Here is a 60,948-nt window from a genome sequence, read left to right as displayed (position 1 = left end):
CAATCGATATCAGGAAATGAAGCGACATCAGACAACACAATCGATATCAGGAAATGAGGAGACATCAGAGCACCAATCGATATCAGGAAATGAAGAGACATCAGAACAACACAATCGATATCAGGAAATGAAGAGACATCAGAACAAACACAATCGATATCAGGAAATGAAGAGACATCAAGCAACTACATCGATATCAGGAAATGAGGAGACATCAGAGCAACACAATCGATATCAGGAAATGAAGGAGACATCAAGCAACACAATCGATATCAGGAAATGAATGAGACATCAGAGCAACACAATCGATATCAGGAAATGAAGAGACATCAGAACAACACAATCGATATCAGGAAATGAAGAGACATCAGAGCACACAATCGATATCAGGAATGAGGAGACATCAGAGCACCCAATCGATATCAGGAAATGAGAGACACAGACAATCGATATCAGGAAATGAAGGAGACATCAGAGCAACACAATCGATATCAGGAAATGAAGAGACATCAGAACAACCAATCGATATCAGGAAATGAAGGAGACATCAGAGCAACTACATCGATATCAGGAAATGAAGAGACATCAGAACAACACAATCGATATCAGGAAATGAAGAGACATCAGAGCAACACAATCGATATCAGGAAATGAAGAGACATCAGAACAACACAATCGATATCAGGAAATGAAGAGACATCAGAACTTAATCGATATCAGGAAATGAAGAGACATCAGAGCAACACAATCGATATCAGGAAATGAAGAGACATCAGAACAACACAATCGATATCAGGAAATGAAGAGACATCAGACAACCTAATCGATATCAGGAAATGAAGAGACATCAGAGCAACACAATCGATATCAGGAAATGAAGAGACATCAGAACAACACAATCGATATCAGGAATGAAGAGACATCAGAACACTAATCGATATCAGGAAATGAAGAGGACATCAGAGCAACACAATCGATATCAGGAAATGAAGAGACATCAGACAACCAATCGATATCAGGAAATGAAGAGACATCAGAACACAATCGATATCAGGAAATGAAGAGACATCAGAGCAACACTAATCGATATCAGGAAATGAAGAGACATCAGAACAACACAATCGATATCAGGAAATGAAGAGACATCAGAGCAACACATCGATATCAGGAAATGAAGAGACATCAGAACAACACAATCGATATCAGGAAATGAAGAGACATCAGAACGAATCGATATCAGGAAATGAAGAGACATCAGAGCAACACAATCGATATCAGGAAATGAAGAGACATCAGAACAACACAATCGATATCAGGAAATGAAGAGACATCAGAACTTAATCGATATCAGGAAATGAAGAGACATCAGAGCAACACAATCGATATCAGGAAATGAAGAGACATCAGAACAACACAATCGATATCAGGAAATGAAGAGACATCAGAGCAACACAATCGATATCAGGAAATGAAGAGACATCAGAGCAACACAATCGATATCAGGAAATGAAGAGACATCAGAGCAACACAATCGATATCAGGAAATGAAGAGACATCAGAACAACACAATCGATATCAGGAAATGAAGAGACATCAGAGCAACACAATCGATATCAGGAAATGAAGAGACATCAGAACAACACAATCGATATCAGGAAATGAGGAGACATCAGAGCAACACAATCGATATCAGGAAATGAGGAGACATCAGAGCAACACAATCGATATCAGGAAATGAGGAGACATCAGAGCAACACAATCGATATCAGGAAATGAAGAGACATCAGAGCAACACAATCGATATCAGGAAATGAGGAGACATCAGAGCAACACAATCGATATCAGGAAATGAAGAGACATCAGAACAACACAATCGATATCAGGAAATGAAGAGACATCAGAACAACACAATCGATATCAGGAAATGAAGAGACATCAGAACAACACAATCGATATCAGGAAATGAAGAGACATCAGAACTAATCGATATCAGGAAATGAAGGAGACATCAGAGCAACACAATCGATATCAGGAAATGAAGAGACATCAGAACAACACAATCGATATCAGGAAATGAAGAGACATCAGAACTTAATCGATATCAGGAAATGAAGAGACATCAGAGCAACACAATCGATATCAGGAAATGAAGAGACATCAGAACAACACAATCGATATCAGGAAATGAAGAGACATCAGAACAACACAATCGATATCAGGAAATGAAGAGACATCAGAACAACACAATCGATATCAGGAAATGAAGAGACATCAGAACTTAATCGATATCAGGAAATGAAGAGACATCAGAGCAACACAATCGATATCAGGAAATGAGGAGACATCAGAGCAACACAATCGATATCAGGAAATGAAGAGACATCAGAACAACACAATCGATATCAGGAAATGAAGAGACATCAGAACTTAATCGATATCAGGAAATGAAGAGACATCAGAGCAACACAATCGATATCAGGAAATGAAGAGACATCAGAACTTAATCGATATCAGGAAATGAAGAGACATCAGAGCAACACAATCGATATCAGGAAATGAAGAGACATCAGAACTTAATCGATATCAGGAAATGAAGAGACATCAGAGCAACACAATCGATATCAGGAAATGAAGAGACATCAGAGCAACACAATCGATATCAGGAAATGAGGAGACATCAGAGCAACACAATCGATATCAGGAAATGAGGAGACATCAGAGCAACACAATCGATATCAGGAAATGAAGAGACATCAGAACAACACAATCGATATCAGGAAATGAAGAGACATCAGAGCAACACAATCGATATCAGGAAATGAGGAGACATCAGAGCAACACAATCGATATCAGGAAATGAGGAGACATCAGAGCAACACAATCGATATCAGGAAATGAGGAGACATCAGAGCAACACAATCGATATCAGGAAATGAGGAGACATCAGAGCAACACAATCGATATCAGGAAATGAAGAGACATCAGAGCAACACAATCGATATCAGGAAATGAAGAGACATCAGAACAACACAATCGATATCAGGAAATGAAGAGACATCAGAACAACACAATCGATATCAGGAAATGAGGAGACATCAGAACTTAATCGATATCAGGAAATGAGGAGACATCAGAGCAACACAATCGATATCAGGAAATGAAGAGACATCAGAACAACACAATCGATATCAGGAAATGAAGAGACATCAGAACTTAATCGATATAAGGAAATGAAGAGACATCAGAGCAACACAATCGATATCAGGAAATGAAGAGACATCAGAACAACACAATCGATATCAGGAAATGAAGAGACATCAGAACAACACAATCGATATCAGGAAATGAAGAGACATCAGAACTTAATCGATATCAGGAAATGAAGAGACATCAGAGCAACACAATCGATATCAGGAAATGAAGAGACATCAGAACAACACAATCGATATCAGGAAATGAGGAGACATCAGAGCAACACAATCGATATCAGGAAATGAAGAGACATCAGAACAACACAATCGATATCAGGAAATGAAGAGACATCAGAACTTAATCGATATCAGGAAATGAAGAGACATCAGAGCAACACAATCGATATCAGGAAATGAAGAGACATCAGAACAACACAATCGATATCAGGAAATGAAGAGACATCAGAACTTAATCGATATCAGGAAATGAAGAGACATCAGAACAACATAATCGATATCAGGAAATGAAGAGACATCAGAACAACACAATCGATATCAGGAAATGAAGAGACATCAGAACATAATCGATATCAGGAAATGAAGAGACATCAGAGCAACACAATCGATATCAGGAAATGAAGAGACATCAGAGCAACACAATCGATATCAGGAAATGAAGAGACATCAGAACAACACAATCGATATCAGGAAATGAAGAGACATCAGAACTTAATCGATATCAGGAAATGAAGAGACATCAGAGCAACACAATCGATATCAGGAAATGAAGAGACATCAGAGCAACACAATCGATATCAGGAAATGAAGAGACATCAGAACAACACAATCGATATCAGGAAATGAAGAGACATCAGAGCAACACTAATCGATATCAGGAAATGAAGAGACATCAGAACAACACAATCGATATCAGGAAATGAAGAGACATCAGAGCAACACAATCGATATCAGGAAATGAAGAGACATCAGAGCAACACAATCGATATCAGGAAATGAAGAGACATCAGAGCAACACAATCGATATCAGGAAATGAAGAGACATCAGAGCAACACAATCGATATCAGGAAATGAAGAGACATCAGAACAACACAATCGATATCAGGAAATGAAGAGACATCAGAACAACACAATCGATATCAGGAAATGAAGAGACATCAGAACAACACAATCGATATCAGGAAATGAGGAGACATCAGAACTTAATCGATATCAGGAAATGAGGAGACATCAGAGCAACACAATCGATATCAGGAAATGAAGAGACATCAGAACAACACAATCGATATCAGGAAATGAAGAGACATCAGAACTTAATCGATATAAGGAAATGAAGAGACATCAGAGCAACACAATCGATATCAGGAAATGAAGAGACATCAGAACAACACAATCGATATCAGGAAATGAAGAGACATCAGAACAACATAATCGATATAAGGAAATGAAGAGACATCAGAACAACACAATCGATATCAGGAAATGAAGAGACATCAGAACTTAATCGATATCAGGAAATGAAGAGACATCAGAGCAACACAATCGATATCAGGAAATGAAGAGACATCAGAACTTAATCGATATCAGGAAATGAAGAGACATCAGAACAACACAATCGATATCAGGAAATGAAGAGACATCAGAACTTAATCGATATCAGGAAATGAAGAGACATCAGAGCAACACAATCGATATCAGGAAATGAAGAGACATCAGAGCAACACAATCGATATCAGGAAATGAGGAGACATCAGAGCAACACAATCGATATCAGGAAATGAGGAGACATCAGAGCAACACAATCGATATCAGGAAATGAAGAGACATCAGAACTTAATCGATATCAGGAAATGAAGAGACATCAGAGCAACACAATCGATATCAGGAAATGAAGAGACATCAGAGCAACACAATCGATATCAGGAAATGAGGAGACATCAGAACTTAATCGATATCAGGAAATGAAGAGACATCAGAGCAACACAATCGATATCAGGAAATGAAGAGACATCAGAACTTAATCGATATCAGGAAATGAGGAGACATCAGAGCAACACAATCGATATCAGGAAATGAAGAGACATCAGAGCAACACAATCGATATCAGGAAATGAAGAGACATCAGAACAACACAATCGATATCAGGAAATGAAGAGACATCAGAACAACACAATCGATATCAGGAAATGAAGAGACATCAGAACAAAAAATCGATATCAGGAAATGAAGAGACATCAGAGCAACACAATCGATATCAGGAAATGAAGAGACATCAGAGCAACACAATCGATATCAGGAAATGAAGGAGACATCAGACAACTACATCGATATCAGGAAATGAAGAGACATCAGAACAACACAATCGATATCAGGAAATGAAGAGACATCAGAACAACACAATCGATATCAGGAAATGAAGAGACATCAGAGCAACACAATCGATATCAGGAAATGAAGAGACATCAGAACAACACAATCGATATCAGGAAATGAAGAGACATCAGAACTTAATCGATATCAGGAAATGAAGAGACATCAGAGCAACACAATCGATATCAGGAAATGAAGAGACATCAGAACAACACAATCGATATCAGGAATGAAGAGACATCAGAACTTAATCGATATCAGGAAATGAAGAGACATCAGAGCAACACAATCGATATCAGGAAATGAAGAGACATCAGAGCAACACAATCGATATCAGGAAATGAAGAGACATCAGACTATCGATATCAGGAAATGAAGAGACATCAGAACTTAATCGATATCAGGAAATGAAGAGACATCAGAGCACACAATCGATATCAGGAAATGAAGAGACATCAGAGCAACACAATCGATATCAGGAAATGAAGAGACATCAGAGCAACACAATCGATATCAGGAAATGAAGAGACATCAGAGCAACACAATCGATATCAGGAAATGAAGAGACATCAGAGCAACACAATCGATATCAGGAAATGAAGAGACATCAGAACAACACAATCGATATCAGGAAATGAAGAGACATCAGAACTTAATCGATATCAGGAAATGAGGAGACATCAGAGCAACACAATCGATATCAGGAAATGAAGAGACATCAGAGCAACACAATCGATATCAGGAAATGAAGAGACATCAGAGCAACACAATCGATATCAGGAAATGAAGAGACATCAGAACTTAATCGATATCAGGAAATGAAGAGACATCAGAGCAACACAATCGATATCAGGAAATGAAGAGACATCAGAGCAACACAATCGATAATAGGAAATGAAGAGACATCAGAACAACACAATCGATATCAGGAAATGAAGAGACATCAGAACTTAATCGATATCAGGAAATGAAGAGACATCAGAGCAACACAATCGATATCAGGAAATGAAGAGACATCAGAACACACAATCGATATCAGGAAATGAAGAGACATCAGAACAACACAATCGATATCAGGAAATGAAGAGACATCAGAACTTAATCGATATCAGGAAATGAAGAGACATCAGAGCAACACAATCGATATCAGGAAATGAAGAGACATCAGAGCAACACAATCGATATCAGGAAATGAAGAGACATCAGAACAACACAATCGATATCAGGAAATGAAGAGACATCAGAACTTAATCGATATCAGGAAATGAAGAGACATCAGAGCAACACAATCGATATCAGGAAATGAAGAGACATCAGAAGCAACACAATCGATATCAGGAAATGAAGAGACATCAGAACTTAAATCGATATCAGGAAATGAAGAGACATCAGAGCAACACAATCGATATCAGGAAATGAAGAGACATCAGAGCAACACAATCGATATCAGGAAATGAAGAGACATCAGAACAACATAATCGATATCAGGAAATGAAGAGACATCAGAGCAACACAATCGATATCAGGAAATGAGGAGACATCAGAGCAACACAATCGATATCAGGAAATGAAGAGACATCAGAGCAACACAATCGATATCAGGAAATGAAGAGACATCAGAGCAACACAATCGATATCAGGAAATGAGGAGACATCAGAGCAACACAATCGATATCAGGAAATGAAGAGACATCAGAACAACACAATCGATATCAGGAAATGAAGAGACATCAGAACAACACAATCGATATCAGGAAATGAAGAGACATCAGAACAACACAATCGATATCAGGAAATGAGGAGACATCAGAACTTAATCGATATCAGGAAATGAGGAGACATCAGAGCAACACAATCGATATCAGGAAATGAAGAGACATCAGAACAACACAATCGATATCAGGAAATGAAGAGACATCAGAACTTAATCGATATAAGGAAATGAAGAGACATCAGAGCAACACAATCGATATCAGGAAATGAAGAGACATCAGAACAACACAATCGATATCAGGAAATGAAGAGACATCAGAACAACATAATCGATATAAGGAAATGAAGAGACATCAGAACAACACAATCGATATCAGGAAATGAAGAGACATCAGAACTTAATCGATATCAGGAAATGAAGAGACATCAGAGCAACACAATCGATATCAGGAAATGAAGAGACATCAGAGCAACACAATCGATATCAGGAAATGAAGAGACATCAGAACAACACAATCGATATCAGGAAATGAAGAGACATCAGAACAACACAATCGATATCAGGAAATGAAGAGACATCAGAGCAACACAATCGATATCAGGAAATGAAGAGACTTCAGAACAACACAATCGATATCAGGAAATGAGGAGACATCAGAACAACACAATCGATATCAGGAAATGAAGAGACATCAGAACAACACAATCGATAGCAGGAAATGAAGAGACATCAGAACTTAATCGATATCAGGAAATGAAGAGACATCAGAGCAACACAATCGATATCAGGAAATGAAGAGACATCAGAACAACACAATCGATATCAGGAAATGAAGAGACATCAGAACTTAATCGATATCAGGAAATGAAGAGACATCAGAACAACATAATCGATATAAGGAAATGAAGAGACATCAGAACAACACAATCGATATCAGGAAATGAAGAGACATCAGAACTTAATCGATATCAGGAAATGAAGAGACATCAGAGCAACACAATCGATATCAGGAAATGAAGAGACATCAGAACTTAATCGATATCAGGAAATGAAGAGACATCAGAACAACACAATCGATATCAGGAAATGAAGAGACATCAGAACTTAATCGATATAAGGAAATGAAGAGACATCAGAGCAACACAATCGATATCAGGAAATGAAGAGACATCAGAGCAACACAATCGATATCAGGAAATGAGGAGACATCAGAGCAACACAATCGATTTCAGGAAATGAGGAGACATCAGAGCAACACAATCGATATCAGGAAATGAAGAGACATCAGAACAACACAATCGATATCAGGAAATGAAGAGACATCAGAGCAACACAATCGATATCAGGAAATGAGGAGACATCAGAGCAACACAATCGATATCAGGAAATGAGGAGACATCAGAGCAACACAATCGATATCAGGAAATGAGGAGACATCAGAGCAACACAATCGATATCAGGAAATGAGGAGACATCAGAGCAACACAATCGATATCAGGAAATGAAGAGACATCAGAACAACACAATCGATATCAGGAAATGAAGAGACATCAGAACAACACAATCGATATCAGGAAATGAAGAGACATCAGAACAACACAATCGATATCAGGAAATGAGGAGACATCAGAACTTAATCGATATCAGGAAATGAGGAGACATCAGAGCAACACAATCGATATCAGGAAATGAAGAGACATCAGAACAACACAATCGATATCAGGAAATGAAGAGACATAAGAACTTAATCGATATAAGGAAATGAAGAGACATCAGAGCAACACAATCGATATCAGGAAATGAAGAGACATCAGAACAACACAATCGATATCAGGAAATGAAGAGACATCAGAACAACATAATCGATATAAGGAAATGAAGAGACATCAGAACAACACAATCGATATCAGGAAATGAAGAGACATCAGAACTTAATCGATATCAGGAAATGAAGAGACATCAGAGCAACACAATCGATATATGGAAATGAAGAGACATCAGAACTTAATCGATATCAGGAAATGAAGAGACATCAGAACAACACAATCGATATCAGGAAATGAAGATACATCAGAACTTAATCGATATAAGGAAATGAAGAGACATCAGAGCAACACAATCGATATCAGGAAATGAAGAGACATCAGAGCAACACAATCGATATCAGGAAATGAGGAGACATCAGAGCAACACAATCGATATCAGGAAATGAGGAGACATCAGAGCAACACAATCGATATCAGGAAATGAAGAGACATCAGAACTTAATCGATATAAGGAAATGAAGAGACATCAGAGCAACACAATCGATATCAGGAAATGAAGAGACATCAGAGCAACACAATCGATATCAGGAAATGAGGAGACATCAGAACTTAATCGATATCAGGAAATGAAGAGACATCAGAGCAACACAATCGATATCAGGAAATGAAGAGACATCAGAGCAACACAATCGATATCAGGAAATGAAGAGACATCAGAACTTAATCGATATCAGGAAATGAGGAGACATCAGAGCAACACAATCGATATCAGGAAATGAAGAGACATCAGAGCAACACAATCGATATCAGGAAATGAAGAGACATCAGAACAACACAATCGATATCAGGAAATGAGGAGACATCAGAACAACACAATCGATATCAGGAAATGAAGAGACATCAGAACAAAAAAATCGATATCAGGAAATGAAGAGACATCAGAGCAACACAATCGATATCAGGAAATGAGGAGACTTCAGAACAACACAATCGATATCAGGAAATGAGGAGACATCAGAGCAACACAATCGATATCAGGAAATGAAGAGACATCAGAACAACACAATCGATATCAGGAAATGAAGAGACATCAGAACAACACAATCGATATCAGGAAATGAAGAGACATCAGAACAACACAATCGATATCAGGAAATGAGGAGACATGAGAACAACACAATCGATAATAGGAAATGAAGAGACATCAGAGCAACACAATCGATATCAGGAAATGAAGAGACATCAGAACAACACAATCGATATCAGGAAATGAAGAGACATCAGAGCAACACAATCGATATCAGGAAATGAAGAGACATCAGAACAACACAATCGATATCAGGAAATGAGGAGACATCAGAGCAACACAATCGATATCAGGAAATGAGGAGACATCAGAGCAACACAATCGATATCAGGAAATGAGGAGACATCAGAGCAACACAATCGATATCAGGAAATGAGGAGACATCAGAGCAACACAATCGATATCAGGAAATGAGGAGACATCAGAACTTAATCGATAAAGTTAAAATCTAGACATCAAAACGTAATAAATAAATAAGTTGGGCAGAACAAAATTAACGATAACAATGACATTGGAGGTATCACATCATCATAAACGACCAAAAGGAAAGACGACGCACCGGAACGCCGCATGATATAGCTAGAGTTATTGATAATTAGTTGTATAAAGAAATGAAAAAAAACCAGAAGTAACGTGCTTGATCAGTTTATTATTCATTAACACCGTGTCCTGTTCTAATGAAATAGGTGATGGAACTGCTCTATATCGGACTATACCTCACGTACAGCCAGCCCTTGTGCGATTACATTCATATTATTGTTAATGTATAAATTATCAGTACATCCTTCAAATCTAGCTCACTCTTCAAAAACTGTCGTTCTGTAACATTTGTAATAGCATCGCTCAGTGACAATTTTGCTTTAGTGAAAGTGATTTGGAAACTTTGTTTTAAACAATGCATACTATTTCGCCAAGAAAATCCGTAATATCATCATTTATTGTTAAGGTTTAAAAGCAATTTGAAATTATTTTTTGTGGTGTGTTTACAGAATGTTGACAGTAAATCGACAGTAAGATTACAGTGAATCGAAAATATGCAGACAATATTATATTGATCTACATCTAGATTGATTAAAAGAACATACTCAATTTATAATGATAAGAAGCTACGTGTGTCACTAGTAAAGTGACATGATCGTCTGACGACATGGCCTAAACAGCTTGCTTTTGGTCGTTTTCCTTTTGTTCCTGGCACCCAGCAGGATAGCAGATTTTAGTACTTTCCCCCTTCTTGGTATATGTACTGCAGGTACATTTGTCCTTTGTATACGATTCTTCTTTAAACTTCATTTTTCTAGCTTCCAAATATTCTGTCATAGCCACTTGATTTCTATCTCTGTTAAAAAATAATAAACGAAAAAAAATAAACAATGGTAATTGTGTCATTCATTTATGACATTTTGTACTAAATAACATCGTTTTCTGTTATAATTGAAAAGAATTAAGACCACGGGAAGGAATGATATTCAGACAAGATATAGACCTATTAGTGATTTACGCGATATGAAGATTAAAAGATGTTGATAAATCCGATGTGGTCCCAATGTCACTGCCTCGGTTCTTATGTTAGAAACTTGCCCTAGATTGATATGACAGGAGTTGTGGTTTTCCCATAGATTTGTATGACGGGGGTTGTGGATTTACCCTAGTTTGATATGACGGAGTTGTTGATCTGCCCTACATTTATATAACGGAGTTGTTGATCTGACCTAGATTTATATAACGGAGTTGTTTATCTGCCCTAGATTTATATAAGGGAGTTGTTGATCTACCCTAGATTTATATAAAGGAGTTGTTGATCTGACCTAGATTTATATAACGGAGTTGTTGATCTGCCTACATTTGTATAACGGAGTTGTTAATCTGCCCTAGATTTATATAACGGAGTTGTTTATCTGACCTAGATTTATATAACGGAGTTGTTGATCTGCCCTAGATTTATATAACGGAGTTGTTGATCTGCCCTATATTTATATAACGGAGTTGTTGATCTGCCCTACATTTATATAACGGAGTTGTTGATCTGCCCTACATTTATATAACGGAGCTGTTGATCTGCCCTACATTTATATAACGGAGTTGTTGATCTGCCCTATATTTATATAACGGAGTTGTTGATCTGCCCTACATTTATATGACAGGGGTTGTGGATTTACCCTAGTTTGATATGACGGAGTTGTTGATCTGCCCTACATTTATATAACGGAGTTGTTGATCTGACCTAGATTTATATAACGGAGTTGTTGATCTACCCTAGATGTATATAACGGAGTTGTTGATCTACCCTAGATTTATATAAAGGAGTTGTTGATCTGACCTAGATTTATATAACGGAGTTGTTGATCTGCCCTAAATTTATATAACGGAGTTGTTAATCTGCCCTAGATTTATATAACGGAGTTGTTGATCTGCCCTAGATTTATATAACGGAGTTGTTGATCTGCCCTAGATTTATATAACGGAGTTGTTGATCTGCCCTATATTTATATAACGGAGTTGTTGATCTGCCCTAGATTTATATAACGGAGTTGTTTATCTGCCCTATATTTATATAACGGAGTTGTTGATCTGCCCTACATTTATATAAAGGAGTTGTTGATCTGACCTAGATTTATATAACGGAGTTGTTGATCTGCCCTAGATTTATATAACGGAGTTGTTGATCTACCCTAGATTTATATATACGCTTACTTTATTAGTACACAAGTCTTACTATCCGTTGACTTTTTTCCGGAGTAAATTGTCATATATTTTCATATTTTGTTTCATTTTCGCATCGGCAGTTTCGTTAAGAGATAATATAGTTGGATCACTTGATACCGTTTCACTTCGAAATGATTATTTTTGATGTGCTAACTGTTGCAGGATAAATAGAATACATGGTCAGTGTCTTAAAATATAGGCTGTATATTTGGCTGGGGACAGAAAGACAAAATTGGCTCGCCAAGACCCGCCACTTTTGTCTTTCTTTACCCTCGCCAAAATACAGCTTATATTTTAAGACACTGACCATGTATTCTCTATCTATACATATGTATTACCTTTGATATCGTTCCCGCGAAATCTTAATAAAGAATGCATCCTTAGATATCTGAAGTTACAATGAATCTAACGTTTTTCACTTTTATAACGTCACGCTGACCTAATAACCAAACAAATCCCCATCCTCTAAACAACACACACGAGTTATATTCGAGGAGGTCCAAAAGACGTGGTCATGTGATAAATATGGCGTATTGTATCGGTGAATACTCGTGATGACGGCATTGTGATAATTTGATAACAATAAAAACATTATCATAATTCATTAATTTTTTTTTGACTGTCTATATTTTTCAGAATCACGTTTTCATGTTCAAATATGACATTTGTTTGTTTTGTGTAACGTCCTATTTAACAGCCAGGGCCATATAAGGACGTGCTTGGGTTTGGAGGAGGAGGAAAGCGGGAATATCCGGAGAAAAACCACCGACTTACGGTCAGTACCAGGTAACTGCCCCGCTTGGGTTTCGAACTCGCCACCCTGAGGTGAAGGGCTGGTGATAAAATATCGGGACACCTTACCCACTCGGCCACCGTGGCCCCGACAAACAAATATGACATACAACGCAATATAAATCAATAGCGTGTAACACAATAGATAACAGAATCCTACCTCTCCTCTTTCGACTGTTGCTGGTTTTGTTGATACTCTGACCACTCCTGGAACAGAAGATCGGTGCCCGATACATATCTCTTATCTCGATCTTCCGTTTGATTTTCCTCTTCAATGTCCTCGCTTTTCGTTTCGACTGAGAAAAAAATAAATAGAAATAATAAATAATAAAGGAACAATTACTGCAGGAACCAGACATAACTTGACTTTAGTCCCGGCTATTACATCAATTTAGTCCTGGCTATTACATCAAGGAATATCGACAGTAAGTTGTTCATTAAGGAAGACACACATTAATGTGAAGATAAAACTGTGTGCACATACGATCTCCTACATGACATTTAACATTTATATACATAACAAACAAATACAGATAAAACATCAAAACAACATTAGATACAAGGCCCAACGTAAACACAGCATGCAACACAACCTACACAATAATTAACACTTAAACTAAGAGACCAAGTCATCGCCTGATAACTATACTGTAATACATTTCCTAATAGGTTGTGTCTGCTTTCCGGTTTTACATTTCCAAACGGGACTGTTATCATATACTACTCTCTATATTGTTGTGTGTAGTAGTTTAAACCCATCAAACAGCCAGGGCCCTATTACATAGGTGTCAGGAGTCACCAACAGCCAGAGTCATATAATAACAGGTGTCAGGAGTCACCAACAGCCAGAGTCATATAATAACAGGTGTCAGGAGTCACCAACAGCCAGAGTTATATAATGACAGGTGTCAGGAGTCACCAACAGCCAGAGTATAATAATGACAGGTGTCAGGAGTCACCAACAGCCAGAGTCATATAATAACAGGTGTCAGGAGTCACCAACAGCCAGAGTTATATAATGACAGGTGTCAGGAGTCACCAACAGCCAGAGTATAATAATGACAGGTGTCAGGAGTCACCAACAGCCAGAGTCATATAATGACAGGTGTCAGGAGTCACCAACAGCCAGAGTAATATAATAACAGGTGTCAGGAGTCATCAACAGCCAGAGTAATATAATAACAGGTGTCAGGAGTCACCAACAGCCAGAGTTATATAATGACAGGTGTCAGGATTCACCAACAGCCAGAGTCATATAATAACAGGTGTCAGGAGTCACCAACAGGCAGAGTATAATAATGACAGGTGTCAGGAGTCACCAACAGCCAGAGTCAAACCAACAAGCTATAATTATACGAGGACAGGTGTTAGGAGGAGCCAACAGCCAGAGTTGTGTGAGGACAGATGTTACAAGGCACCAACAGCCAGAGTTGTATGCGGACAGATGTTACAAGGCACCAACAGCCAGAATTGTATGCGGACAGATGTTAGAAGACACCAACAGCCAGAGTTGTATGCGGACAGATGTTACAAGGCACCAACAGCCAGAGTTGTATGCGGACAGATGTTAGAAGACACCAACAGCCAGAGTTGTATGCGGACAGATGTTAGAAGACACCAACAGCCAGAGTTGTATGCGGACAGATGTTAGAAGACACCAACAGCCAGAGTTGTATGAGGATAGGTGTTAGAAGGAGCCAACAGCCAGAGGCAAACATGACCATTATACAGTACTATGTTTCTAGATTCTCTTCGTTTTACTTGTGACGTCCACAAAGACAGAAAATATACATCTCTAGCAAACTGAGAGAAAACATCGACATTTATGATCTCCGTATGAAGTGGAAATCCCTGTCAGATTATCTGAATATGAATGAATCAGTAGGCCTGATCATGCTTCATTGCTTTAACAAAAGAAATATGAAATTGAAAGGATAGTTGTAAAATTGTATTACATATTTCTGGTGACTATGCCAATCACTGACCTGTATATCTAGCGTAGTCGTATGTTATTTTGTCTCCAGATACATTTTACCTGATAATTATTTTAGTTAATTCAATCTTAAGATGATAACTGCAAAAATAACCATTCAAAATTTCAAGAACATTTTTTTATGTAATGCTGATATTTTGTTTGTACAAAAATACGCTAAAATTACTATCAATACATTTGGTTAATATAAACCTGCGTGCTTTGCCCAGAGAAGTTGCAAAAGACAATCATGGTATTTACCATTCCTGGCGATGACCACGCAAACCACCAATCCGAGGAGCAAAACAATCAACTGCCCAGACATTTTCTTCGTCATCCTGATCTTCATACAACCTGCTGGAGATATGAAAGCATCCTGGGTTCGCCCATCCTAAGAAAGGCAGTACAAAATGATTTTATAGCAAATACCAGCCAAGCCAAAACCCGGCCACATCAAATGAACAAAGAACACGTGTAACACTCTGCCAATCGTATAACTTTTAAACAAAACACTAATTATGGTTCTGTACATGTCAAATATCTTTGATGTTAGGCTATGGGTTTTTTTTCAGATATTTGCACTAGAAGACAATTTATGGAAATAGAACTTAACACTTTGGCTTATTTACACAACTAAATTGCTCGGGGCGTTAATGTTAATATTGCAGATCTCATTTAGCCTAGAACACAAACACAAACTTATTTACATAATTCAATATATTGTGTACTTTTTTTGCAATCTTCAGACGTATTTTATCTCTTTCCATGTGATAGGAATTTTACAAAAACAAAATCGACAGGTAAATACTGTGGGCCAAAATGAATGAAACTGCATCATGCAATTTTCTGCTTCTAGAAAGACCTTAACAGATCCTAAAAGACGACCAAAAAAACTCGAAATATGACAAAGGTAACGAATCAGGATAGGGAGGTGTGACATACCAATCAATTGACTTTAATACATTTCATCATTTTCATTTTAAGATTAAAACCCCCAGTAAATACATAATTTCAAAGCATTGAACAAAAGATACATATTATATAAGTTCTTTCTATATAGGTAGATACAGTCAAGCTAAGATTAATTAATCTGCATTGTGTGACAGACAGATATGTAGTTGCTATAACTAGATAGAGAAACAAAGTCACACATATGTTCAAAGACTGTTAAATGTCGACGTGATGATGATACTGAAATCATAACAACATTTATCAGACAAAGGTGCGATACGAAGACCATCATGGTGACATCTGTGTAATGTGTATACGGACGTGGTAACTAAGACAACCTTGATAGTCCATGAGTTACCTACACTTCCGCTCTCTACACCAATGGAAGATGTCATGGCAAAACACGGCTAGCTATATTGGGTTGGTCTCCGGAAAAGACAGGACAAATAGCTAAACTCAAGGGTTTCTCGTGAAAATTACTGAGGAGAACCAAGTAAAACGGTTGTCAATTACACGGTATGACGACCTTAATACTGTGTATTATGTGTATCAAAGGACAAGGCTAGTCGTTTGTTTTATCAACAAGAAGGCCACGAGTCTTCCATTTTGTCATGTCATATGTCAGGGGTTCAAAGAATGAAGGTGAACGGGACCCCATGAATATGTGACAACGGAACTAGCAGCCATGGACGACCTAACACGACACTGTCCATGTATTCTCGTGTGAAATGTCCGGATAAATCTACCGAACACGACACTGTCCATGTATTCTCGTGTAAAATATCCGGATAAATCTACCGAACACGACACTGTCCATGCATTCTCATGTGAAATGTCCGGATAAATCTACCGAACACGACACTGTCCATGTATTATCGTGTAAAATATCCGGATAAATCTACAGAACACGACACTGCCCATGTATTCTCGTGTAAAATATCCGGATAAATCTACCGAACAGGACACTGTCCGTGTATTCTCATGTAAAATATCACGATCTGATACTAACCATTGTTTACTATTAGTGGTACTATAGACTGGTACCTTTACACTAATTCCATTGATAAACCTGTTACATTTGAGCATTGAACTGTTACCAAATGGTAGTATACAGTCTACAATGCTTATATTTACATTCATATTTTTTTTTATTTACTATAGCTTAAGACGCGTTTAAATTTGCCGCTTCCCCTATCACTGACGTCATCAGGTGCAAATACCGGAACAGCCAAAACTTCCAGAAGGATTAATATAGTCCCTCATGCCGTTATTAATAGCAAACACATACAATGGTTTTGCACAAATTTGGCTTTATTTTCTATTTCATATACGTTTGTAGATATCGTCAAATTATTCACAATTGCATAATTTCTGATTGTTTCAAATCCAAGCAGTTTTTCGGCGCAATGCAATACGGTTAACATTTAGAAGTGATGCGGCTATGAACGGGTATTGCACAGGACAGACTCGATTCCTCGGAAATACGTAATTTTCTATCGACTGGATTTACGTTATTTTCAGAAGAATATCAGTTCTTAAATTTCAAATGAAAATCGTCTTGACAGTAGGTGAAAACGATTCCAAAGATATTTCGTTCGAAACAGATTCAAGTCTAACCAGTCGCATCACATCAGTGAATAACCACAAAAATAAAATCCATTATACATAAACAACCGGAAACCATGTCGATGCTCCCGATAGTTCGGTAGTTATTTAATGGGGGGAGGATGTTAACAGAGTCAGAACAACCCTCCATAGGACATCGGTAGTTATTTAATGGAGGACGTTAACAGAGTAGGTGCTGCCTCATAGCGGTAACTTTAGATGAGACTGGTATGGTTAAATACACGTGTACCAAATGACTAAGATAAAAAATATTCAGTGGGAAAGTTTGGGAGTTATTGATAAGGTTTCAAATTCGATAGATTTATAAGAATTAACAGTTTTAGTCGGCCTATTTGCCTTTCATTCGATATGAACATGTTTATGCATCAATAGTCACATGAAAAATATATCTTTCAAGGACACGCCCCCCCCCCCCCCCCCCCCCCCCCCCATAAGTTGAACAATGTTAATGGTTACCTTCACTCAGATGTTCACAATACAGTGATACAGCATCCAACCAATCATGTACTACTATCATATCATGTCTAAATGCAAAACAAGTAAACCTGACAGCAATGATTTACAGTTTATTTCCGAATCAGCAGAAACCGAACTCTCTCCTAACCACAACCTCCGCTTACTAACAGTGTTTACATACATGTTATCATATGACTCGGCCTCACCGCGTTTATAGGATATCATGATAACACTCGCTATGGTTTGAATTATTTATCATAACTATGTTAAAAAAATAAGTCGGGTTTAAAGTTTAATATTTCAGAAGTAAACGACCATGTGTCAGTTTTCGCCGTGAACAAGTTACGACAACAGTGTAAACCTTTATATCACCCTACAGTCAGAACCGTGAATTGTCTATTATACCGAAAAATCATAATAATGTATGATAGGTAACAAATGGGTCGAGAAATAAGATATCATGTTGATTACAAACCCCTGTGTCTGTGATCAGAGTGAAGACCATATTATAATAGGTAACAATACGGTCGTCAATTAGTTATCGCTACTGGTCCTTTGCACGCGCCCCTGTGATAGATGAAATTTAATTATCTTAATTATATCTCCCCAACCCCAGTGGAATTTAACAACTAGACGGTACAGTATTTATCCTCAGATAGATTTAATAATACTTTACTACATAATAGGACATTCATATATCACTGCCTTTATTGTATTTTGTGAGCCTTGTTTAGCTATTGGTATGTGACTAACTCCGATACCTGCATCAGACAAACGATCACTGTCCTGTTTCAAAGTTTTAAAATAATTCCCCAAAATTATCTCTTACCATTCACGAAAACAAAGGTTTCTCAAGTCCACAGATGTCTAAATACTAATTATGCATGATTTAAAATAATTCCCTATCCTTATCTCTTACCATTCTTGAAAACAAATGTCCTTAAGTCCACAGTCGTCTAAATACTAATTATGCATGATTGGAAATATTTGTTAGAATAAAAATGTCATTAAAACCGATGTCCTGTTAGCAGCTTCCAGTGATAATTTGTGAATATTTGGCAGGAATTTCACACATATGTTTTTAATGAAGAAATGGAATTCTCAGGCTACTCGAGGGTTTGATTTCCTATTTTGACAAGGAACATTTCTCGGACCAACTGTTTATGACGCTGACCTGTTAAAACAGTAACTCTAGACCAGTACGTCTATCCGATATCAGCCTAAGGAAGACCTCGACACTCGCCATATTGTTTTAAGAACCACTGTAGCCTACAGCAGGTTTACCAGAGACACAGCTTTGATTCTGACAATATGCTTCTCCATGAATTAGTACTGGTAACGACTTGTATGATATTTAGTAATGCTTACCCTAGCTTGTCTGTGTCACAAGACACCTCTGGTTTACAGAACGGTGTGGTGTTATTTTTAAATCAGTGTTTTAAGGACCTACACAAAAAAGTGACTGCAATTGATGGAAGATGCGATGTTGTCGAAACGGCCTTAAATTCCGCAGGTCAGAATGCTTCTTTTCCAGCAGATTTACTGGAAATCAAAACCGGTATGGATATCGAATTGGGGATGTTTTCTAAGACACTGAACAAGTTTGAGTATCATCTTCGTCGATTGCGAACTGCCAAAGACGAATTACAAAGGCGTGCCGAACGTACCACCCCAATACCGACTACAACCACGACCACTGCCGAGGAGGAGGAGGAGGAGGGGTCGACGATGCAGGGGGATGGAGCTGATGTCGTTGAAGACTATTATGATGATGCAGGTTAGATATCAAATTACTTACTGAATTATAAAATGAGCAGCTCAGTTTTCTAACAGGTGTTAAACAGCGCGGAGTTTACGGTTACCATACTTTGGTCTAAGACATCTTCATAGCGTCCCGTATTTCCAATTTCTTTGTGACAATCAAACGCGATTTCAACGGGATAGAGAAGGTCTTCTTCACTCTGCAACACTTTCTGTGATAACATATATATGTTACAATATAAATTTTAAGATACTATACAATTTTTAAATCAATCGATTAATACTTATTAAAAGCAAATTACTTGCAGAAAACTTTAATATTTTGAAGTTATTACATTTTCACCAGTGAAATATATATATATTTATATAAATTTATATTTCTCACAACACATTTTGGATATCATCACTTTTTGTTGAATTAACCAATCAAAAAAGAACCGCGTCAAGGTCTCCGAGATCAAAGTCTGACGGAAGAGAATATAAAAGAATTGCAGATTAACTGTGAATAAAAATGAACATACTGTTACATGAGTGATGATAATTCATCATCATGACCACGAAGTAAGCTGTGCACATTTCAGGACTTTCCCTCACTAGGTCTACTAAACGCCATTTTAGAATGAACGCTCAACGCGTAGAAATCTTGTTTTGACTGGACCTTTATCAAACAATTATATTTTGAGAATATTATGTCAACTTCTCAAAAAAATAGAAACTTGAATATAATTTGAATAACACAATTGATAACAATTATTTTTGAACCAGTAATTATATTTTTGCGTTTTTTTTTTATTTGGACTTTATTTTGTCGCGTAGGATTGTTGAGACTAGAAAACGGTAAATCATCGCAATAGGCCTAGTTAGCATACAGGGAAGGTTTTTCGCTGAAAAATGTAATAAACAGAAAATCTACCCGCGTCTTCAGTTATACCAGAGTGCGGATAATATTGAGATATTTTTCACTCGTGCAACGCACCCGCTAAAAATATTAAATATTCGTGAAATATATTTCACTGGAAACGGATAAGTTGCTACAGCTTGTTTGCGGATACTCTGTCGTACTGTGCTAAGTGTTGTTATGAACATAATGTTAAAATATGAATGAACTAAAGTTTAAATAAAATATGTTATATACACTGTTACATACCGTCTATTGTTTTTTATAACTTCCCAGAAGCCCACTAAATGAAAAGTTCATTCTTTGAATTGTTGTCAACGTCGTCCGCTAGCGACCCTGTTCTGATCAATTATACCGCACAAGAAATCCATTTTGAACGAAATGGCCCCAGATTTGTTGTAACATACTAATATGACGGCTTTCATCTATTTCTTCTGAAAATAACTTAAACATATTCGAAAATATCAGCTGTTCTTCCAAGTAACTTGCTGACTTCAGTGTTTTGGTAAGCGCAAAATTATTGATAAAACAACGTCATCGTGCGTCCTGGTTAAATACGGTATTAAGTTCATATGATGTCTTCCTACATGATATCTTCTATTATAAAATACTAGTTATGCGCACTTTCTGATTGGCTAGAATATTAGTACGTGATTTCAAAAAAGTAATGTGAATATATCCGGCCGTCACAAAAATGTTAGTTGAAAAATGTTTTGGCTTGGTATTTCTAATTATAGATTCTGAAATACCTGGCCTTGACCTCATTTACAATATATCTAAGGATTATTAAACTGTCTTTTTTGTGTCTATGATCGATATAGATGCCAGAGCTTTGCAAACAAACGTCATATTATGCTAGTATAGACACCAAAAAGATAGTTTAATGCTTATATTTACATTCTCGACATATTTGTTGTTGTTGTTATTTTTGAAAATTAATATTGTGTTAGCATAAACAATGCCAATATTCAGCGACTTTGTGAATGGGGTTCGACAAATGGAACAGCTTAATTTTTGAAAATTCATTTGTCGCGTGCAGATTGGCAAACAAAAAAGTGCATTGAAATAATACGAAAAAAAACCCCAGTCTGTTCAATTCTTTTTATTATTTGTGTAACAATGTTGTATCAAATTTCTTTTTGATACTTTTTAGATAACATAAAAAATGCGCGGCATGGATTGATGTCACGTTTTGAGTGTCAATTATGCTCACATAGACTGCAAATATTTGTACTTGGTTTATATCGTGGGTTTACCACCAAAATGTAAATATATGTTCATATACTTTAATTAATTTGTGTTTGCAGAAGGTGTGGCCGTCAGCTGTCCTCCTGGCTGGATAACGATTGTCGGTTTCTCCAAATGTTATTATGTCTCAAAGAGGAACGAGAAAGCGAACTGGAAATCCGCAAAGGTACAAATTAGTTGATTGGTTAAGGAGGCTGATATATACATGTATCTGTGGAGTTACTACCCTTCCCTTCTCATCCACATTGTATCTACTATATCATTTATAAACTGTACATATTAATAAAAAGAAGAATTTGTGTATATACATATCATTGTGTATATGTTATGTATAGAGTCTAGTAAGTAATAACGACGATATAGTCCAATATAGGTACTGGATCCTAACAAACAGATGTTCGCTGGATACGTATTACTGGAAATAGATAAGTGGTCATGTAGTAATAACTACAGTATAGACATGTCATTTGTCGAGTTTTTGAGGCAATCTGCCCCTTTATAAAAACTCAGGCAAGTTACAAACGGTCACATATAGACATAGAACATGGAACAGTAACACAAATATAGTGGGTATAACCAACGAAAAATATCGTTATGTTTGTGTTAATGAATGAAAAAGTGTCAACTATTTACTAAAGCCAGGCTGTTCCGCCTAATGTGATAACATTTGTGTATAACCAACAACCAATCACTGCCGTGCTTCCAAATCGTGACGCCTACTGAAGTACTAGACATGCGCATTGTAACTTCTTGTTTCTCTACACATGCGCATTACATGTAACAAAAGTGAGTTCGCTTCTACAAAAGTTAGCTTGTAGTCACTATAGACGTTCGAAGTTATGGGATGAGAAAAAAGCCTTCAAAACATTAGGCGACTGACGTGATATATCGATCGGTTGTGTCCAATTTTCCGAGGCTGATCTTTAATCATAAAGTACGGATAATGTCATATTTCTTATTATGTACGGTTTATGAAGGTCATAGTGCTATTTTCATAACCAAATATATTGATGTGTGAAAAGAAAAGACGGGCTTTTTCATAGATTTGAGGCTTTGTATTATCTTTGTTACAGAACTTTTGTTTGAAAAGGGGAGGGAAACTGGTAGAAATAAAGACCGATGCTGAAGCCATGATATTAAAAGATGCAGTCATCCCTCCTCTCAGTAAGTACATAGACAGCGGGACAGTCATCCCTCCTCTCAGTAAGTACATAGACAGCGGGACAGTCATCCCTCCTCTCAGTAAGTACATAGACAGCGGGACAGTCATCCCTCCTCTCAGTAAGTACATAGGACTGCGGGACAGTCATCCCTCCTCTCAGTAAGTACATAGACAGCGGGCAGTCATCCCTCCTCTCAGTAAGTACATAGACTGCGGGACAGTCATCCCTCCTCTCAGTAAGTACATAGACAGCGGGACAGTCATCCCTCCTCTCAGTAAGTACATAGACAGCGGGACAGTCATCCCTCCTCTCAGTAAGTACATAGACTGCGGGACAGTCATCCCTCCTCTCAGTAAGTACATAGACAGCGGGACAGTCATCCCTCCTCTCAGTAAGTACATAGACTGCGGGACAGTCATCCCTCCTCTCAGTAAGTACATAGACAGCGGGACAGTCATCCCTCCTCTCAGTAAGTACATAGACTGCGGGACAGTCATCCCTCCTCTCAGTAAGTACATAGACAGCGGGACAGTTGCGTGGTACTGGCCATAGGCCGGTGGTTTTTCTCCAGGTACTCCGGCTTTTCTCCACCTCCAAAACCTGACACTGGCTGTTAATAAGACATTGAACAAAATTAACAAAACCAGTCGACATATCAAAAGATGTGGTTATCTCCCCTCCCAGTAAGTACCTCATTACCTGATTCCTTCCTGTTGTATGTATGCTGTAAACAAGTATGTACATAATAAATCCATTTTCACTTCTTTTGGATAGACCCAATCCTTATCATTATTTAACGATCCCAACTTTCCTCGGTTTTTCCAATATAGTGTCCTATGTATGTCGTATTAATGTTTACATATACCATTTCCTAGTTAGTGGGAATCAGTTAATATGCAATGTAGTTGGATTAAAACTAGCATATAACTGTCGTTTATAGGATCACGTGATATATTGACTATAAATAGAGTTATTTTTATCCAGGTGTGTACCACTATGCGTATGTCGGAAGAAGGAGAATGCCAGACTCCAACACCTGGGTATTTCTTTCCAATGAAGAGCCTGTGGATATTTCTCTGCGGTCCTGGCACAAACCGGAAATAACAACGAGAAATGACTGCGGCTGCGTCAGTCGTGACACTGATTTTGATATGGCGGATTGTGTCTGTTCAGGCGTCAAAATGTATTTCATCTGTGAGAAATAATGCTTGTTGTAGATCAGAGGAACATGGAGTTATATTGGAGTTGATGCAAAGCCCTTGGACTCCTGAATACCCATTGTTTCAGGAAAGTAACTTTGTGTGGAAGACAACCGGAATTAGTATTTACTCTACCACAAAGACAAGTTTATTTCGTATAGAGATTCTATACTGATAGGCCGGTCATATAATGACGGACACGTATGTGATGTGACGCCATAATCATAAAAGGTGCCAATAAATTCAGAACTGAAGTCAATGTTTTGAAATTATTAAACAACGTTGGTTTAAATGCATGAAAGAAGAACGTTTTCACATGTAAATGTAATATTACGAAAACAGTGTGTAAGTACAATGAAATAACTCTGATGGCTTCAGAAAAAAGAGCTCGTGGGTGTTTAAATTATCCGAATTGTTAAAATCTTTTCCTTCAAGCGATCACCTCGATACTACAGGCGCTTGCATAGAAAATATGAGTTTCATTTTTTTTTTATATGACAGTGGTATGTGTAATCTGTTAAGCTGAAGGTTGGCAACAACGCCACGAGCGAAACGGCACCCCATCTCACTTCAATCGACTAAAAAACACATGTATACAAACTGACAGGGCGCTAACTATATGCGACCGTCATCAGAAAACATTCATCTTTAACCTACCGTGCCACTCAATACGAATTGTTACATCCAAAACACAATAATCCGTAAAACATCGTCGAATTCCTCGCTCAGAACGCCATTTTTCAAACGGCTCCCTCAGCCTGTCCAGATTCTTCATTTACATACGGGGTTGAAAGGTCATTCGATTATATAATCGACTGTCATGACCAGGTGCACTTTTTGGGAACATCTCGGCATACTTTATTTTACAGGTGCAAGCACAGGACGTCGTTTGCGATATCACGGACTAATAAGATAAAATGTTTTAATGCCATGCAGTGATGAGATCGTCCTTTCCTTTTCTTCAACTGCATCATTTCGGTAGTTGTTGAACTTCGTTTACAATAAAAAAAGATTGCATATAACGGTGCTCAATAACTTGTTAAAGACAGGGCCGGGACATTATACGTATACCATGAAGAAGCAGTATCAGTTGAAATTTTTCGAAGTTAAACTTTGGATGGGGTAATAGCTGATAGTTGTTTGATATTTTGATTTTTTATTGTACTTGCCATCTATTTAGGGCTATGCCCATCTTCAATTTAAAAAAATGGACACCTACATGACTAGTTAAAAATATATAGACCACACACAATACCGGTAAGAATAAGAGGTTGTTCTGGGTATTCTGGCGTTAGCCCTAAAATACTATAAAAGTCTGGCGTTGACACAAAATAACCACTACTGCCCCTCAAGTAAATAATTCTGTAAGCACTTCAGCCAGCTTGATTATTATTAGAGTAGCGTTTGATGCTTACACACTCCATTAATCAGGTAATTCATCAATAACTTAAATTTTATATATGCGAGCGATGTAAAGTGGAATTGTGGAATTAATGGATAATCAGTATTACAAAGAATACAATGTGTTAAACTATTTGACATTGTCACTGGCGGATTTTAAAGCCTTTAAAATTTTGTTCTACCTTTGTGAAAAAAGTATGCGAATCCATTTCCCTTTTACCTTTTTTTTTTTAATTTCAAGTAAAAATGTCTAGGCCTACTACGTGAATGTTATTACAGAATAGGTATTCTTGACTTCATTTGCTTTTCCTGTGTACTAGCGGATTCCGAGGGGGAGGGAGGGGGGTGTCAGGACCCACCCCCCTTTCGGATGAGGAAAAATTGTTTATAGCCTCTGTGTGAATCAATTTATACCCCCCCCCCCCCCCCTTCCACTAATCGAAAATATTATTCTCGAAAGATTGCAAAATTTGCTATAATCATTTGATCATTTCATTTTTCCGAAATTTTGTTCCGAAATTTTGGCCCCCAGACCCCTCGCCAAAAAAAAATTCGGCTCCCGCCTATGGCGCTCGCATTACCACAAAATTACTCCCCCCCCCCCCCCCCCCCCCCCCCCCCCCCCCCCCCCCCCCCCCCTTTCCAATTCCTGGATATCTGCGCCTGCTGTGTACTGTCATATACGGAGCATGGTACTCTAACGTTCAAAATAATGAATAATTTTTGATCATAAATCATCGTTCATCGACGAAACTCTTCAAATAATCGTAAATTAGACGAAACTCTTCAGCGAGCCGAAGCATTTTCCGGACAAAATGCATCTGGAGAAGACCCCCAAAAGTGCACCTGACGACTGACGATCATATAATCGCATAACCTTTCAACCCCGTATGTAAATGAAGAATCAGGACAGGCTGAGGGAGCCGTTTGAAAAATGGCGTTCTGAGCGAGGAATTCGACGATGTTTTCACGGATTATTGTGTTTTGGAAGTAACAATTCGTATTGAGTGGCACGGTAGCTTAACGATGAATGTTTTCTGATGACGGTCGCATATAGTGTGCGCCGTGTCAGTTTGAATAAATGTGTTTTTTAGTCGATTGAAGTGAGATGGGGTGCCCTTTCGCTCGTGGCGTTGTTGCCAACCTTCAGCTTAACAGATTACACATACCACTGTCATATAAAAAAAAAATGAAACTCATATTTTCTATGCAAGCGCCTGTGCTCGATACCCGCAACATGATGTAACCGTTTAGACATCCTGCCCATCCTCCCACTATATAATGGAAGCGTCCAGACATCCTGTCCCTCCTCCCACTATATAATGGAAGCGTCCATACATCCTGTCCCTCCTCCCACTATTTGATGGAAGCGTCCAGACATCCTGTCCCTCCTCCCACTATATAATGGAAGCGTCCAGACATCCTGTCCCTCCTCCCACTATATAATGGAAGTGTCCAGACATCCTGTCCCTCCTCCCACTATATAATGGAAGTGTCCAGACATCCTGTCCCTCCTCCCACTATTTGATGGAAGCGTCCAGACATCCTGTCCCTCCTCCCACTATATAATGGAAGCGTCCAGACATCCTGTCCCTCCTCCCACTATATATATGTTACGTGGTGAACCACCGCTAAATAATGGAAGCGTCTAGACATCCTATTATATCATCATATTTTTAACACCATTTTTTTTGGCTTAAACATATTTTTTTTTTACTTTTTATTGATTGGAATCATTATGTACAGTTTTCGTTTTGAAAAAATAAGTATTTGAGGATGTAGAAACGTTGATTCATATACAGATACAATAACAACATGCAATCCATATAAAAGTGTATTTATAAAATTTGCATATGAGAAGGAAAATACAAAAAGAAAGAAAGAAAAATATGATATGGTGGTCGAGGACACCAAATCTAAATATGTTCAATGCATGCAACAAGCTACGTTGAAAACAAACTGTGCATTTCAATGTTGAAACAGTAAAGATAAGAATGTTCAATTTCAATTCATTTACACCCGGGCGTTTCCTAAAGAAAGCCGTTACCAATATCTAACCAGATTTGGCGGTCCTTACACACACTGCATTATGTAGCATCTCAAAGTCTTAATGGCAATAACTTTGGCAACGTTTTAAAACTCTAATTTATTTAAAACTATTACATATTTCAATATCTTATTGCAAACTGACATCATAAAGGGCGAAAGACGGACCTCAGTTATACACGTACATAATAGTTTTATGGTTCAGTGAGTTTCAGACAGGTCCGCTATTTTTAGTAAGGTGGCAGTGCATTGGGACATAGTGTCCGATATGATCTACGAGCGTTTCCATTTCCGGTTCACGGTCACTTGGACAACTGTATCCGGCTGGACATGCGCATTGAAATTCATAGCCAAGAGCTGAGTCATGAACTTTATCCACGTAAATTTTTGAACACAATGAATCGTTTTTCTGACAGGTTTTCTGAAATAAAAGAAAACACAATTCTAACAAGGAGAAAAAGACAAGTACAATCAATGATTGCGAAAGCTCACCGGCAACAGCAATCACACTATGCACTCATTTATCATATATGTATAAGCATGTCATTTTGAAATTGTACGTCACATAATATCGTTCCTAGACCTCTAATGGATGTACAAACCAAATAAGAAAGGTGTGGACCTACACGCTTTCCAATACATACCCAAAAATCTTAAAAGTGGGTTTTGGTGCCAAAAATATTATGTCCACAAAATGGTAAAATGCAACTTGAAAAATCAGATTTTTTTTTCTGCATGATTTTGCCATAACATCACTCCTGGACATCTAATGAATGTATAAACCAAATTACAAGAGTGTTAGACGTATACTTTTGGACTTCCAATCTTTCCAAAAACTGAAAAGTGGATTTTTTTGCTAAAAAAGTTAAGTCCACAAAACGGTTAAATGCAAAAAAATCACAATTTGTTTCTGCGTGATTTTCCCATAACATCACTCCTACACCTCTAATGAATGTATAAACCAAATAAAAAAGGGGTGAGATGTATACTTTTGGACTTTTGAGCTTTCCAAAAACTTACCCCAAAAACTTTAAATTGGGATGGGACACCGACGCCGACGCCGACGCCGGGGTACAGCAGTAGCTCACGGTTACTCGTAACCGGTGAGCTAAAACGTATCGGACATGGTTTAAGCTGAATGTATATCTAGATATAGGGTGGCTACCAGCCAACAGTTCTTGTTTACAAATGTATCTCACCCTAGTACATGTATGAAACTAGATCTCATCCTAGTAATGTAAGAAACTATATATCACCCTCGTTATGTAAGATACTAGATATCACCCTAGTAATGTAAGATACTAGATATCATCCTGGTAATGTAAGGTACTAGATATCATCCTAGTAATGTAAGAAACTAGATATCACCCTAGTAATGTAAGAAACTAGATATCACCCTAGTAATGTAAGATACTAGATATCACCCTAGTAATGTAAGATACTAGATATCACCCTAGTAATGTAAGATACTAGATCTCACCCTAATAATGTAATATACTAGATCTCACCCTAGTAATGTAAGATACTAGATATCACCCTAGTAATGTAAGATACTAGATCTCACCCTAATAATGTAATATACTAGATCTCACCCAAGTAATGTAAGAAACTAGATATCACCCTAGTAATGTAAGATACTAGATATCACCCTAGTAATGTAAGAAACTAGATATCACCCTAGTAATGTAAGATACTAGATATCACCCTAGTAATGTAAGATAATAGATATCACCCTAGTAATGTAAGAAACTAGATCTCATCCTAGTAATGTAAGATACTAGATATCACCCTAATAATGTAAGATACTAGATCTCACCCTAATAATGTAATATACTAGATTTCACCCTAGTAATGTAAGATACTAGATATCACCATAGTAATGTAAGATACTAGATCTCACCCTAATAATGTAAAATACTAGATTTCACCCTAATAATGTAAGAAACTAGATATCACCCTAGTAATGTAAGATACTAGATATCACCCTAGTAATGTAAGAAACTAGATATCACCCTAGTAATGTAAGAAACTAGATCTCACCCTAGTAATGTAAGAAACTAGATATCACCCTAGTAATGTAAGAAACTAGATATCACCCTAGTAATGTAAGAAACTAGATATCACACTAGTAATGTATGATACTAGATATCATTCTAGTAATGTAAGATACTAGATATCACCCTAGTAATGTAAGATACTATATCTCACCCTAGTAATGTAAGATACTAGATATCATCCTAGTAATGTAAGAAACTAGATCTCACCCTAGTAATGTAAGAAACTAGATATCACCCTAGTAATGTAAGAAACTAGATCTTACCCTAGTAATGTAAGAAACTAGATCTCACCCTAGTAATGTAAGATACTAGATATCACCCTAGTAATGTAAGATACTAGATCTCACCCTAATAATGTAATATACTAGATATCACCCTAGTAATGTAAGATACTAGATCTCACCCTAATGATGTAATATACTAGATCTCACCCTAGTAATGTAAGATACTAGATATCACCCTAGTAATGTAAGATACTAGATCTCACCCTAATAATGTAATATACTAGATCTCACCCAAGTAATGTAAGAAACTAGATATCACCCTAGTAATGTAAGATACTAGATATCACCCTAGTAATGTAAGAAACTAGATATCACCCTAGTAATGTAAGATACTAGATATCACCCTAGTAATGTAAGATAATAGATATCACCCTAGTAATGTAAGAAACTAGATCTCATCCTAGTAATGTAAGATACTAGATCTCACCCTAATAATGTAAGATACTAGATCTCACCCTAATAATGTAATATACTAGATTTCACCCTAGTAATGTAAGATACTAGATATCACCATAGTAATGTAAGATACTAGATCTCACCCTAATAATGTAATATACTAGATTTCACCCTAATAATGTAAGAAACTAGATATCACCCTAGTAATGTAAGATACTAGATATCACCCTAGTAATGTAAGAAACTAGATATCACCCTAGTAATGTAAGAAACTAGATCTCATCCTAGTAATGTAAGAAACTAGATATCACCCTAGTAATGTAAGATTCTAGATATCACGCTAGTAATGTATGATACTAGATATCATCCTAGTAATGTAAGATACTAGATATCACCCTAGTAATGTAAGATACTATATCTTACCCTAGTAATGTAAGATACTAGATATCATCCTAGTAATGTAAGAAACTAGATATCACCCTAGTAATGTAAGAAACTATATCTTACCCTAGTAATGTAAGAAACTAGATATCACCCTAGTAATGTAAGAAACTAGATATCACCCTAGTAATGTAAGATACTAGATATCACCCTGGTAATGTAAGATACTAGATATCACCCTAGTAATGTAAGAAACTAGATATCACCCTAGTAATGTATGAAACTAGATATCACCCTAGTAATGTAAGAAACTAGATATCACCCTAATAATGTAATATACTAGATCTCACCCAAGTAATGTAAGAAACTAGATATCACCCTAGTAATGTAAGATACTAGATATCACCCTAGTAATGTAAGAAACTAGATATCACCCTAGTAATGTAAGATACTAGATATCACCCTAGTAATGTAAGATAATAGATATCACCCTAGTAATGTAAGAAACTAGATCTCATCCTAGTAATGTAAGATACTAGATCTCACCCTAATAATGTAAGATACTAGATCTCACCCTAATAATGTAATATACTAGATTTCACCCTAGTAATGTAAGATACTAGATATCACCATAGTAATGTAAGATACTAGATCTCACCCTAATAATGTAATATACTAGATTTCACCCTAATAATGTAAGAAACTAGATATCACCCTAGTAATGTAAGATACTAGATATCACCCTAGTAATGTAAGAAACTAGATATCACCCTAGTAATGTAAGAAACTAGATCTCATCCTAGTAATGTAAGAAACTAGATATCACCCTAGTAATGTAAGATTCTAGATATCACACTAGTAATGTATGATACTAGATATCATCCTAGTAATGTAAGATACTAGATATCACCCTAGTAATGTAAGATACTATATCTCACCCTAGTAATGTAAGATACTAGATATCACCCTAGTAATGTAAGATACTATATCTCACCCTAGTAATGTAAGAAACTAGATATCTTCCTAGTAATGTAAGACACTAGATCTCACCCTAGTAATGTAAGATACTAGATCTCACCCTAGTAATGTAAGATACTAGATCTCACCCTAGTAATGTAAGAAACTAAATATCACCCTAGTAATGTAAGAAACTAGATCTCACCCTAGTAATGTAAGAAACTAAATATCATCCTAGTAATGTAAGACACTAGATCTCACCCTAGTAATGTAAGATACTAGATATGACTCTAGTACATGTAAGAAACTAGATATCACCCTAGTAATGTAAGAAACTAGATGTCACCGCGGTAATGTATGAAACTAGATCTCATCCTAGTAATGTAAGATACTAGATATCACCCTAGTAATGTAAGATACTACATCTCACCCTAGTAATGTATGAAACTGGAATTCGAAATATCAAAGCTTCCTAACTTATAAAGCCCAATTTATATAATACATGTACTGAATATTCTTTAGACAGCAAGAAACAATATACCAGGGGGAGTTTTTTTTTACCAAAATGATAGTTATGAGTTAAATACCTAGAACACATTAAACAGAAGGTAGGCATATATATGGCACTGACATCTCGTGGATCTGTCTAATTACTCATTACACCGGAAGTACTAACCTTCTGACAATTGTACTCGTACATCCACACTTTGTTCCGTTTCCACCAGTTGGACAGCTGGAAGACATTGTTGGGACACTTACACCTCGCCATAGACATGTACACGCGCCAGTTAGAGGTCTCCGTTTCCATAACTACGGCCAGGTCACCCTCTTTGCACGTGCGCTCTGGCATGACGGGGATGCAAAATCGATACTGGACCAACTGGTCATCTGAAGTGAATACATTTTCGTCCAATAATTTTTGAAAATTAAAACACAGCATGTGTTTAAATGTAAGACTAGTGTGGTATACAAGGCAATGCATGCCGTGATAAGGGAAATCTACAGTTACCCCGACTTAACCCACTATAAGGGAAAACTACAGTTACCCCGACTTAACTCACTATAAGGGAAAACTACAGTTACCCCGACTTAACTCACTATAAGGGAAAACTACAGTTACCCCGACTTAACTCACTATAAGGGAAAACTACAGTTACCCCGACTTAACTCACTATAAGGGAAGTCTACAGTTACCCCGACTTAACCCACTATAAGTGAAGTCTACAGTTACCCCGACTTAACCCACTATAAGTGAAGTCTACAGTTACCCCGACTTAACTCACTATAAGTGAAGTCTACAGTTACCCCGACTTAACTCACTATAAGGGAAGTCTACAGTTATCCCGACTTAACTCACTATAAGGGAAGTCTACAGTTACCCCGACTTAACTCACTATAAGGGAAGTCTACAGTTACCCCGACTTAACTCACTATAAGGGAAGTCTACAGTTATCCCGACTTAACTCACTATAAGGGAAGTCTACAGTTACCCCGACTTAACTCACTATAAGGGAAGTCTACAGTTACCCCGACTTAACTCACTATAAGGGAAGTCTACAGTTATCCCGACTTAACTCACTATAAGGGAAGTCTACAGTTACCCCGACTTAACTCACTATAAGGGAAGTCTACAGTTATCCCGACTTAACTCACTATAAGGGAAGTCTACAGTTACCCCGACTTAACTCACTATAAGGGAAGTCTACAGTTACCCGACTTAACTCACCATAAGGGAAGTCTACAGTTACCCCGACTTAACTCACTATAACCGAAGTCTACAGTTACCCCGACTTAACTCACTATAAGGGAAGTCTACAGTTACCCCGACTTAACCCACTATAAGGGAAGTCTACAGTTACCCCGACTTAACTCACTATAAGTGAAGTCTACAGTTACCCCGACTTAACTCACTATAACCGAAGTCTACAGTTACCCCGACTTAACTCACTATAAGGGAAGTCTACAGTTACCCCGACTTAACTCACTATAAGGGAAGTCTACAGTTACCCCGACTTAACCCACTATAAGGGAAGTCTACAGTTACCCCGACTTATCTCACTATAAGTGAAGTCTACAGTTACCCCGACTTAACCCACTATAATGGAAGTTTACAGTTACCCGACATAACTCACTATAAGTGAAGTATACAGTTACCCCGACTTAACTCACTATAAGGGAAGTCTACAGTTACCCCGACTTAACTCACTATAAGTGAAGTATACAGTTACCCCGACTTAACCCACTATAAGGGAAGTCTACAGTTACCCCGACTTAACTCACTATAAGTGAAGTCTACAGTTACCCCGACTTAACCCACTATAAATGAAGTCTATATTTACCCCGACTTAACTCACTATAAGTGAAGTCTACCGTTACCCCGACTTAACCCACTATAAGTGAAGTCTACAGTTACCCCGACTTAACTCACTATAACGAAAATCTACAGTTACCCCGACTTAACTCACTATAAGTGAAGTCTACAGTTACCCCGACTTAACTCACTATAAGTAAAGTCTACAGTTACCCCGACTTAACTCACTATAACGGAAATCTACAGTTACCCCAATTAACTCACTATAAGTGAAGTCTACAGTTACCCCGACTTAACTCACTATAAGTGAAGTCTACAGTTACCCCGACTTAACTCACTATAAGTGAAGTCTACAGTTACCCCGACTTAACTCACTATAAGGGAAGTCTACAGTTACCCCGACTTAACCCACTATAATGGAAGTCTACAGTTACCCCGACTTAACTCACTATAAGGGAAGTCTACAGTTACCCCAACTTAACTCACTATGAGTGAAGTCTACAATTACCCCGACTTAACTCACTTTAAGGAAGTTTACATTTACCCCGACTTAACTCACTATAAGGGAAGTCTACAGTTACCCCGACTTTACTCACTATAAGTGAAGTCTACAGTTACCCCGACTTAACTCACTATAGCGGAAGTCTACAGTTACCCCGACTTAACTCACTATGAGTGAAGTCTACAGTTACCCTGACTTAACTCACTATAAGTGAAGTCTACAGTTACCCCGACTTAACTCACTATAAGGGAAGTCTACAGTTACCCGACTTAACTCACTATAAGTGATGTCTACTGTTACCCCGACTTAACTCACTATGAGTGAAGTCTACAGTTACCCTGACTTAACTCACTATAAGTGAAGTCTACAGTTACCCCGACTTAACTCACTATGAGTGAAGTCTACAGTTACCCTGACTTAACTCACTATAAGTGAAGTCTACCGTTACCCCGACTTAACTCACTATAAGTGAAGTCTACAGTTACCCCGACTTAACTCACTATAACGGAAGTCTACAGTTACCCCGACTTAACTCACTATAAGGGAAGTCTACAGTTACCCCGACTTAACTCACTATAAGTGAAGTCTACAGTTACCCCGACTTAACTCACTATAACGGAAGTCTACAGTTACCCCGACTTAACTCACTATAAGAGAAGTCTACAGTTACCCCGACTTACCTCACTATAAGGGAAGTCTACAGTTACCCCGACTTAACTCACTATAAGGGAAGTCTACAGTTACCCCGACTTAACTCACTATAACGGAAATCTACAATTACCCCGACTTAACTCACTATAAGTGAAGTCTACAGTTACCCCGACTTAACTCACTATAAGGGAAGTCTACAGTTACCCCGACTTAACTCACTATAAGGGAAGTCTACAGTTACCCCGACTTAACTCACTATAAGGGAAGTCTACAATTACCCCGACTTAACTCACTATAAGAGAAGTCTACAGTTACCCCGACTTAACCCACTATAAGGGAAGTCTACAGTTACCCCGACTTAACTCACTATAAGAGAAGTCTACAATTACCCCGACTTAACCCACTATAAATGAAGTCTATATTTACCCCGACTTAACCCACTATAAGGGAAGTCTACAGTTATCCCGACTTAACTCACTATAAGAGAAGTCTACAGTTACCCCGACTTAACTCACTATAATGGAAGTCTACAGTTACCCCGACTTAACTCACTATAATGGAAGTCTATATTTACCCCGACTTAACTCACTATAAGAGAAGTCTACAGTTACCCCGACTTAACTCACTATAATGGAAGTCTATATTTACCCCGACTTAACTCACTATAAGGGAAGTCTACCGTTACCCCGACTTACCTCACTATAAGGGAAGTCTACAGTTACCCCGACTTAACTCACTATAAGGGAAGTCTACAATTACCCCGACTTAACTCACTATAAGGGAAGTCTACAGTTACCCCGACTTAACCCACTATAAGTGAAGTCTACAGTTACCCCGACTTAACTCACTATAAGGGAAGTCTACAGTTACCCCGACTTAACTCACTGTAAGGGAAGTCTACCGTTCCTGGCTAAATAAACCTGCTACATTTAATGTGACTGATTGTACTCTTTTTCGTAACATTAATTAGGAAATAATTAACGATGATTCGTGTATTGTTGCAGGATATACAACGAGGACGAGGACATTTTGCAATTAAATTAATAACGAAGGCCGCAGGCCTGAGTTATCAATTAAAATTGCAAAATATCCGAGTCCGAGTTGTATATCCTGCAACAATACACGAGTCAAAGTTGATTATTTCTATTCTACCATGTACTGTTTAGTTCTGAGATCGACCTCTTTCTAATAGAAAAACAGCAAAGAAACCCCGGGAAAACCTTGTCATTTATTTCTTGAGTATTGTATTATTTGTTGATGAAATATACATTTCTTTACAGGCACTACAGTACTACGATCAAGAGCATCTATACTATGGCATTGATTATGAAAATTTAAAAAAAAAGGGATAAAGAAAAGAAGAAGAAAAAGAAAAAGAAAAAAAAAAGGGGGGGCCTCCGTAGGATTCGAACTCGCGTCGTGATAAAAATTAAATGAAAGACTAACCCATTAGCCCACTCGGCTATTGTAACCTTATATGAAATAAGTGAATATTAGATATATAAAATTGTAACAGCCGTGACTCACGAGCGTGTATTATTGGCACGAGCGTGTATTATTGGAAAATAATACATAGTTTTAAACCAATCAAAACTGGCGTGGCAAAGCAAACATGGTAGAATATGACGTAATGATTGTTTTTCTTTAGCAAAGATTTTTTTGTAGCGATATGACTTGTATAGCTATGATCTGTTTCCCAATTCCTTTGAAATGTTGTTTTTGATAAAATAGATAAAAATGACATCTTTGGTTTACACATTGACTTACGTCGTTCGTAGTGGACCCAGGTCAGAGACTGGTTGTCGTTAACGCCCCATTCCTCCGTACATCCGGGGCATAGACAGTGGACGCCATCACTGAACGTCTGGTTACCCGGATATTTGAGGATGGTACTGCACACGTGACGATTTGACCGGCATTTGTCTAATTTAGATTTGACCTACGGGTAACAGAACAGATGTCAAAACAAGAACAGGGGAAATGCAGATTGGAAGAACTCCAGAGAGTTACAGACATTTGTTCTATTCTTTTATTCTAAAGACGAAAGCTTCTGTCAGCTTTATACATGTAAATGTTGTGTTAACAAGATACAAGATACAAGATATGGCGCGTGAAGGATGTCATAATTAAATAGTTTTGCCTAGGCAAAAATAAAATATTGCCTAGGCAAAAATCGAATATTGCTTAGGCAAAATTATTTCAGCCTAGGCAATATTCGATTGATGCTTAGGCAAAATCCCATCCAATTTTGCCTAGGCAGAAATCGAATTTTGCCTAGGCAGAAATAGAATTTTGCCTTGGCAATATTATTTTTGCCTAGGCAATATTCTATTTTTGCCTAGGCAAAATTCGATTTCTGCCTAGTCAAAAATAATTTTGCCTAGGCAAAAATATTTAATTATGACATCCTTCCCGCGCCATAACAAGAAGATTTATTTAAAGTCGTATACGTGTTTAGTTATGGAGGTGGTTATTTCCTTCTTCAGGCACCTCCTTAGTATCAAGACTCGAGACCATTAACATCACTGACGGATCTTATAAAGACAAAACAACTGTACCAAGTTGTTTTAGTGATTTGTTTTTATCTGCTGTGTTTCTCACTATGCGTTGAAAGATGCGAAAGATTTGAATTTTGCCAATCCATACAATAACGTTACCGGTTCAAAGAAAGATAACTCGTGACAATCCCTCATCCTTATGACTGAGGTATCACACCACTAATTTGTATTACGTACAGGAGAGGTACCAAATCCGTCCATAGGCTCGTCTATATTGGAGAAGTCAAACATATCCGTCTCTTGGGCAGAGCCAATAACAGTTGTCACAGCAACCAATATCCATAATGAAAGTAACTGGGGCAAACGTTCCATTGTTGTAGCACAGTGCAAGTCTCTGTTAGAAAAGGGACAAATGGGTTAATATATAGGGAGTATATATATATATATATATATGGGATAGATATGTATTTAGACTTAAAAATAAAAAGGATACAGTATATATATATGTATTTAGACTTAAAAATAAAGCTAGATTTATGCACATCGCTAAAGGAACCAAACGCTATAAGGACCTCGAGCATCCAGTAGCCTCTCTCTGCTCCAGGCGGATGTCTTTTTTTTAAAGAACCATATGATTTACTGACCTAAGTAGACATAACTGGTACAGTGCATAGAGACTTGGCACGAGTTCTCAACACATGGTCCAAATATATACAGTGGGTTGGGAATCCATGCCCCTGGGGTTGGAGTGAGCTGGATCAGAGAGGCTCGGCTATACAGTAATGTGTTGTATTTATCATAGTTTGATTATAATCTTTGTTTTGATCTATCCATCCTTACCTTTTACTCCTACTGACCAATTCACACCGTCACAAGTTCCACTCCACCGTTTCCATCACCACTGATCGCGTTCCACTCGTCCATAATATCCCAGCCTTGTCTCCGTTTGTCTGCCGGTGAGGATTTTACATCTGTAGACACACTGAGCTTAGCCTCACGGTCGATCGATATTTTCCAACTCCTCGGAAATCTCCGAGAGCTGAACAAATCGATGACCGACTGATATCATCACGAGGACCAAGGTGACAAACATTTAGGCGAATTATCCCGAAACAATGATATTGATCCGTTTGTCCGGTACTTAAAGATATCAATAATTTAGCATTATATCGTATTTGGAAATCGTTAATAGAATAAGATACGGATGTTGTAGAGCGTGTATAAAGGGTAGACCACGTGGAGTACGTTTTAATTTGTATGGCTTTAAAAATGTAAACTACAGATAGCTACAAGTTTAAACATCCCGATTTAGTGCTGTAGATCATTATTCCTTACTCAAAACATATCACCGTATCCATACATATTCCCGCATGTGTTTCTTTCGTTCGTCATTCTACTAATTAGTGACTAAGATTTATATGTAATAATCTCAATGAATGAACGTTCAAAGTTTTTTTTCTAAACCACTAAATGAATTTTAAATGAAATTTGTTTATATTGCTAAACACGCTAACCGCTAAGTGTAGATCATTTTAAAGGCCGTGTATCTCCTGGAGTTATCTCCCGTAGCACGGGCTCAGTGACCTGTCTAGGACCTGACGGAAGTTCGGGAGGAACGTTTTTATTTATTATTGATTTGTATTTAATCATTGATCAAACTTTAACATATTAATTATATCGTTAATATAATTGTTGAGGCGTCAATTCATCTTCCTCCTTTTGTGTTTATGTTCGGTTTGGAGTACCGTTCATACTTCCTTATTTCTTAATTAATTATTACTTAATTCTTGATATTGATTTGATATCACTTATTTTTTTGCCAACCCACCCGATACTGAACCTACAACAGGTAGAAACACCCTCCTACCCGATATTGTACCTACAACAGGTAGTGACACCCTCCCTCCCGATACTATACCTACAACAGGTAGTAACACCCTCCCACCCGATACTATACCTACAACAGGTAGTAACACCCTCCCACCCGATACTATACCTACAACAGGTAGTAACACCCTACCACCCGATATTATACCAACAACAGGTAGTGACACTCTCCCACCCGATACTGTACCTAAACAGGTAGTAACACCCTCCCACCCGATACTGTACCTACAACAGGTAGTGACACCCTCCCACCCGATACTATACCTACAACAGGTAGTGACACCCTCCCTCCCGATATTATACCAACAACAGGTAGTAACACCCTCCCACCCGATACTATACCTACAACAGGTAGTGACACCCTCCCTCCCGATATTATACCAACAACAAGTAGTGACACCCTCCCTCCCGATATTATACCAACAACAGGTAGTAACACCCTCCCACCCGATACTGTACCTACAACAGGTAGTGACACCCTCCCACCCGATACTATACCTACAACAGGTAGTAACACCCTCCCACCCGATACTATACCTACAACAGGTAGTAACACCCTCCCACCCGATACTGTACCTACAACAGGTAGTGACACCCTCCCACCCGATACTATACCTACAACAGGTAGTAACACCCTCCCACCCGATACTGTACCTACAACAGGTAGTAACACCCTCCCACACGATACTGTACCTACAACAGGTAGTGACACCCTCCCACCCGATACTGTACCTACAACAGGTAGTAACACCCTCCCACCCGATACTGTACCTACAACAGGTAGTAACACCCTCCAACCCGATATTATACCTACAACAGGTAGTAACACCCTCCCACCCGATACTGTACCTACAACAGGTAGTAACACCCTCCCACCCGATACTGTACATACAACAGGTAGTAACACCCTCCCACCCGATACTATACCTACAACAGGTAGTAACACCCTACCACCCGATATTATACCAACAACAGGTAGTAACACCCTCCCACCCGATACTGTACCTACAACAGGTAGTAACACCCTCCCACCCGATACTGTACCTACAACAGGTAGTGACACCCTAACACACGATACTGTACCTACAACAGGTAGTAACACCCTCCCACACGATACTATACCTACAACAGGTAGTAACACCCTCCCACCCGATACTGTACCTACAACAGGTAGTGACACCCTAACACACGATACTGTACCTACAACAGGTAGTAACACCCTCCTACCCGATATTGTACCTACAACAGGTAGTAACACCCTACCACCCGATACTTTACCTACAACAGGTAGTGACACCCTAACACACGATACTGTATCTACAACAGGTAGTGACACCCTCCCTCCCGATACTGTACCTACAACAGGTAGTGACACTCTCCCACCCGATACTGTACCTACAACAGGTAGTGACACCCTAACACACGATACTGTATCTACAACAGGTAGTGACACCCTCCCACCCGATACTGTACCTACAACAGGTAGTGACACTCTCCCACCCGATACTATACCTACAACAGGTAGTAACACCCTACCACCCGATACTGTACCTACAACAGGTAGTAACACCCTCCAACCCGATACTGTACCTACAACAGGTAATAACACCCTCCCACCCGATACTGTACCTACAATAGGTAGTGACACCCTCCCACCCGATACTGTACCTACAACAGGTAGTAACACCCTCCCACCCGATAATGTACCTACAACAGGTAGTAACACCCTCCCACACGATACTATACCTACAACAGGTAGTAACACCCTCCCACCCGATACTGTACCTACAACAGGTAGTAACACCCTCCCACCCGATACTGTACCTACAACAGGTAGTGACACCCTAACACACGATACTGTACCTACAACAGGTAGTAACACCCTCCCACACGATACTATACCTACAACAGGTAGTGACACCCTCCCACCCGATATTGTACCTACAACAAGTAGTGACACCCTCCCACCCGATACTGTACCTACAACAGGTAGTGACACCCTCCCACCCGATACTGTACCTACAACAGGTAGTGACACCCTCCCATCCGATATTGTACCTACAACAAGTAGTGACACCCTCCCACCCGATACTGTACCTACAACAGGTAGTGACACCCTCCCACCCGATACTATACCTACAACAGGTAGTAACACCCTACCATCCGATATTATACCAACAACAGGTAGTGACACCCTCCCACCCGATACTGTACCTACAACAGGTAGTAACACCCTCCCACCCGATACTATACCTACAACAGGTAGTGACACCCTAACACACGATACTGTACCTACAACAGGTAGTAACACCCTACCATCCGATATTATACCAACAACAGGTAGTGACACCCTCCCACCCGATACTATACCTACAACAGGTAGTAACACCCTCCCACCCGATACTGTACCTACAACAGGTAGTAACACCCTCCCACCCGATACTGTATCTACAACAGGTAGTAACACCCTCCCACCCGATAATGTACCTACAACAAGTAGTGACACCCTCCCTCCCGATACTGTACCTACAACAGGTAGTGACACCCTCCCACACGATACTGTACCTACAACAGGTAGTGACACCCTCCCACACGATACTGTACCTACAACAGGTAGTGACACCCTCCCACCCGATACTGTACCTACAACAGGTAGTAACACCCTCCCACCCGATACTGTACCTACAACAGGTAGTGACACCCTCCCTCCCGATACTGTACATACAACAGGTAGTGACACCCTCCCACCCGATACTATACATACAACAGGTAGTGACACCCTCCCACCCGATACTATACATACAACAGGTAGTAACACCCTCCCACCCGATACTATACATACAACAGGTAGTAACACCCTCCCACCCGATACTGTACATACAACAGGTAGTAACACCCTCCCACCCGATACTGTACCTACAACAGGTAGTAACACCCTCCCACCCGATACTGTATCTACAACAGGTAGTAACACCCCCCCACCCGATAATGTACCTACAACAGGTAGTGACATCCTCCCTCCCGATACTGTACCTACAACAGGTAGTGACACCCTCCCACCCGATACTGTACCTACAACAGGTAGTGACACCCTCCCTCCCGATACTGTACATACAACAGGTAGTGACACCCTCCCACCCGATACTGTACCTACAAGAGGTAGTGACACTCTCCCTCCCGATACTTTACCTACAACAAGTAGTAACACCCTCCCACCCGATACTGTACCTACAACAGGTAGTAACACCCTCCCATCCGATACTGTACCTACAACAAGTAGTAACACCCTCCCACCCGATACTGTACCTACAACAGGTAGTGACACCCTCCAACCCGATACTGTACCTACAACAGGTAGTGACACCCTCCCACCCGATACTGTACCTACAACAGGTAGTAACACCCTCCCACCCGATACTGTACCTACAACAGGTAGTGACACCCTCCCTCCCGATACTGTACCTACAACAGGTAGTGACACCCTCCCACACGATACTGTACCTACAACAGGTAGTGACACCCTCCCACCCGATACTATACATACAACAGGTAGTGACACCCTCCCTCCCGATACTATACATACAACAGGTAGTGACACCCTCCCACCCGATACTGTACATACAACAGGTAGTAACACCCTCCCACCCGATACTATACCTACAACAGGTAGTAACACCCTCCCACCCGATACTGTACCTACAACAGGTAGTGACACCCTCCCACCCGATACTGTACCTACAACAGGTAGTAACACCCTCCCACCCGATACTATACCTACAACAGGTAGTAACACCCTCCCACCCGATACCGTACCTACAACAAGTAGTGACACCCTCCCACCCGATACTATACCTACAACAGGTAGTGACACCCTCCCACCCGATACTATACCTACAACAGGTAGTGACACCCTCCCACCCGATACTGTACCTACAACAGGTAGTTACACCCTCCCACCCGATACTATACCTACAACAGGTAGTGACACCCTCCCATCCGATACTGTACCTACAACAGGTAGTAACACCCTCCCACCCGATACTATACCTACAACAGGTAGTAACACCCTCCCACCCGATACTGTACCTACAACAGGTAGCAACACCCTCCCACCCGATACTGTACCTACAACAGGTAGCAACACCCTCCCATCCGATACTGTACCTACAACAGGTAGTAACACCCTCCCATCCGATACTGTACCTACAACAGGTAGTAACACCCTCCCATCCGATCCTGTGGTGAGTATTCACCGCACTTTTTCTATGTCGGAAATCTGTCAAAATTAATCAAGTAGTTGTTCATCAGCCCCGACCTATTCACCCCTGTTTGCAGAGCTGATAATCATTTTACCGTAACCTGAATAATGTTACATAATCAAAATATATCCAATGCACTAGTGTTTAATGGGATAATTTGGTACGAGGTAACAGCGACCATTACTCAGGATTGCTGACTGGTGACGTTAAAATAAATAAAATACCTTGTGTGGCGACAGAAGGGCAGACAGAAAAATCGACATGTCGGGAAATGGAGTACTGTGGGGCCATGGATAGGACCGAGGGGCTGAAGGGTACAGTTGAGCCCTGGGTAAAACCGAGGAGTTGGGAGGGGTGTTGAACTACAAATGAGCCCTGGATTAGATCAAGGGGAGTTTGGGGGGGGGGGGGGGTTACAGTTGAGCCCTGTGTAGGACCAAGGGGAGTTGGGAGGAGGGGGTTACAGTTGAGCCCTAGATTGGATCGAGGGGTTGGGAGAGATAAGGGCCGGGGAGTTGGGGGAGGGGGTTACAGTTGAGCCCTGGATTGGATCGAGAGGTTGGGAGAGATAAGGGGAGTTGGGGGAGGGGGTTACAGTTGAGCCCTATGTAGGATCGAGGGACTAGGAATAGATTGGAGAGAAGGGGTTGGAGAATATGTACCATGGCCGTTACCGGCCAGTATAGTTTTGAATTTAAAATAAATTAAATATGTACCATAAATGAGTATCGCTGTACATTTTCCAACCAACAAAGTATGAAAATGTGTGGAATAGGTCTATCACATTTAGCGTTAAAAGGTATCTAAAGTGTCCAGCAAAGATGTTATTTTTCATATTTGCAATATCTGGTCTCTACCGAAAGCACGACATGGTACACAGTAAAAGCAGTCAAATGTGTACCATGCAAAAGTGTTTGAAGCATAAAAATGTTTAAAAATGACCGGCCGGTATCGGCCTTCGTAAATGATGGACCACCGTTGTGAGGAAGATAAATATTAATGAGACTTTGTTTTGAGAGTAACAGACTATGAATGATATATCTATTGTCTGGCGCCGAGGATTCAGGAGAGGCAATCCATTTCGGTGATGCTAACATTAACATGTCGTCACATCAAGTTAATTTTAAACGTTTCTCTGTGATGTTGATTACTCGACTACTTCTACAGAACATTGTCACCCCTCACCCCTCAAATGTCTCCAGCCCATACCACCCCCCCCCCCCCCCCCCCCCTCCCCCGACTAGATGTTCACTAAAATCAGAGGATGCTTCCTTCAGCAACAGGTGCATGTCCCCTTTCTCACGGCCCCAGGGATCGGCCATCCCGTAACCATGGTTACTACTACAGGAGCGGTAGTTAATTGATATCGGGAACATTTGACCTGTGACCTGGTGTCGGTGTGTTAGAGTGTGGTATAGAGTTACTTCCCCTTTTCTCGAGGACATGTCACGACGTGGAATTCTAAATACGTGAACAGGGAGACAACTGTACCTGTAAAACTCAAACCTAGGTCAAAGGTCAATTGTGGCTGGGGAGGCTGGAAATTCCATACACATTCCTGCAGTAGTGTGATGTAAAGACGGGTATGGAGATTTATCAATTCATAGAAATGCTGTTTATCTCAAAGAGAAAGATAAAGATAGTGTCATTCTGCATATACTGATGTTATTATTCAAACACTAGGAATTATAAAGCTCTAAACAAAACAGTTCCCTTTTATCACCACTTTCCAGTTTTGTGTAACAACTACTAAATGTCAAAGTTAACAGGCACTTATCATCCATGTTTTATGTTTAATATGAAAATAAGTCATCCACCCTTTCCGTTTTGATGTCATTTTCAAAATTAACAATTTCTCAAGAATTTCAAAAATAATTAATTTCAGTCAGAATGAAATCGGAGAACAAAACTGCATGTTTTTTGTTTTATAAATTAAAAAAATTTAAAAAAAACTCCGGTTAAGGTAAAGAACAAAGTTCCTTTTAAAGCTTTAGAATTCCACTTTTTAGTTTAACTTTAGAAACCCTTACCTTAATTTTAATCAAAAAAAAGGATTAAATTTTTATCAGAAAAGGGTTGAAAGCGGTTAATTTGTATTCCCGGGGAAGTCCCTAAAATATCGTTGTTTTAATTTTATGGTGGTTTTAATCCCAAATTTATGAAGAAAAAAGATTTTAAAAAGATGTGTTAGTTAGTTGTGGTTTGGGGGAGTAAGGAAGCCGGTTAAAGTAGTTTTTGAAGTATGTTTGGTTTTTTGGTGAAGGGCAATGAAGTGTGGTGGGTCTTCGATAATGGGAAAAAAACCCTTTTTTTCTTTGTGAAGGTTGGGTGGTGAAGTGTTTTGGTTGGTCGTATTTTAATTTTTGGGGTTTGGAAAGGGTTTTGATTTAAAGATGTGGTCTTTGGATTGGGGAAAAACGTTTTTTAAAAATTTTGTAAAGTCAAATCTGTTGGTGTGGAAAGGGATGGGTGGTGTGGGGGATGGGTGTTGTGGTGAGTGGTGGGGTGTGTGTTGGTGGTGGTGGTGGTGTGGTGGGGAGTGGTTTTTGGGTGTGTGGTGGTGTGTGGGTGTGTGTGGGGGGTGGTGTGTTGTGGTTTGGGGTTATTTTTGGTGGTGGTGGGGGTGTTTTTGGGGTGAGTGTGTGTGGTTTGTTGGTTTTGGTGAGTGGTGATGTGTTGTTTGGTGGTGGTGTAGGGGGTTTGGTGGGGTTGTTGTGTTGTGTGGTTTTGATTGTGTGTGTGTTTGTTTTGTGGTGTGTGGGGTTTGGGGTCTTGTTTGGGGTGGGGTGTTTGGGTGGTTGTGTGTGTTTGGTGTGTTTGTGTTGGTTTTGGTTTTTTGTGTGTGGTGTGTTTTTTGGTGTATTTTTTGGTTGGTGTTGTTGTTGTGGTTTTTAGTGATGTGTTGGTGTTGTTTGTGGGGTTTGTTGGTTGTTGGGGTTTGGGTTTTTGGTGTGTTGTTTGTGTATGTGTCGTTGTGTGTTTGTGTGTGGTTGTTTTTGTGTGTGTTTTTGTGTTGTTGTGGTGGGGTGGTGTGGGGTGGTGTTTTGTTTGTTTTTTGTTTTGGTGTGTGTTTGTTGTGATTTGTGGTGTGTGTGTGTGTTTTGTTCGTTTGTGGTGTGTAGTTGGGTGTGGTTTGTGTGTTTGTGGTGGTTTGTTGGTGTTTTTGGTGGTGTGTGGGTGGTGAGTTGTGGGGTTTGTGGTGGTGTGTGTGTTGGGTGTTGTGATGGGTGGGTGGTGGGGTGTAAATGGGGTTTGGGTGTGTGGTGGTGATGTGGTGGGTGGTGGTGTGAGTGTTGATGTGGTGGTGGTGTGAGTGTTGATGTGGTGGTGGTGTGAGTGTTGATGTGGTGGTGGGTGGTGTGGTGTGGTGGTGGGGTGAGTGGGGGGTTTGGTAGTGTTTTAGTTGAGTTTTGGGGGTGGGTGGGGTGTTGTGCTTTAATTTTTGTGGTGGTTGTTTGTGGGGTTTAATGTTGTGGTGTGTGTTTTGTGGGGGTGATGTTTTGTGTGTTGGTTGTTTTTTTTGATGTTTGGGAGTTTGTTGTGGTGTGGTTTTTTGTGGTGTGTTTTTTGTGTGGTGGGTTGCTGTGGTTGGTGTTTTTTGGTGTGGTTGGTTTTGTGTGTTGTGTGTGGTTTTGTTGGGTTTTTGGTTTGGGTTTTTGTTTGTGGGGTTTTTGCGTGGTGTGTGGTTTTGGTTGTCCTGTGTGTGTTGTGTTTGTTTTGGGTTTTTTGTTTGTGGGGTTGTGGTGTGTGTGTTTGTTGGGTTTTTTGTTTGTTTTGTTGTTGTTGGTTGGGTGTGGGGGGTTGTTTGTGTTTTTTTTTGTTGTTCTTTTTTTGTGTTTTTTTTTGTTTTTTTTTTGTTGTGGGGGGTTTGGGTTTTTGGGTGTTGTTTTTTTTTGTTTTTTGTTTGTGGTTGTGGTTTGGGGTGGGGTTCTTGTGGTTTTTTTTTTTATTTTTGGGGCCTTGTTGGGGTTTGTGTGTGGTGGGGGTGTTTTTTTTTTTTGGGGTGGTTTGTTTGGGGGGGTTGTTGTGGTTTGGGGGGTGTTTGTGGGGTGGTTTGTGTGTTTTTGTTGTTTTGTTGTGTGTTTTTTGGTGGCGTTTGTTGGGTGTTTTGTTTGGTGTTTTGGTTGGTGTGGTTGTTGTGGTTGTTGTGTGGTTTGTTTTGGGTTGGTTGTGTGTGTCCTGTGGTTTGTTTTTTTGGTGGTGGTGTGTGTGTTGGTGGTGGTTTTTTGGTGGTGTATTTTGTGGTGTTAAATTCGTTGGGGGGGTGTCTTTTGTGGTTGGGGTGATGGGTTTTTTTTTGTGTGTGTTGGTGGGGGTGTGGGGTTTTGTGTGGGGGTGGTGTGTGTGTGGTGGGGGGTTAATGTGTGGTGTTGGTGTTGGGGGTGTGGGAATTGGGGGGTGTGGATGGTGGGAGTGTGTGTGTGTGTGGGTTTGTGATGTGGTGGTGAGTGTGGTGTGTGGGGGAGTGTAAGTGTTTGGTGGTGGGTAAATGATGGTGTGTGTGTGGGGTTGTTGAGGGTTGTTGTGGGGTTTTTGGGGGGGGGTGGTGTAAATTGTTATTTGTGTGTGTGTTGGGTGTTTGTTATGTGGGGTGGGGTGTTCTGTGGTGTTTTTTTTGTTTTGGTTAGTGTTTGTGTTGGTTTGGTGGTTGGTGTGTTGTGTTCGTTTTTTTGTTTTGGGGGTTTGTGTTGGGGTTTTTTTTGTGGTGGTTGTTGTGTTTTTTGGGGGTGGTGTGTGTGGGTTGGGTTTGGGGGGTGTGTTTCTGTTTTGGTGGTGGGGTTTGGGTGGGGTTGTAATGTTGGTTTTTGTCCCTTTGGGTTGTTCTTGTTTTGTCCTTTTGGTTGGTGGTGTGTTTTTGGTGGTGTGTTTTGGTGTTTTGTTTTTGTTGGTTGGTGTTGTTGGTGTGTGGGTGTTGTGGGGGTTGCTGGTGTGGGTTTTGGGGTTGTGTTTGTCTGTGTTTTTGGTGGTGGTGTGTTGTTTGTTGGTTTTGTTTGTGTTTTGTGGGTGGTTTGGTTTTTGGTGGTGTGTTGGGTTGTGTGTGTTGTTTTGGGGGTGTGGGTTGTGGGTGTTGTTTGTCTGGTTGTGGTTTTTTTGTGTTTGGGGTTTTTGGGGGTTTGTGGTTGTTTTTTTGTCTTTTGTTTGGTTTTTTTTTTTTGTTGTTGGTTTTTTTTTGTTTTTTGGGGGTGGGGTTTTGTTTGTGTGGTTGTTTGTTGGTGGGGTTTTTTGTGTGTGGTGTGTTGTGTGTGTGTGGTGGGTTTTTTTGGGTGTGGGTTGTGTTGGTTTTGTTGGTTGTTGGGGGTTTTGTGGTGGTGTTGTAGTGTGGGTTGGGGTTGTTTGTGTGTTGTGGGGTTTTGTTTGTTGTGTGGTTGTGGTTCTGTTGTTGGGTGGTTGTTGTGTTTTGTGTGATGTGTGTTGGTTTTGGGTTGTGGTGTTTGGTGTTTGGTTGTGTGTGTTGTGTTGTTGCTGTTTGTGTGTGGTTGTGTTGTTGTGTGGGGGTTTTTTTTGTGGTGGGGTGTTTTTTGGGGGGGTTGTTTTTTGGTTTTTGTTGGTGGTGGGTTTGTGTTGTTTGTGGTTGGTTAGTGGTGTTGTGTTTTTTTTTGTGTTTTTTGTGGGTTTGGGGGTTTTTCTTTTGGTGTGTGTGTGTGTGTGGGTGGTGTGTTTGTGTGTGGGTTTGTTGTTGGGTTGTATTGTTTGTTGGTGTGGGGTGGGTTTGTGTTGGTGGTTTGTGGTGTGGGGTTTTGGGGGTGTTTTGTTTGTTGGGGTGTTTTGTGTGGTTTTGTGTTGGTGGTTTGGGGGTGTGTGGTTTTGTTGGGTTGTTTGTTTGTGTTGTAGTGTTGTTGGTGGTTTGGTGTTGCTGTGGGGGTTGTGTGTGTGGGGTGTTTGGTGGTTTTTTTTGTTTGGGGGTGTAGTGTTTGTGTGGTGTTTTTGTTGTTGTTATTGTGGTTGGGGTTTTGTGGGTTTTGGGGTTTGTGTTTTGTTGTGTGTTGGTTTTTTGTGTGGTTGTTGGTTTGGGTTGTTTTGTTGTGTGTTGGTTTTTGTTGTTTAGTTGTGTGTTTAGTTTTGTGTTGTGTGTGTGGGTTTTATTTTTGTTTTGGGGTTTTGGTTTGGGGTGTGTTGTGTGGTTGTTTTAGTGTGTGTGTTTTTGGTATGTGTGTGTGTTTTTGTGGTGTGTTTGTTGTGTTTGTGTTTGGTTGTGGTGTTCTGTGTTGGTTGGTGATGTTGTTGTGGTTAGTTTGTGGGGTTTTTTTGTTGGGTTGTGTATGGGTGGTGGTTGTTGTTGTGTGTTGTTTTGGTGTTGGTTTGGGTTTCGTGGTTGTTGTGGTTGTAGTGTGTTTTTGGGGGTGGGTGTCCTGATTGTTGGTTTTTAAATTTATGATGGTTTTGTTCACCCGTGTATTTTTTGTTTTTTGTTGGTTTGTGGGTGTGTTGTGTGTGTTGGGGTTTGTGTGTGGGGGGGTTGTTGTTGTGTGTTTTGGGGGTTTTTGTGGTGGTTGGTTTGTTTTTGTGTGTGTTGTGTTTGGGTTTTTGTTTTGTGTTGTTTGTGTGTGGTTGTGGTGTGTGTGTTGTTGGGGATGGTGTGTGGGTGTTGGGGTGGTGTAAGGGTTGGGGTGTGTATTTTAGTGGTTTTTGTGAGTTTGGTGGTTGGTAGTTTTGTTGTGGTGGTTTTTGTAATGGTGGGGGAAGGATGTGTGGTGAGGAAGTGAGAGTGGTGGGGGTGAATGAAGTTTGTATTTTTGTTATTTTATATTTTTATTTGTTTTTATTGGTTTTTTTGTTTGAAATTGATTTTTGTAAGTTTGATTGATTATGTATATTTGTGGTAGGAAGTTTAGTGATTTTTATGGGTGGTAAAGGGGGATGTGGGGGAGGTAAGAATTGGGTGTTGGTTTTCCCCAAAACTTTTCAAGGAATGGGGGGGGTTTTAAAGTTGGTGGGGTGGTTTATATTGTGGATTGTGTGATAAGGATATTTTTAATTTTTATTTGTTTGAAAGTATATAATTGAAATTTTGGGAATAGGATTAAAGGGAGTGGAAAAGGATAATGGGAATTGTAAGGGGGATTTGTAAGGTAGGTTGAAGGAAAATTCGGGTGATTTGGCTTATGACTTTTAAAGTTAAGGTTGTTTAAAATGAGGTTTGGTGGAAAAAAATTTGGGAGGAATTATTATGGTGCGTGTGTGAATATGTTGGGTTAAGGGTTTTTGTTAAAAAAATTTGTTTAAAATAAAAAGGGGATAAATTGAATGTAGATTGAGTTAAGAATAGTGGGGAGTAGGGTTTTGGGGAAATGGGTTGGGGGATTTTGGGAGATTTGGGGGGGTGTAAAATTTGTGGGGGAAAATTTTAGGGGGGGGAATTTTGGGTTTAGGGGGGAATTTGGGGAAGGGGGTTTTTTGGTTTTAAAATTTTATAATATAGTTTAAAAAAATTTTGGGGATTACTAAACATAACAGAATAAATGTATTCTATTGTGGTGTAAAACAGTATAATGACATGATGACGACTCAGACAGGACTGTGCCCATTAACGACCCGTGGAAGCTGTGGGAGCGGAACTACCCATACTTCCCACAGTCGTGTGGTTCTATCCTGTCTCTTCCTTACAATATCTTAATAAACGGTAATAACACACATTGGTTATTTTGTTGTTCATGAATTTTGAAAATCCATACATTTCGTAAAATTCTGTGTCTTTAATATGATGTATATATCAGGTACTGGTGGAGAAACGCCCCCCATCAGAAGTAGGAATATGGTGTAGTAGCGACTATCGTACTGGCGTCGCGTGATGGTTAGGGCCAGGTACAGAATACCACACAATTATCAATTAACGATATGATTAATTAGGTAGTTATACAGTCTGTCAACAGCTTATTTACACCGCCGATAGCGGACAGGCTGGGTCTCTCCACTGACGCCATCTTGGGAGTCGGCGACAGCGGCACTTACTACATGAGCATGCGCATTGGTGTGATATGGTCCATATGTTATCCACATAGAAAAGTTCAAATTTCATGTCTATGGTAATGTGTTATTATAAATATGATATCCACTGCGAGTATATTAGGAATCAAACTAAAAACCTCACTTGACTAAACCCATGTCTATTTGTTAAAATTTGCAATATTTTGTATGATATACATTCTTGGAAGGAAGATTCAAGGCCATGCTCAGAAAATAGCATTCTGCGGTCTGACGTTGATATTCTATGAAACGCATTTTCGCTATTGTACATAAGATCATATGGTGCCAAATGAAATCTAAAAAATTCAATTTTAGTGCGAATGAGCGCAATACTTTTGCGAACTTATAAAATAGTTGAGTAATATACGCAAATACTTTTAGTTTAATTTAGTTTAAACAATATTTTATCAATATTCAAGTACTTACATACAACATCACAATACAAGTCATATATACATACTTATGCTAATGTTTGCAATAATTTTCCGAATACACGAAATAGTTTGCTACGCAATACTTGCTTTGAAAATATCTAAGGACAAGTTTTAATATATTTACAAACAACACGTTGTGTACTCTAAGTAAACCGCGTAACATCAAATCATATTAAAAGCTAATTCTTATAATTCAATCTACTTGTCTCTCAGATTTGTTTACGCAGCTGCATCAGCAAATCAAAAGCAACGTTATCAACAGCGACGTAATTTTAACGTTATGGGCTGACAACATGAATTTTAAGCCAATGAAAATGTTTGTTACAAGCAATGTTGAATTATAAATATATGGAATCACTCAGGGGTCACTTTTAATAATACAGTAGGTAACAGGTACACACTGACTCACGGCGTATGTAGATTTCCAGACTGTTTCCAGTAACTCGTTATAAACTATTTTGGTTATAACATGTCCAAAGTAAGTACACTTGTGGTTGTTGACACACAATCTGTCCTAATCCCTTGGACAGTCTAGTTGGCGGTATAATCCCGGGACACCTTGTCGACTGGGCTTATTTATTTATGTCAGACACTCTGAGTCGGAGCCCGTTATAATTCATAGCATTCCTATTGGTCATTTGGTCAATATTTACCATAAGTAACCGCATCAGGGGTTGTCAAACCTAAGTAGCTAATAGCAAATATGTTGGACATACACTTCGAACAAAAGAGGACAAATTCAATGACATAATTTCAAATATTACACATAAAATGATGACACGACAAAGTAGCTAATATAATAATACGCCTCGTATAAACATACAGATCAGGAAGAGACAAATCACTGACGTAATTTAAAATATTCTACATTAACTGATGACACTTGTAAGTAGCTAATATCACATGACACCTAGCAGCGTCATCAAATAGTGCACACAAACAGATGACGTAACGGAGGGAGTGAAGTGTTCGGGAGCTGAGAAAGGGGAGTGTCTAAGCCAAACGTTCTGTGAGCGACACAGAGCAAGTTAACTTCCGGTTCCATCATTATTGGTTTTTCAACAGTTTTTTTTTATCCTGGTGAAAATGATCATATACATGTAACTAACTGAGTTAGTTCCGGTCTGAAATCAATTGTTTCAGTTCATTTTAATAATGGTGTTATATTTCATTTCATTACATCGGAGTTTACTATATCATTAACGTTTGACAATATGACGTAACAGACATTATCTTGACACAGATACAGAACTAATCGGTATATTTATTGAAATAAGAGACATTACCAAATTATGCAACGGAAGAAAATATCGTATAATATTTTGTAAAATAAAATAATAGTTATACTGAGGAATTATTTGATTTAAACGCCTCAAGGCCAACTCAATTCATCACCACGTAAAAATATAAATAAATCCTGAAAAAGTACAAACATATCTATTCAAACATACCAGGATGCCATGTATAAATTATTCACTTCGTAGAGTGGTAGTCGGGTTTACAGAGCAATGTATAAATACACATGCATAATCTATCACTTCAATTCAATTTTCATTGAACTTGTGAGTTATACATGTAGTTTACATGGTGGACTGCATTACAAACAAAGTAAAACGGAAGTTCAATAGCTAAACACACAAATACTGATAATAAGAAAGCAGATCTCTTACGGAGTACGGGCATAAACTTTATTATGTCGGATGTACTTTTAGACTATTACAGTACTTACTTAAACATTCCGATAGGTTGTGGAGTTAGAACTGCTCCAAATAACCCCGGAAAATTAAAACTACTCCAAATACGTTTTATGCCCCCGAAAATTAAAACTACTCCTATTACATTTTCTATCCCCGTAAATTAAAACTACTCTAAATACGTTTTATCCTCTCGAAAATTAAAACTACTCCAAATAATTTGATGCTCTCAAACATTATAACTTCTCCAAATACGGTTGATACTCTCGAAAATTAAAACTACTCCAGATACGTTTTATACTCTCGAAAATTATAACTACTCCTAATACGATTGATATTTTCGAAAATTAGAATTACTTCAAGTACGTTTATGCTATCGAATATTAGAACTCCAAATATGCTTTATACTCTCGAAAAAAGGGTTTCAAATGGTTTAACATCCTCGAAAAATCAAGGATCATGTGAGGACGGGTATCAACGAGACACCGACATCAAGGAAGATATGAGGACGGGTGTCAAGGAGACACCGACATCCAGGGTCATACGAGGACGGGTGTCAAGGAGACACCGACATCCAGGGCCATATGAGGACGGGTGTCAAGGAGACACCGACATCAAGGAACATATGAGGATGGGTGGGTATTCATACGCACTGATCAATGTTAATCTGGTCGAATTCATGAGCAAATGAAACAGATTAAGTTTGGTAGTTTCATTGAGTCCAACTTGAGTAGAAATTGAAATAAAGAAAGGGAGAGACAGTAACGTAAGGGAAAGACAGTAAAGTAAGGAAGAGACAGGAAAGTAAGGGAGAGACAGGAAAGTAAGGGAGAGACAGGAAAGTAAGGGAGAGACGGTAAAGTAAGGGAGAGATAGTAAAGTAAGGGAGAGACAGTAAAGTGAGGGAGAGACGGTAAAGTAAGGGAGAGACAGTAAAGTAAGGGAAAGACGGTAAAGTAAGGGAGAGACGGTAAAGTAAGGGAGAGACAGTAAAGTAAGGGAGAGACAGGAAAAGTAAGGGAGAGACGGTAAAGTAAGGGAGAGACGGTAAAGTAAGAGAGAGACAGTAAGTAAGGGAAAGACAGTAAAGTAAGGGAGAGACAGTAAAGAAAGGGAGTGACAGTAAAGAAAGGGAGAGACAGTAAAGTAAGGGAGAGACGGTAAAGTAAGGGAGAGACAGTAAGTAACGGGAGAGACAGTAAAGTAAGGGAGAGACAGGAAAGTAAGGGAGAGACGGTAAAGTAAGGGAGAGACGGAAAGTAAGGGAGAGACGGTAAAGTAAGGGAGAGACGGTAAAGTAAGGGAGAGACAGTAAAGTAAGGGAGAGACAGGAAAGTAAGGGGAGAGACAGTAAAGTAAGGGAGAGACAGTAAAGTAAGGGAGAGACGGTAAAGTAAGGGAGAGACAGTAAAGTAAGGAAGAGATAGTAAAGTAAGGGAGAGACAGTAAAGTAAGGGAGAGACAGTAAAGTAAGGGAGAGACAGTAAAGTAAGGGAGAGACAGTAAAGTAAGGAAGAAGCGTAGTAAGGGAGAGGACAGGAAAGTAAGGGGAAAGAGACAGAGAATAGTAAGGGAGAGACGTAAGTAAGGAGAAGGTAAAGAAGGGAGAGACAGGTAAAGTAAGGGAGAGATAGTAAAAGTAAGGAGACGAATAGGAGAGACAGTAAAAGTAAGGGAGAGACAGAAGTAAGGAGGTAATGAAAAAGGATGAGAGAGGTAAGGGAGAGACAGTAAAGTAAGGGAGAGACAGTAAAGTAAGGGAGAGACAGTAAAGTAAGGGAGAGACAGGAAAGTAAGGGAGAGACAGTAAAGTAAGGGAGAGACAGTAAAGTAAGGGAGAGACAGTAAAGTAAGGGAGAGACAGTAAAGTAAGGGAGAGACAGTAAAGTAAGGGAAAGACAGTAAAGTAAGGGAGAGACAGTAAAGTAAGGGAGAGACAGTAAAGTAAGGGAGAGACAGGAAAGTAGGGGAAAGACAGGATTGTAAGGGAGAGACAGTAAAGTAAGGGAGAGACAGTAAAGTAAGGGAGAGATAGGAGAGCAGTAAAGTAAGGGAAGACAGAGTAAAGTAAGAGGAGAGGATAGGGGAGAGTAAAAAGTAAGGGAGAGACAGAAGTAAGGAAGTAGTAAGGGAGGAAGAGTAGAGACGAAAAGGAGTAAGGGGAGAAGAAGTAAAGTAAGGGTAAGAGGAGAGACAGAAAGTAAGGGAGAGAAAGTAAGGAGAGACAGTAAAGTAAGGGAAGAGAAGAGTAAGGAGAGACAGTAAAGTAAGGGAAGACAGGAAGTAAGGAAGACGGTAAGGGAAAGAAGTAAGGGAGAGACAGTAAAGTAAGGGAAAGAAAGTAAAGTAAGGGAGAGACAGTAAAGTAAGGGAGAGACAGTAAAGTAAGGAAGAGACAGTAAAGTAAGGGAGAGACAGTAAAGTAAGGGAGAGACAGTAAAGTAAGGGAGAGACAGTAAAGTAAGGGAGAGACAGTAAAGTAAGGGAGAGACAGTAAAGTAAGGGAGAGACAGTAAAGTAAGGGAGAGACAGTAAAGTAAGGGAGAGACAGTAAAGTAAGGGAGAGACAGGAAAGTAAGGGAGAGACAGGAAAGTAAGGGAGAGACAGTAAAGTAAGGGAGAGACAGGTAAAGTAAGGGAGAGACAGTAAAGTAAGGGAGAGACAGTAAAGTAAGGGGAAGGACGTAAGTAAGGGAGAGACGGTAAAGTAAGAAGTAAGAGAGACAGTAAGTAAGGGAGAGACAGTAAAGTAAGGGAGGAGAGGAGAGAAGTAAGGGAGAGACAAGTAAAAGAAGGAAGAGGAGACGTAAAGTAAGGGAGAGACGGTAAAGTAAGGGAGAGACAGTAAAGTAAGGGAGAGACAGGAAAGGGAGAGACAGTAAAGTAAGGGAGAGACAGTAAAGTAAGGAAGAGACAGTAAAGTAAGGGAGAGACAGTAAAGTAAGGGAAGACAGTAAGTAAGGAGAGACAGTAAAGTAAGGGAGAGACAGTAAAGTAAGGGAGAGACAGTAAAGTAAGGGAGAGACGGTAAAGTAAGAGAGATACAGTAAAGTAAGGGAGAGACAGTAAAGTAAGGGAGAGACGGTAAAGTAAGGGAAAGACAGTAAAGTAAGGGAGAGACAGTAAAGTAAGGGAGAGACGGTAAAGTAAGGGAGAGACAGGAAAGTAATGGAAAGACATAAAGTAATAGAAAGACATAAAGTAATGGAAAGACAGGAAAGTAATGGAAAGACATTAAGTAAGGGAGAGACGGTAAAGTAAGGGAAAGATATGTAAGTCTTGATATTTCCTGAAACTTGAAAACTTCGTTAAAGAGCAGCTCACTCGATATTTATTAAAATCAAAACGGTGAGAAATTTGTTTTAGATTCCATAATTAGAATGCTACCAGTGCCTGATGATAAACTTCTTTGTTTACTTAAAACTTTCCAAATATTTCAGGTTTTTTGTCAGATATTGACGGTATCGTTTCGCGAAATAGAAAAATATCCCAGGTAATGCTAAAATTTAACAAAAGTATAATATGATAATTTGCATATATTTTGAATTGAAAATGAGATTCGTTTAAAAGTAGACTAAACATTTATATTAAAGCGTGAAGTGATACTTTAGCATTTTTTTGTAACTTTTGTGCCAAGCAGGTGTCCACGGCTACCACGTGAACGAGCATTAATAAGATAAAGAACTATAATCAAAAGATAGCAAAAAACGTCGCCAAGTGTCTGGTTAGTTTTGCTGCAAAAGAGTACTTAGATATTTTATCGAGCGCATCAAAAGATGATGTAAAAACAAACAGGAATTTTAACAACATATGTATACAAACATAATGTGTATCCATCGAAATCACGCCCAAAATATCAACGTATATTTTGATCGCGTTTCAAATCGCTTTTTTTGTTTTAATATACAATTCTTTGGGTTTTTTAAATTTGAAATTCGTGAATTATAAACAAATCACGCTCGCGAAACTGACGTCATTATTTTTTTAAGTATATCCGGGTTTCAAATAAAATGTTATCATTATTTTTGTTTTATTTCACACTTATCTCGATGTGAAATCAACATCTGATTACAATATAAGTGGATTTAATTATCTAAGCTGCATAAATGTCAAATCCGCGTGCTTTTAAATCATTTTGACAAGTGTAAATGTCTAGCACGTGAAGGATTTATCAAGGTTTACCATCAGTACCTAGAGTTTCCCAGTATGACACTGACCAGTTCTTGATCTCCCTGTACGTTATACTTCACACCAAACTACTTTATACTTACAAAATGTACAAATACAGAAATGATTTGAATTGAACTGAACTTCACTGAACTTCACTGAATTTAACTGAATTGAATTGAGTTGATAAACTGTTCCTAGAGCCGACTTTCCCCGTTTATTGTAATTTGCTTCTGGAAAACTCCTACGTGGACCAGACAAAAATCAGTCGATTGATTACAATGCATTTCCAAGAGATTAAGTTGTTAAGACGACAACAAAAGCAAAAACAACTCCAAATGCCATTCCAATAAATTTCTGAAAAAACATCAAAATAGAATAAATAGACTGTTGTTTATCTGTCTATGCATTACCCACCAAAGGTTAGATGTATTACACTATTACCAACCACCAAAGGATATATGTATTACACTATTACCAACCACCAAAGGATATATGTATTACACTATTACCAACCACCAAAGGTTACATGTATTACACTATTACCAACCACCAAAGGATATATGTATTACACTATTACCACACACCAAAGGTTACATGTATTACACTATTACCAACCACCAAAGGTTATAGGTATTACACTATTACCAACTACCAAAGGTTAGATGTATTACACTATTACCAACCACCAAAGGATATATGTATTACACTATTACCAACCACCAAAGGATATATGTATTACACTATTACCAACCACCAAAGGTTACATGTATTACACTATTACCAACCACCAAAGGATATATGTATTACACTATTACCACACACCAAAGGTTACATGTATTACACTATTACCAACCACCAAAGGTTATAGGTATTACACTATTACCAACTACCAAAGGTTAGATGTATTACACTATTACCAACCACCAAAGGATATATGTATTACACTTTTACCAACCACCAAAGGTTAGATGTATTACACTATTACCAACCAACAAAGGTTAGATGTATTACACTATTACCACACACCAAAGGTTATATGTATTACACTATTACCAACCACCAAATGTTATATGTATTACACTATTACCAACCACCAAAGGTTACATGTATTACACTATTACCAACCACCAAAGGATACATGTATTACACTATTACCACCCACCAAAGGTTATATGTATTACACTATTACCAACCACCAAAGGTTATATGTATTACACTATTACCAACCACCAAAGGTTAGATGTATTACACTATTACCAACCACCAAAGGATATATGTATTACACTTTTACCAACCACCAAAGGATATATGTATTACACTATTACAAACCACCAAAGGATATATGTATTACACTATTACCAACCACCAAAGGATATATGTATTACACTATTACCAACCACCAAAGGTTACATGTATTACACTTTTACCAACCACCAAAGGTTACATGTATTACACTTTTACCAACCACCAAAGGTTATATGTATTACACTATTACCAACCACCAAAGGTTACATGTATTACACTATTACCAACCACCAAAAGTTACATGTACATTTTGTATAACACTTTTACCAACCACCAAAGGATATATGTATTACACTTTTACCAACCACCAAAAGTTACATGTACATTTTGTATTACACTTTTACCAACCACCAAAGGATATATGTATTACACTTTTACCAACCACCAAAGGATATATGTATTACACTTTTACCAACCACCAAAGGTTATATGTATTACACTTTTACCAACCACCAAAAGTTACATGTACATTTTGTATTACACTTTTACCAACCACCAAAGGATATATGTATTACACTTTTACCAACTACCAAAGGATATATGTATTACACTTTTACCAACCACCAAAGGTTATATGTATTACACTATTACCAACCACCAAAGGTTACATGTATTACACTATTACCAACCACCAAAAGTTACATGTACATTTTGTATTACACTTTTACCAACCACCAAAGGATATATGTATTACACTTTTACCAACCACCAAAGGATATATGTATTACACTTTTACCAACCACCAAAGGTTATATGTATTACACTATTACCAACCACCAAAGGTTACATGTATTACACTATTACCAACCACCAAAAGTTACATGTACATTTTGT

The 60,948-nt window shown here is 38.8% G+C and overlaps 3 protein-coding genes across 3 annotated transcripts; 1 reads left to right on the top strand and 2 right to left on the bottom strand.

Annotated features, from left to right (window-relative positions):
• Window positions 1-10,776: 10,776 nt before the first annotated feature.
• On the bottom strand, window positions 10,777-16,021 carry LOC117316633. Its single transcript, XM_033871312.1, has 3 exons — window positions 15,876-16,021; window positions 13,803-13,938; window positions 10,777-11,483 (listed from the first exon to the last, which is right to left on the bottom strand). The coding sequence occupies exons 1-3, from the start codon at window positions 15,961-15,963 to the stop codon at window positions 11,300-11,302; spliced, it is 408 nt and encodes a 135-aa protein (XP_033727203.1). The 5' UTR covers window positions 15,964-16,021; the 3' UTR covers window positions 10,777-11,299.
• Window positions 16,022-19,852: 3,831 nt separating this feature from the next.
• LOC117316631 lies at window positions 19,853-25,169 on the top strand. The gene is made up of 4 exons (XM_033871310.1): window positions 19,853-20,424; window positions 22,614-22,720; window positions 23,628-23,718; window positions 24,702-25,169. Exons 1-4 carry the CDS (start codon window positions 19,959-19,961, stop codon window positions 24,920-24,922), a joined length of 885 nt encoding a protein of 294 aa, XP_033727201.1. The 5' UTR covers window positions 19,853-19,958; the 3' UTR covers window positions 24,923-25,169.
• A 2,968-nt stretch (window positions 25,170-28,137) lies between these two features.
• LOC117316632 (U-scoloptoxin(11)-Sa3a-like) lies at window positions 28,138-39,401 on the bottom strand. The gene is made up of 5 exons (XM_033871311.1): window positions 39,241-39,401; window positions 38,638-38,794; window positions 37,670-37,841; window positions 33,115-33,326; window positions 28,138-28,784 (listed from the first exon to the last, which is right to left on the bottom strand). The coding sequence occupies exons 2-5, from the start codon at window positions 38,770-38,772 to the stop codon at window positions 28,575-28,577; spliced, it is 729 nt and encodes a 242-aa protein (XP_033727202.1). The 5' UTR covers window positions 38,773-38,794; window positions 39,241-39,401; the 3' UTR covers window positions 28,138-28,574.
• Window positions 39,402-60,948: the final 21,547 nt, after the last annotated feature.

This window comes from Pecten maximus, chromosome 18, assembly GCF_902652985.1.
Source record: "Pecten maximus chromosome 18, xPecMax1.1, whole genome shotgun sequence".
Classification (NCBI taxonomy): domain Eukaryota; kingdom Metazoa; phylum Mollusca; class Bivalvia; order Pectinida; family Pectinidae; genus Pecten; species Pecten maximus.
The sequence above is the reverse complement of the archived record's forward strand: the minus strand, read 5'-3'. Positions and strand labels throughout refer to the sequence as shown.

Excerpts from the sequence above, each read along its gene's own strand:
- LOC117316633 (XM_033871312.1), bottom strand. The coding sequence starts at position 15,963 with ATGAAGATCAGGATGACGAAGAAAATGTCTGGGCAGTTGATTGTTTTG. Across the intron at positions 13,939-15,875 it reads CGTGGTCATCGCCAGGAATG|TCGAAACGAAAAGCGAGGAC; the intron begins GTAAATACCATG and ends TTTTTTTCTCAG. Across the intron at positions 11,484-13,802 it reads CAACAGTCGAAAGAGGAGAG|AGATAGAAATCAAGTGGCTA; the intron begins GTAGGATTCTGT and ends ATTTTTTAACAG.
- LOC117316631 (XM_033871310.1), top strand. The coding sequence starts at position 19,959 with ATGCTTCTCCATGAATTAGTACTGGTAACGACTTGTATGATATTTAGT. Across the intron at positions 20,425-22,613 it reads AGACTATTATGATGATGCAG|AAGGTGTGGCCGTCAGCTGT; the intron begins GTTAGATATCAA and ends TTGTGTTTGCAG. Across the intron at positions 23,719-24,701 it reads TGCAGTCATCCCTCCTCTCA|GTGTGTACCACTATGCGTAT; the intron begins GTAAGTACATAG and ends ATTTTTATCCAG.
- LOC117316632 (XM_033871311.1), bottom strand. The coding sequence starts at position 38,772 with ATGGAACGTTTGCCCCAGTTACTTTCATTATGGATATTGGTTGCTGTG. Across the intron at positions 33,327-37,669 it reads CTGGGTCCACTACGAACGAC|ATGACCAGTTGGTCCAGTAT; the intron begins GTAAGTCAATGT and ends TATTCACTTCAG. Across the intron at positions 28,785-33,114 it reads ACGAGTACAATTGTCAGAAG|AAAACCTGTCAGAAAAACGA; the intron begins GTTAGTACTTCC and ends CTTTTATTTCAG.